Raw genomic sequence first — 66,015 nt, 5'->3', positions numbered from 1 at the left:
TGTATATAAAGTTATTCTTTATATTATTACCAATTTTACCAGTCTGTGGAATACACTTATTTCTGACCAAAGAACATCACATTTAAGTTGACAGACATCCTTTTATCCGTATTGGTGGATGAAGCTCCTGTAGCAGTTTTTATGCTCATATGATTTGGGAAGTTTGGATGAATTGTGCAGACATCATTGTCCGTTGTTTCTGTTTTTATTTTGTTTTATTTCTGCAACATTAGTGCATGTATACTGTATGCCCTTCTGCTTGTGTGTCTTAAGAAATGGTTTGTCTACGTGAAGCACTAAAATAAAACTTGAACTAAAGCAGAACTCACCCTGTGTTTTCCCTCTTCTCCAGGTTAAGAGAGTGGGTCTGGAGGAGCGAGCTCACACCATCGGTCACACAGGAAGGAGCAGCCCCGTCACACCAGCGTATCCTCCCCACCGCCTGTCTGAAACCATGCCTCACCCTCAGGTCGGACTGCTGTTCTCTCTCTCTAAACTTCCAGATTACTTTCCCACTGAAAACCAGGAGATACTCAGAGCATAATAATATAAAACAGAAAACCAACAAAACATCTCATTTGAAACTCAAGCTTGATTTATTTTTAGTTTAAAGTTTTGAACAACTAATCGATTTACATATACATTTCCCTTCTTCTGTCCCGCAGAGGGCGTCCACACTGCAGGTGAAGGCGCTGTACAACTTCACCGCAGAGGAAGACGACGAACTCGGTTTCAGTGCCGGAGACATCATCGAGGTGTTGGATCGCTCGGATCCGTCGTGGTGGAGAGGGAGGCTGCGGGGGAAAAGTGGGCTGTTTCCTGCCAACTACACGATCCAGCTGTGAGAAAACACCTGAGGCGATGCACTTACTACGTCTGCACACTCACAGACTCGCCATGCAGGAGCTTTGATACGTGTTTTTGAACATAAACACTGACTCAGCTAATTTCAGCACCACGTGTTGATCAAGATGTCGGTGCCCAACGGATTGTGAGTCAGTTAATGTTTTACAATAATGATCAAATTAAAACTGAACAGAGGAGCAGAGACAGCCCCACAGGAACTTCCAGAAAACCTGCTGCAGTGTGGAACAATTTATCATTTGTATCGTGACACTTCTGACAGCAGGTATTTATTCACAAACTGCTCATTGGGCGTTCTGCTGAAGAATCCAACCGTCTCTGCTTGTGTCGTCATATTTTATACCAGAAGGTTTTGAATGAAATGTTCAGAAGTCTGCAAGCTTTACAAACATGTATAACTTCCTCGCAATAAAATCTTTTTCTAATCGCTGATTTGATGTTGAAATTTATACTCTGAATGATGACTGCCTTATGGGAAAATGTATTCAAAAATGACATATGCAGGCGCAATAAATGCAGGTTTACAAAAATGTTGACATAAATATAACATTTTTTTTAATCAATATTTATTTATGCATTTATCTTGTAAATAAATGTATGGATAAATTCAGGAAAAAAATGAATGTAACAATAAATAAATAAATGCAGGTCTAAAAAAATATAGACATAAATGTAAGATGTTTCTGTATGTCTTGTTTTATCGTCACTGTTAATTTATGTATTTTATAAATATGTAAGAATATAAAGAAATACACAATTGCATAAATAAATAAATAAAATAATGTTGAAATAATATAGAAAAAGTACATACATAAACAAATATTGATAATTGTATATTTCAGCATTTATTAATTAATTTAGGTCATTAAAGCCAGTGGAGCAAAAAAGACAGAATTATGGAATGTTGCCCTTCAAAATAAAAGCTGCATTACAGCCTATGTCCTAATTTACTGACTAGATCCTAAAGAGTGCAATATCTGCTCCTCCCTCCCATTACAACCGCCCAGAAGAAGAAAAAAAATCTTCATTAACTAAATAATTAAGTCCGGCATTTTCAAATGTATTACCCTCACAGCGGTGTAGGACAAAATGAAAGGGAAGAAAGGCTCTTTTCTCAATGTACTGTAATTGTGTGAAGCAAATCACTGAGGTTTGACTATAATTCAACAATGATATTTAGCAGATGCTTTTATCCAAAGCAATGTACATTCGAGAGTTAGTACAACGCAAGCAAAGATGTAGTCAAGAAACAACACGAGTAAGTTCCATAGAATATTGTAGGCCAGTACAGGGTGGATTTTCATCATGGGTGAAAAAGGTGACACTGATATGATCTAAACTTTCTAAGGCCCTCTCTAAGGAAGACATTTTTAAACTGTCAGCTTTAAATTGTGGATTTACAGTTGACTTATAAATGCAGACATATGGAAAAAAACTCACCCTAGAATAAATGTAATCTTACTGCTACAAAAGTAATGTAATTCAAATTTATCCCCTCTTGTAGGCTCCACAGAACACTGTTTGTGAAAACCATGACACAAAAAAAATAATATCGTCACACCGTTAAAATAATCACATAATCATTTTTTGTCAAAATTGTTTTTTTGCCTAAATCACTTCCCCATGACGCCGGCCACCTATGGTAAAATCGCCTACATCCTCAGTTGGTCAGATCATGTGATTTTACCCCTTTAAGATAATGGCCTATGTCAAGTGTGTGACTTAAGCTGATTTATTATGACTAAGTCAAAATAAAATGTGATTTAGGCAATATTTTGAAAATGCCGTTGTGACTTAAGCAATATGATATGGTCTACATAAGAGTAACATGAGCGTGTCATAAACATGACATGGGATGTGTCATGAACATTAATGAGACTTTGAAGTAACATTAATGCTCATGATACTTGTCATGTCATGTTTCTGACAGGCTTGTGTGACTCTTATGAAGACACCTTCAAAATAAAGTGTTACCATATCTTGCTTAAGTCACAAAGGCATGTTCAAAAATTGCCTAAGTCATTTATTTCTCTTAAGTTACATAATTTACACACAGTGTTATTACTATGCCAATAGCCATCCTTTGTTACATCCTTTTTGAGTGAAATGATCAATAAATGTCATATGTTACACTTTTGGTGAAGTTTTTAGTGTTTCCTGCAAAACTTGAAAAAATGAGTTAGGCGATTATTTTAACAGGGTGAAGATATTGACATTAAAGCCTTATTTTGCAAGTGTCCTCTGGGATTTAAATAAAAAATAATGTTATCATTGGTTTTTAATAATTATGAAATATATTATTTAAAATGTGTATTTTTAATTAGATATACATTGTCATTGTTTTTGTATTGAATGTCTAAAATGAAACTAAAGAAATAGCGGCAGCTAATACGGAAGTCCTGCTAGAGGTATGTTGAAGCAATTTACAGTTAAAACAAAATAACTTCTCCGGTTTTACTCCTTATGAAGTGGATTATTTAAATGGTACATGCACGTTTTTTCTTGCTTTTGTACAGAATGTCATAAATATGATAAAAATAATATATATATATATATATATATATATATATATATATATATATATTATAATAAAAATTGAAGATTACACATCTAAAAATAAAATTGGAGGTAATTTTTTTTTTTAACCCTAAAAGTAAAAAAAAAAATGTCCTTATACACCCAATTACTGGAGTATTAATGTACATGTGAAAAATGTCATTATTAAAAACCACAGTGGTCATAGGAAGTAGAACAAATCAGGTTTCCAGTACACACTGGATAGTGACTGGGCTTGTGTTTCATTTGCACTGGCTTTAGTGAGCCAATCCTTATGTTATACGTCTTGCTATTAATGTGGAGCTAAAAGTTGCCAGGTGGAACCAGCAAATCATGTTGTTACAGTGCCTACCTACCATACAATACGGGCCTCAAAGACCCAGATCCCCCATTTCAAAAACTCATCACCATACATGAATCACGCAAATAATCTATTTTGGATTAAAAACTGGGAATTTCACCAAAATTGACAGGTTTGCATCTCTGATAATATTTCTGTCAATGTCATTTAGGTCTTATGAATTATTATTATTATGGACATTGCTTCAAAGTTTCTTGAGTCCTCCCGTTTATTGTACAGTATATATATCCATATAACTTCTATTTATCTGTTAAAACCTGTCATTAATGACAAACTCAGCGTGAGATACAGATGATTGATAGTAAATGGACTGCAATTATATGTAGTGCTTTTATAGCGAGTGAGAGTGCGTTCCAAAGTGCCTTTCATTTACCCACGCACTCAACAGACTGCAGCAGAGAAAATAGCCTTCAGTAGTAATGACAGTTCAGTGTTTAGCTCAAGGACATTTCAATATGTAGACAGAAGGAGCCAGGGATCAAACCTTCAGCACTTAAAATCGCCAGAGCAACAGCCACTTCATACATATAATTTTCATCTTCAACTGGCCCTCCTAATTCTGGGTAAAATTGATGTCATTCTTAGAAATTATATCTGTAAAGGCTTTAAATGTGAGTTAATGTTAATAATACATTTAAAAGTCCTGCATTCAATGTCCCTTGTGACCAATATTTAATTTCATTTTACTGCAGACCAAGTATTCTATTTTATTTGATGAAATGTTAAAAATGTACACTCATCTCTAACATTTGCAGTGTTGTAAAATATTGAATAATTAGATTTCTTTGGACCTTTACAAATTATTTAAATTAATTACCATATGAGGAGTTTAGAAAGGAAATGGCTATTTTGCAGAACCTGACATGAAGAAAAATCTCCTACTTTTTTTGACGGCCTGTTGGCTAGCCAGGCCAGCTTTCTGACTTTCAGAGGTTATTTTGAGGACACATGTTTATACGTCTGTCCGTGGAAAGATTTTTACTATCATAGGATCATAACCATTGTCACCTTAGTTGTTAGCTGGCAGCTAATAAATCTTTGGACTCATTATATTATTGGCTGAAATTGGTTGGTGTGAGCTTATGTTAACACACATCTTATTTTGTTTCACAGGAATAAAGTGTATTATTGTAGGCCTATATATTTTTAAATAGGTGACCAATATTAGAATGGATATGATATAAAGAGGCATTTTTAATTTAATCTTGACCTTAAGTGCATTTTGCTGATAATTTTATTTAAGGTTTAGGATGCAGGTCTTTGACTTGCAGTGGAGTATTTTCTCAGTGTGGCACCAGTACTTTAACTTATTTTAAGGATCTGAATACTTCTTGCAGCAAACTACTCGAACAGGTGACCTTCCCATAATATTGCTGGACAAAAACTTCCACCAAAGTTTTTTATTCTGAAAGTTTTCCAACAGGAAGTTCTCCACTAACGTGGTGGCTTCCAAACAATACTTGGTCCCGCCTCCTGCTCCTTTACCTGAGAGACTCACCTGTCAGCACAGGTATCTCAGAGTTGCAGAGCAGCGGATCAGGAGCGACTCTGTGGGGGAATTGGTAGTTGCGATGGCGGAGTCTCAGCTGGTGTGCATGGACGATGAGCACGTCAACGAGAAGATCCCGGAGACTAAACCCCAGTTTTACTACAGCGAGGAGCAGCGGGCGGCCCTGGAGCAGCTCCTTAGGAACGGGGACGGCGCCTTCAAGATGCGCCTCAAAGAGGACAACATCAAAGACTTCCTCTCCGCCAGGGAGATCAGATTCATCCGGAAAACCTTCCAAGAATATGAAACGGACAGTGACTCTGAGTCCGGGGAGCAGGAGAAGTCCAAAGGGTCCTCCAGCGCGGACTCCGGGGTCCACTCCACCTACTGGCCCCAGATGTCTGACACCGTGGTCCCCCCTCTGGACATCGGCTGGTCCGGCAGCAGCGGCGTCTACAAGGGGGTGACCCGGGTGTCTGTGTACTCCCACCCTCCCAGAGAGCCCGGGCCGCACATCAAGGAGGTGGTGAGGAGGCTCATACAGGAGGCACACAAGGTACATTTAATATCATTATAACTTAATTTATATAGCACCTTCTAAATAAAGTGTTTTACAATAAATAATTTTACTTATAAAGTATTTATAACAATAATAATAATAATAACAATAATAATAATAATAATAATTATTATTATTATTTTTATTATATTATTATTATTATTATTATTATTATAAATACTTTATAAGTAAAACTCACAATTAAGGGTACAAATGATAACAGATATATTCTAATGAATCTGTTATTGCCTTGGTTAATCAATTAATATATGTATAAAATATCAGAAAATGCTGATAGATTTTCATCCCAGCTATCCAAAGTCATGATTAATGTCTTCAGATATCTTGTTTTGTTTGGCCTGCAGTTCCAAACTCAAAGACAATCAGTTTACACATTTATAATGCAGATAAAACCAACAAATATTAAAATTTGAGAAACTATAACTCTGGATTTTTTGGCGTACACAATTAATTAATTTTCAAAATAGTTGCTGAACAAAGTCCGCTTTGCTTTCATGCATCATAATTTATTTCAACCCTTATTACAATACATGCAATACAATTCAGTTAGAATAAGAATAGGATTAAGGCATGTAGACTAAATCATATCACAGATAAAGAACGGTTAAAAAGCAAGTTGTTTCAACTGAGTCTGCATGCTACAAATCCCACCATGGTGAACCTGAAGTCTTCATATTGCCCTTAAAAAAGTTAAACCAGTAACCGTGCAGTAAAATGTATCAGTTTTTCTTGTACTTAATGACCTGACCTACTTGGCCCACAGCAGAACAATGCTTCAGTGATATTCAAATTCATTGGCTACACATGATCATGTGACCTCCTCCTGCAGGTGAAGGAGAGAAAGACCCCCAGGCTGAGAGTAATTACTGTCACTCCACATGTGTCCCATCTTCCTAAAGACAGGAGACGTAAATGATATTGTGAAGCTTGAAGCCTTTCTTTTAATCCAAAGAAGACATGCTTTTATTTTTGAATCCCTTACGTGTAGCCTAAACATGCCTGTTACGGATTTATTTGATTCAAAAACAATATTTGATCCGCAAAATCATAAACAAAAAGCTGTTGAAAGTAAAAATTCAGCATTTATAGGACAATTTAGGGTTTTTTGGAAAGGCATCTCCATTCATAGTTAATGTACAATACATACAACAATGTCAATATGTTTTTAAATGTTATTTTTTTTATCATAAAAAAGAAAGAAATTAGCTATTAGCGGAAATATCAGAGAGCCATCTTAACGCCCAAATCTGACCAGTTCTGCCTGTTGTCTTATATTTAACAGACAGACAGATTTTCATATGTTTAATACTGATTTAAATCCAGATAATTGCCGGGACTTATGACTCATCTATAAAGTGCATCTGACAAGTTTCTGTCAGGTTATAACATGTTCAGGTAAACGCATTGGGGCTATTTGTACTTTACGAGAAAACGAAAATAAAAATGACACCTTGAGAGTTATGACCTTTTTAAATTTAAAAGATCACAAGCTACTGCACTACGCAGCTAACCTGTGTTTCAGCTTGCAGTGGTGACCTGCCAGCCATGTCCTCACGCATTAAATGTCAGTGAGTCTTGACATGAGGCCTACTAGAGTTTCACTTTTACAATAAAAACAGATTTGAAGATCAATAATAACAAATACTTAAGCAAAATGTAACACTATCCGTCACAAGCTTGGCTTGTTACAAAGAGAGTTACGAACGTTACTCTGATATATTTGCATCTTGGCTGTCGTGCAGTCCTGTCTTAAACAGGTATTTAACTAACATAACCTGACTGAACTGAAACTTCTTAAACACCATTAGAGCATTTAGGAAAGCCTGCTATGATTGTTAAATTTACAATCGATTACTGTGCTCAGTTTTGATGTCGAAACTACTTGTCAATCTTAAACTCTAAATATGTTTCTGCTCACATGAAAGTCAACAAGTATTAACAAGTATGTTGAGGGTTATATATGTATATATATATATATATAGTAGTTACTTTACACATAGTTACTGTACACATTTGTCATCGTTGCACCTTGGTCCAAAGCCAAATTGTGACTGTGATGTGTCTTTGAGGTTGTGGCTAATTATATGCGCTGTATAGTAAAATGCAGTACAGTCAGATAGGGTACAGATAAAGAAAGACGGAGTAGGTACAGAAATATCCCCAGGCATGCTTAACGTTCCCTCAGCAACTGCCACAAGTATGCAACAATACTAATTTAAGAAGCAGTAGTTGAATAACAAATCATATTTCTTTCATAACCATAAATACAGAACAACTGTAAAACCTATTACTTATATGAGCATATTGTGCACATGCAGAACTTTCCAGTGAAATTCAAAAATAGGCAGGGTTAAATTTGCCCATGGCATCAATAAAAATTTACATCAATAGGAGAGTCAAAAGCAAGTTTAAACAAGCTGAGTCATTCGTGGTGCAGACAGACAGAATGCTGAGCACCTTTAAATGTCAACTTCACATCAGGACTTGCAGGAGAGAGAAGAGTTGTTCAGCTTGCCCCACCATCCTACAGCCCAGGTTAGGGTTGGTACTCAACAAGCCACTCGCCCACTCAGAGATTCCCACGGCTCTCTCTGATTGGTTGACCTCCTAGGTATGCAAGTTTAAGCTAAAAGAAGGGAACGTTCAGTGGTGATTGGTGTTACATGTAGCACTAGAGGCTATAGTTGCAGGGTAAGGTGATAGGGTTTGTTCTAACTGGCACAAGGAACACTGTTTTTCTATTGGAGGTGTGGAGTAAATGTATCCGGACCAGACAGTTGGACGCTGCAGAGCTGTTAAAAGCTAATCCACATTGTTGTACGTTTACAGTAGCCAACTCAGGGCCATGACAGCTTAATTAGCTGAGCACATGCTGAGATTGCTCCCCTTGAGGTGGAGTAAATCATGTACTCCTGAAAGCCTGCCAAATACTTGGGAGAGTACTTCTGCATTTCAATATCCTGGAGTTCAAACTGTCTTTATACTTACAGAAAGGCATGCATGCACACATCTCTCGGAAGCAGAAAAAGGCTATAGGAGATCTTTATCTCAGATCAAGAGATTAAGCACAGCTTTATGTTAGATTTATGTTAGAGTGAGCTTGGCGTTGCAAGCAGAAAGGATTTTTTTAGGCCAGGTGAATCTATGCATGACAGGTCGAGAGTAATGAAGTTTCTGGTTGAACTACATTAAAGAGTGAGTGCAGCATTGCAGAAAATATCTACATTGACAATTCATCTAAGACTGACACCATCTGCATTCTTTTCTGGGTTTTTCCCAATGGTAACACCCACTCATCAGTTAGCGAAAAGCAGTGACATAGGTTACCACAGTTATGAAATAACTATAAGGGTTGGTCGAGATATTTTTGAAGTGGAGTTGCAAATACTTATCCATAGTAATTTAGATTTAGATGCAACTACTTAGTCAAAGTAAGTTAGATGGCATTTGGCATGCTCTCACATTAAAGAAGCAGACAGGAGGATTGGCCCAGAAGCTAAGCTGATGTGGTGGACCAGCATCTCTCATGTTTCACAAGGTAAAAAATTACTATTTTTGTCAATGGAGTCTGGTGGCTTTGAAGAGAGCAATATAAGGGCTTCAGTTCCTCTTAGACATTCCTTTCCAAGCAAGTGCAAAGCAAGTAAGCATGTTTCCCAAACTGATGCAGTATTCCTTAATGGGGTTCACCAAAAATAATTAAAATTCATCCTCTAAAGGACCAAAAATATTTGTACAAAACTTCATAGCCATAAGTCATTCAATAATAGTGCGGTGATTTTACCCAAAACCCCAATTGTCAATCTCATGGTGGTACTAGAGGAAAGGTCAGGGGCTCCCCAAATCAGCATGATTAATTTTCTGGGGACCATGAAATACTGTACAATATTCATAAACTAGCCCAGCCCCAAATGTAGACCAAAGTGTAAAATCTTCTTCCCTGGACATTTTTTTGTCTCAATACACCATCTAATAACTAGTTAAGATGAGTATTTGATGACATGTACTCATTTATACTCACGCATGGTTTACACTCAATGATTGATGTCAATTTAAATTCGACTGAGCTGTTGTCACACATTAAATTGTCTACTAAGAAAACTTGTTTGTAGGCTGTTGGATCAAGCCCAAACCTGAACATGCCACAACAAGGAAATGGAAAATAGGCCTCACATGATCAGCCTCAATTGCACTCAAGGATATAAAAACCCAGTGTGTCTGTAAAATGCTTAACTGCAAGTAGTCATACGGTAAATGAATATAAGAATGTACCAAAATGGAAAGTGCATCCATTTTGTGTGCTGTGTGTACTGTTAAATCATGGGATTAAGCACAGACGCTGCTGTTTAAATAATTAGCAGTGCATGTTAATTGTAGCCGTTGCTGGACTACATTCAAACAGTCTTGAGTAACCATTTAATCACCTGGAAAAACAAGTTCCACTGCCGCATCAACTGTTACTTCCTCTGTAATTCATAGTTAAATTTTGTATCACAACACTAATAATAAGTCAGTGCCACTGTGTTTACCGACAGTGGGAGTGATAAGAAATGTTACGAGCCTTAATGTTGCAGTAGGCAGATTACATATTAGCTGCTCTGAAGGCAGCAAGTCATAAATTATCAAACATCCAGAAATCATCAGATGTGACATCAGTAACATGCGCAAACTTTTCAGTTCTTAACTGAAAAGCAGCTCAAATACAAAAGCCAGCAGAAGTCCTGCAATTAAAATGTTAAGCCAACGTAAGTTTTATTAGCAAAATCAAAGTACTTAAAATTAAGAAAACAATTCCCCATGTGACTGTAGCTCAAAGTTATGGATGAAAAGCATTGTTAGCTAAAGTAGTGGATAGTTGAAACAGGAAAGCAAGCTAATGGAAACAGTTGAAAGGTTAGCTAAAAGGGATGGGCAACATTGGAAAAAGTTGGCTAAGTAATGGATAAACAAAAAAGTTAGCAAAGAGTATTGAGAAGTGAAAATAGCAGTTGAAAGTAGATGATTAACAGTTGAACTAACTAAAATAAATGTATTACCAGTTGAATTTATGATCTTAAAGTAAGGGGTAAACAGTGGAAATATGATGGCTAGACAGCTGAAATCGTTAGCTATGGATAAACTGTGGAAACAGTTAGCTACATTTTTTGCAGTAATAAATGAACAGTTTTAATAGTTTGCTAAAATTAACGGATTAACAGTTGTTTGCGAGTCAAAAGTCATGAAAAACCTTGTCTTAGTTTAGACTAACAGTTGCAAACAGAGTGAAAGTTCAACAGTGAAAATTGTTGAAATATAGTTGGGTAAAAGTATTTGTATTAAAAAGTCAAAATAGCTTAAATAGTTAGCTAAAAGTAACGCATAAACAGCATTTTAGTTGTGGCTTAGAAGGTAAAATCGTTGGATTAACAGTTGAAACAGTTAGCTTAGCTTAACAGTAATTAATAAACTGTTGAAATAGTACAAGTAATGGATAAATAGTTTTGATAGTTAGCTAAAAAATTATTGGATTAAAAAGTTTAAATGCCAAAAGTTAGCTGAAATTGTTAGCTACTTAATGGACAAACCGTCCAAAAATTCTTGCATGTGCAGTGGTAGCTAAGTATTTAAATAATCACCCAAAAGTAGCTAAAGTCATCTTAAAGGAAAGGATAAATGGTGACTAGTTAAGTAATGGATAAATGGTTAGAATAGCAGTTGAAAAAGTTAGCTAGATGCTGGTAAATAGTTGACAATTATAGCTAATAGTAATAAACTAGAAAATTTCCTCTGGGGAAATTCGGAAAGGGCCACGGGGGCTACTGCAATACATACAATATATATATACAATATATACAAGGAGCACACCTACAACAAGCATTCCTTTTCAATTATTTATTAATACAGCAACTTATGCCCTTTAACCTCAAAATGTGTGTGTGTGTGTGTGTGTGTGTGTGTGTGTGTGAGAAACATGTGTATCTGGAGGAGTGTGCGCGCTTACGCGCACATTTGTGTGTGTGTGTGTGTGTGTGTGTGTGTTATTAAAATCACATAAAATTACGTGTGTGTGTGTGTGTGCGTGCGTGTGTGTGTTTGAAGCATGTGTATCTGGAGGAGTGTGCACGCTTACGCGCATGTGTGTGTGCGTGTATCTGTAACTGTAATCACATCAAAGGATCAAAGGCAATCAGAGCAATCAACAGAATTAACTGCCACCTGAATGTCCGGAACAGTGACAGCAGCCAGAGGTGTACAGAGTGTAATTTCTGGCCTCAATCAGAACCAACTTAAAATTTGAATATCTTCATCCAATTTGTGTTTTCTAATTAGTGATCTCCAAACCTTGAGAGAGGGTTTTACCCACGGATTCTCTATTCTATCTATGCATTGTTGTAATTTTTTGTCCGGTAATGCAGCTTGTATATGAAAATCAGATATCACACTGCATTCAATATCTTTCCATTGTGCTTTGTAAGTGGGATTGCACCAGCAGAGTAACGCTCTCATTTGTGCTGAGATGTAATAATTCCTCAGAGACGGTAAACCCCAACCGCCTTTCTGTTTTGACAGTTCTAATGTTTTATATCGAATTCTGGGTTTTTTCCCTTGCCATATGAATGGCAAGGGAATCTCTTGGTATTATTTTGTCCCGTTCAGCAAATTGGTTTTGAGTAATAATGACTGGGAGCGTTTGAAATAGATATAGGAATCTTGGCAACATGTTGATTTTAATTGTTTCAATTCTCGAGCTAAGACTTAGGAAGGGTATGAGATTCCACCTTATAAGATCCTCTTTGATTTTATGGCTCAGAGGATCATAATTTTTCTCCTGCAATTTTGACAAAGAGTTTCAGTTTTATTGACATTCAATTTATACCCTGATATAGAACCAAAGTTCTTTAAGAACATCATGACTTCCGGCAGAGAGACTTCAGGTTTTTTAAGGTACAGGAGGACTGCAATACATACAATATATATACAATATATACAAGGAGCACACCTACAACAAGCATTCCTTTTCAATTATTTATTTATACAGCATGCCCTTTAACCTCAAAATGTGTGTGTGTGTGTGTGAGAGAGAAACATGTGTATCTGGAGGAGTGTGCGTAGCACGCTATTTTATGTTCTACTTTGTTAATTTGTATTCCCTCAATTTTGTCATTTTGTCTAATATGCTGGGCTAATGGTTCTAAAAACAACGCAAAGAGAAGTGGAGACCAGGCGAAGCTTTGTCTCACTCCCCTTTCTAACTTAAGTGATTCAGACAGGTGACCGTTTATTTTGATTCTTGCCGTGGGGTTATCATAGATAGCTTTAATGTTATTTATCATTATTTCACTGAAACCAAATTTGAATAATACTTAAACCCCATCTGGTCATTATGGTTTAAATTGGGGAGCAACTTTTCCATTCTTTTGGACATTATAGGAGCGCAGTTTTCAAATGTATTTTTTGACAATTTTTTCTCTATCTCTGCACTGGCGCTGATGGCACACACTGTGACACCGGGCAATTCCGTGTAATTTCTCCAAAAATGATCATGGTCATTGAACTAGGATTGATAAATACTATATGACCTATCGAAACATGGATTAATACACCGACACACAAGACTTGTGTCTACTGTTTAAAGTTTAAATGGAGTCTCTAGGTGAAATTATGCCGGAGAAGTAGACGTTTGAAAATCTCCAATTATTGTTCTTTTTCGCTCATTTTTTTTCCGGCCGTCCCATTCACTTCAATGCAAAATTTTGGGCAGTTTTTTGCGAATTACGTCGTGAAAAATTCGTATTCCGTAGAGAAAAGTAATAGCACACCGATCCCGATCAAACCGCACGTTTTGATATATAATTTGTACTAGTAGCGGGACGAAATTGCGTCCGGAAGAGGAAGAAGAAAAAATCCACAGTATAACAACAGTGGTCGGTGCGATTGCCCCGTGGCCCTAATAAATGGCTGCCTCATGGCACTGCCAGTGAAGCGGTACTTATATTCATCTGACATTGCTGTAGTGGGAACTGTCTTACAAAAGCAGTTGGTTTAGATCATCATATATTTTGATGTAAAACCTTAATTTGTAAAGCACAGCTGTCAAATAAGAAGTGCAATATTTCCTTCTATATTTGTATTGAGTAGAAGTGTGAAGCAAGCAATCAAAACACTCAACTTAAGTATACGTATTTCAATTTTGTACCCGAATAAATATACTGAGTGACATTCCACCACTGCTGCTTTCCTTCTGCTGCATTTAAATCAGCCCCCACTTCTCTGTTCCCCAGGTGTTGGCCATAGTCATGGACCTCCTGACAGACCTGCAGATCCTCCAGGACCTGCTGGATGCCTCGTCACGGCGCGGGGTAGCGGTCTACGTTTTGCTGGATGCCAGGGGAGTGCCCCACTTCCTGGATATGTGCACTCGGCTGCAGATTAATGCAGTGCATCTGCGGGTGAGGAGTGAGCTCAGCAAACACCGGAGAGCATGATAGAGTGCCACAGAGGGAGGAGGCTCGCTAAGACAATAGACAAAGAGCAAATGAAAGTGGAACGGTGTAATGGAAAAACTTTAGTGGCTCACTGAACTACCTCCTTTAGTACTTACTTGTAGACAATGGCAGTGGCTGCAATATATATAATGGAATAAAAAACATCATGTATCATAACAAACATCAAAGCTTTTGAGGAGTACCTGGAATATGAAATGCTGAAATTTTGATGCTTTTTGCCCAACCTATGTATTTAAGGTTTTAATATACTCCTCTTAGTTTTGCGAATTGACATTTATTACAGTTTGATGTAGCAATGCTAATAATTAACCATAACTGGGACCGTAACTACCTAGCTAATTAAGCTAATGTTAGTTTTATGAGTTGGTTGATAACATTGTCTTTCACTGACTATATTTTTTACAGCTGATTCATTTTATTTTCTAATTGACAGCTGTGGACTTTGTCAGTTTAAATTATAACTATTGCTTGTAGTTTTAATTAACTGTAGCTGATTAGCTACCTTATAGAAGTAACATACATTTCATGAGTCATAACAACAGTTTAATTGAAAACACTGTGACTCATTTTAATGTCTAACCAAATGCTGTAGATTTTTTCTGCCTTGGATGTGTAGCAGAAGCTGAGAAATAACAGTAAGTGCTGGTCTAGATTTGGAGCGAACAGCAGCTCACTGAGCCAGAGTGTCATCCTATCTCCACAGGGACACAATACCCAGCCTTATCTGCTGTACGAAGAGTTTTGTAGCTCCAGTCGAGTTTAACTGGAGCACTGGAACACCTGGTCATAGTGGTGTCAGTTGATAAGACAGTGAAAGGCCTTTTCAGAGCACTGGGCTCTGTTACTCTTACTTCTTACAAATGAACATTCATAGATCCTGAGAACAGATCCAAAGACTGTAACTCGATGCTTTGGCAGAGGAAAGCCTCCTCCCAGTATGTCTACTCAGTATTTACGTCTCCTTTTCTTTATGTTTCCCTTCTCTTCCCCTTAAGTAAACATATGTGGCTAAAGGGTTTGAGTTGGGCCTTTATTTCTTGAGAAAGTTGACTTTATGTTGCAAGGTGTGACAGCGCAGTTTGACTTGGCATGTCGTCAGGTCAGTCATGCATTATAACAGTGGAAGTTCGATAGCTGTGGCTGAGTGAGTTTACTCAGGCTCACCTGTGTGATGCTAAGCCACCTGAAGTGTGTAATCAAGCGGGTGTTTCTTTACAGAATCTCCGTGTGCGGATGGTGAGAGGTTCAGGGCTGGCCCTGTCTTTTGGAAAGCTGCCCGGGTCCCTGTGCTCTAAATACATGCTGGTGGATGGAGAGAAAGTCATGTTTGGGTCTTACAGGTAAGCATTAATATGGCTAAATATGCCTCAAAACCCACACATTCAGTGGATTTACAGTGGAGACAGGACTATAGAGATTTAACTAGGTCTGGGTATTGTTAAGATTACAATACCAATACATACCAATAAGTACCAATACCCTCAAAGTGATACTGACACTCCGCCCCATCCAAATGATTTGGCAGACCGTATGGGTTGATCTGCTGCTGCGATAGATCTGGGTACAAAAAAGATCAAATGCAGTAATCCTTTGACTGGAGAAGTCTCAATACTACTTGGCTTTTTTCAGTCGACCTTAACAGTATCGAGTACCAGTGCCAAGCACTTGATTAAACACCAAAACTAAACACATCCTGTTTCTACCCAGATGTTGTACTTAAGGTTTGTTTTGTTTTTTGTTTATTTGTGAGGAGATGAAAAGGATTTAATATGAAGGCTAATGTGGAGACAAACACACTTTTCTATGTAATAAATACATCATCGTATATAGTACTAATAAAACATCACAGGATCTTCCTTGACGGATGGCGAAAGTAGATCATTTGACCATCTTTCATCTCTAGGTGTTTTATATTTCTATGTTTTATTTCTTACTTGGTTTTATTTGGATTTCCCGAACATATGCAATATACGTAATTTACACTTCCTGCATCAACAAAGAACTTGCGATCTTCAAGACAAAACAAAACCTTTTATGACAACGAGGTAATATACCGATTTCACTGTAATCATGTTATCATACTGTGTGCTTCTCTGCGGTATCGAAAAATGTTTCCTTTATTTTCAAAAGGGAGAATTTTTTTGGTAAGCCCTCATGAACAGTGTCAGGCCAAACAACAACTTCCGGGTCCGTTATGTGATGCAATGGGGCCCAAAGGACTTTTTCCCAAAGACTTACATTTGGAAAGAGACATCTGTAAATCAGCGGATACATTGTTTGTGGATGTCCCAATCCTCCAAAAACCCCGACTCATTTTACCGTCAAATTTGATTGATTGGGTCCAATAACATCTCGAAAGTCTGTACCGTGCCAAGTATTTCAATGCACGGAAGTCAGACTTTTTTGGCTTTATGTGCAACAGAGCAACTTTAATAGGAATTAACAGGGCCCTGCCTCCAAACCCCGTGTTCGGTTGTTTTTATACATCCATGCTTTATTCCACATATTTGTAAGCATGAACTCATGCATGAACTATTGCTGGGTGATAAATCAAATTTATGAATCAGTTTAAATCTATGTCTTTGACAGTGTTTTTATAAAAAAAAAATAAAAATAAAAAAAAGATACCCACTTTAACTTAGCTTATTACCATTTCCCTTAGCTTCGGTAGGTCATAGTATTCTTCAGACAGGTAAAATACTTATGTGTCAACATGAACTGATAAAGGAGATTATTTCCAAAAAGGGCACGGCCTCCTTGCTTGAACTTTTGTACAGGACTTGAACAAGTTGTTTCTTAAGTGATAACATATAAATGATTTAAGAGACCATTTCTGAAGTTCTAAATTAGATCTGGAAATGATCCAGACCTGTCGTACGAGTCATGTCATCATATCATCATTATAGCTAATGAACTTACTGAGAGGTTGTACTTTGTCTTGCTTTTAAGACGTTAGGATTTTATCTGCCTGTTTTAGACGGCAAGTTAAAAAGTTAGTCTTTAAATATAAAAACAACTTTCTCTAAAAGGTGCAGGTTCCAACACAATATCAAGCCAGCACACTAATGATTTCTTAAAGACTTTCTGAAGCAAAATAAACTCACGGAATGAGTGGAATGCTTTTTGCAGCACTCTCTCTTTATCTACCGTTGTGGTTAATCTATTGTTGCCGATCAACTTGTTGTCTGTTATGATTACTGACTGAGGCGGACGTTTAAAACCTGCGTGAGATTATTACGAGGAGGCAAAAAGCTTTATGTGCGTCACCTAAGTGCTTATTTTAAAATGATTAACCAGGCGGAGTGAAATAATTACACCGCCTCCTTTTGTCAAGCCTTAAAAGTCCCTTGACTATAAAAACATTAAGTTCTGCAGCTGTTCTTAAACCTGAAATTGTTTTTGTTTCAATCTAGTAAATTCCCCTAATTCACTTGTATAAGCCACAATCTGTCTGCACAAATGGTTCTTGCATGAGGCGCAATGTCTTTTTCAGAATAAAGGTGAAACACAGAATATTTTCTTGATGTAAAAGTCAATGGTGTTCATTGTGAGTGTTATTATTGTAGGGAAAGACCAGTTTTGCAAGCATTCTGTGGGGTTTTACATATATTTACATGTTTTTATATTTAAAAGAAAGTGAGAAAATAATTAAAGATATATATTCAATGAGAGGTAATAACAGAATATAAAGTTTGTTTGATTGGATAGAATTTATAGACCAATACAAGGCAGAAAGTGACAAATACCTGACCCAGACTCCCGACAAAAAAGCTGATTTAAATGTTTTGGATACAACATTAAGAGTTAAGCTGCTGTATACAGTGTCCTGTATTTAAGATGACACATCTTTTCATACGTCACATGTGTTATATCACCCAGTTCTGGTGAACCACATCAGTGACCACATCAGTGATGAAGCAGTCTTCCGTTCACTTTACAAACACAAATCAAAACTGGAGCGACTGATTCATGAAGAGTAAAATGAGGACAGTCATGTTTTGACTCATTTGATAACTCATTATGACTGGAAGTTTACAGAAAGAAATTTTGGACTTGTGTGTCCCACACACAGACTGTGTGCTGCCAAAGTTTATCTGAAGACCTATTGTTGTTTTTATCTGTCTGGGAGAATGACGGCATCAGAGATCGGTTATCTCCTTAACCCTCTAATATCAACACAGATTTACTGCTACAGCAGAGTTGTGGTTTTAATCCATATTTTGTCCTGCAGCTTCAGCTGGAGTTCCTCTCGGATGGACAGGAACACGATCACCGTGATGTCAGGACAGATTGTAGACTCCTTCGACCACGACTTTAGGGAATTGTATGCCCTGTCTGAACTGGTAGATCTCTACAAGGAGTTCAACATCACCAAGCCGCCTATTGCTACACCAATCAGGAAGCCGAAGGTGGAGAACATCCAGCCTCTGCCCGTCTCTACGTCTCGCTTTCAAGTATCTGTCGAAGACTCAAGACAGGCGGGCCTTAAGGTGCCTGCACATAAATACCATAACCCTAAGTACTCTTTAGTTTTTGGGAACAGTAAGGGTCTCACAGGTTCCCTTCAGGACCTGTCGACTCAGAGCAGCTCGCTGGTCAGTGGGCTGAACCACAGGAACGGACTGCAGAACAACGGCCTTCATGGGAGTAGGAACAGCAAGGACAAGGTGGACCACGTCCCCCCTAAGAGTCCTGGCTCACCTGCAGAGGAGGAGGAGGAGGATGGAAAAGGAGGCGTGAAGAAGAACCAAATATTTGGAGCGAAGAAACAACGCAGCTCGTTCAGGCACTTCCTGAAAGGCAGAGGAGCCAATCAGAGCACAGAGACTATCGAGGAGGGCGTGGTCACTCCTCAGAGCCCCGCCCCTGTCTACAAGGTGGCGGAGACCAATGGCATTACAGGAAGCGAGGTGGAGGACTCATTTGAGATAACTGATAAATCAGTTCTACCAAAATCTAAAACCAAGAAGCCATCAAAGCTCATTCAAAGAAGTATGTCCCTTCAAACCATCAACACCGGAGACGAAGACGGTACGTCCTCACACGCTCCATTACTAAATTGTGTGTTTAGTTATGGTCCAAATGAGGACTGATGATTACTTTATAAGCTATTAATCTTCATTTTTTGCAAGAACTACATTTGTTAGCAAATGGATGGACAGCACTTCTGTTCTTCAAACTGCTGAGAAACCCCCTTATTGTCAAAATACGTAGGATTTTGTGGTTGTAAAGTATCATGAGGTTGTGATTCTCCACAGCAGCTCATTTTATACAGTGACATCAAGTTTCAAACAGTGCTCTCACTGCAATGAGATGCTATGTGGACTAACATCACACATGAATACAATGGGGCTCATTGAATTCACAAGAGTCTCAGCTTTCCAGTCATACTTGATTTATACAATTCAAAGACTGTTCAGTGACCCCAGTATGCAGAAACAGTCACATACAACAGGCAAAAATTACACATCTGTACTGCATTCTAAAACAGCATGGTTCTTGCTCAAAACTGCATGATAAAAGTATAAAGCCAGCATGTCTGTAAAGAGGAGACTTGTGGGTACCAATAGAGCCCCCTTTCATTCAGATGTCTTGAGGTCAAAAGGTCAAGGGACCTGAAAACTAAAATGTATCCTAACTTTGGAGAGTTTTTAACCCTAAGCTTGACATTGATGGATTCCTTCGGTCTTCAAGTTTCATAGGAGTTAAAGGGATTAACATATATATTTAAACTACAGTTTACATCCTCCTTCCATATGCCTGGTTATACTGCTGTATCCTCTGGAATAAAAGACAGAAAACATTTTAATCTGTATCTGCAGCCGAAAAAAATCAGTTACAGCAGGTTTTAAAAAGTATGGAGATGTCAAACTGGCTTTAATTGTGATATTTATCTCCTCGCTTTACTATTTATGGTTGTTTTTTTTATAATGATGTGTCTTTCTTGTTCTCAACAGGATCTAAAAGCCGGCGGAAGCATCAAAAGAAGAACTGTATCCAGTCATGAGATGAAAAACAAGAGGACCGTCTGTCGTTAGAGTTATAAAGAGCAGCGGAGGATCTCCTGATTAAACATGCTGAGTCACAGTATCACCTTACTGAAACCAGGTGACATAACTTCAGTCAGTGTCTCCGGCCTGTTACACTGCTGCAGGTGAAAGTCCTCCCGGGAGTCACCCCCGATGAGAAGTTTTAGTTTAACTAATCCTATGAGGGTAAAACTCTGAAGCCAAAGTGCTGATGGAGGGAAATTTCATCGCCATTAATTGACTTTGTCTATGTTTTGTATTAAATTATTCTACAGTTTTTACACTCTATGCCTGAACCTGAACACAACAGAGCAGCCCGGGCTGTGACACAGGTAGAGTAGGTGGATTACATCACACCTGGTTACGATGGAGACAGAAGTTGTCCCTGAGTGTCGCCTTACAGAGAGAGAGAGAAAGGACCCTTGGTAACAGAATAAGTGTTGTACAGGCTGTGAATAATGTACGCTGTGCTGAGTGGTGCGATGTTGACACAGTCCTGTTCTGTGTGCTGACTTTGTGTGTTTATTCAGGTGAAGCTGGCAGAGATCAAAATGTGAATCCTTGAGAACCACTTGAGATAATACAAATTTTGTAGCAGAAATTTAAATAAAAGAGATGAAAACATCAGATTTAAAGCTGTACTTTTTTTCTTGTGTAGAGAGCAAACGAAATGACACGTTTGCAGGCCATCCGGAAGTTCAGCATCCCCATTGGGTCAATTGAGAATTCACCGGGGATTGTTACATTGGATTTTGGATCCTTACAGAGAATAAGCTCTGTGGCAAACACGTTTCTGATGCTGACAAGTTTTATTCAGCAGGAGAATCTTTACAAATGAACACCATTTTTATGATGTTTGAATTGTTAATGCAGCCGACAGAAGTAAAAAGCTAACGTTATGCTATAACAAACCTACTCCACGGTAGCATGTTTTGAACGTCACTACCGTAAGCGTCAGCCGATCTCCAACTGTAATTATGAATGGCAGAGGAGTTAGTTGGCGTCCTTTAGATAATGACAAGCGCAGGACGTTCACCCAGGAGATCTAAACCAAAAGTCAACGTTGACTAAATTTAACCGTAACTTGTGTAACAAACATGTTATTACTTTCACTTACTTATTTTACCCCAAACCATGGTCTTTTCCTAAACATTACCAGGTAGTTTTATTGCCTGAACCTAACCAAACATCACAATGTTAAATACCAACAGTCATATATTTTGTTTTGAAAGTCATTGGCAAGTCAATTCAAATCAAATTTATTTATAAAATGCATCTTAAAAGGAATGATGTTGACCAGAGTGCAGTACAGTGAAGTACAAATACCACACTGTGAAATTACTCCACTACAAGTAAAAGTCCTGCATTCAAAACTTACTTGAGCACAAAGTATCAGCATCAAAATGTACTTAAAGTATCAAAAGTAAAAGTATCAAAGTATATAGAATGGCCCCACTCAGCAGTGTGTTATTTACAGCAGTATATTTATCTGTGAATGCATTTCAACAAACAAAAGGAATATTTCTTTGTTTATGCAACATAAAATATTAACTTTTTTTAGGTGTAATACCAACAATGTATTATCTTTAATTATATTTAGTGATCTTTATAATTACTCTGTACATATTGGGCTTAAATTTGATGAAAAAAGAGCATATTTAAAAGGATTTGTTTTAGTTTATTTTGCAGTGGGATCTATGAAGCCCATCAACAAAACACTAGATTTAAGTGTCCTCTAAGCTGAAGTTTGTTTTTGACAAGCGGGTCAATACAATCAAACCCTCCCTATGAGGAAATGCATTTTGCAAAAATGAAAAAAATGTTTTTTGTTGTGTGAACCTGCTCCCAGGAAACCACAGCTCTTTATCACAGCGTCTCACACACTTCAACAGGAACTGCACAGGAGGAGCCGTCACGCATCAGATGATCCGATAACACAGTTTCTCAGTAGCTTAACTTCTCACTACACACCATCATCACAGTAATAACATCGTAAAGATGGCCAGTAAAGTCACAGTAAAAGTTAATATTTAAACATGAACTCTCGGATGAAAGAAGAAGTGATGACGTAGCTCCATCTGCTGGACAAACACCCACACAAACAGATTCACTATCAGCCAGTTTATTTTCACAAGTAGTTTGATTCTGCAATCAGAAGTGAAGTTGTTAAATTATACATACAGTCATAAAAACACTAATTCAAATATGTTTAAGCTTATTAAAATATACTGTACAATTTCAATGTATTCATAAGTTATATTAAAAACTTTTTTTTTTTTTTTTTTAGCTTTACCTACTTTTAGACTTTATTTACAACAATATATTAGTCATGAAGGTCTGTACTGTAAAAGCTGATATTTGTGAAGAGGAAAAAGAGCTGAATTGACATGATTTGATGAGTAATTAAAAAGTCTCCAGTGAAAACATCCAGAGCAGGATTTACAAAGTGCTACATACTTTTCTCCAACTGATCCAATCAGCAACCATTTTAATTTTGACTTTTACACCATTCGCTTCATTTTGCATCCATTTTTGGGGTTTGCATGTTACTGTGTGGTGTTTTATGTCCCTTTTTAGTTGTTCTGCATCTCTCTGTTGTCGTTTTCTTGTCTTGTTTAGTCATTTCGCATCCCATTTTGCTGTCACTTGTTTTGCATGTCTTTTAGTCATCTGTGTCCCATTTTAGTCATTTTGTGTCTGAGGTCATTTTGTGTCCCATTAATGTCATTTCACATCTCTTTGTCGCGGTATCGTGTCCCTTTCAGTCATTTTGTCTAATTTTGAAAGTTTTGCCTCACTTTACCGTTGTTTTCCTTTCTTTTTTTTAATAATTTCTGTCTTTAGTCATTTCACATCCATTTATATTAGTAATTCTGCTTCTCTTCGTAGTCATTTTTATTAATTTTCCATCATATTATGGTCATTTTTTGTCTTTTGGGGTCATTTTGTGTCCCTTTTAGTAGTTTCACCTTGGTTTGTGGTTATTTTCCTGTCCATCTGTCATGTTTTGGGGTTTCTTTTGCATTTTCTGTCCCCACAACAAATGTTAAAAATCACTTGATGCAGAGGGTTGGTCGAAGAGGCGTTGGACCTGCACACAGCAGGCCCGTTCAGTAATCCATCTTTGGTATGAAGAAGTCGACTTCTTCTTCTTCTGACTCTAGTAGGGGACTGCTGAAGTGGCCAATCAGACTCCAGTTGGGGCATGGACCAGTCGGTGCAATAGTGCGTGCAGTTTGCAGAAGCCAGGCCAAAACTCTTTCTCATTTTCACTTTAACAAGTGTTCGTTCCTAATTTGTACACTTCTGAGAAATGCTGTACGATCCGGGATCAAAACAGTTTCCTCTGATGTCCGGTGTTTCTGTCCTATGAGGAAGTGTTGCTGATGAGCTTCCTCTTTCGTAGAGTCACCAGGTCATGAAAAGGGTCTTTGGTGATGCTCGCCCTGAAAGACAAGACTCGGTGTGAAACTGAGATCATCAAAAGTCGCAATTTTTCCTGTTTACCTGTTAATTAACAAATCAATTCCCCTGTTCTTTCATCATTGTCACTGTGGTTACAATCTCTTGGGCTGCAACTACATAATGACTCTTTTCATTATTTATTAATCTGTTGATTAGATTTTCATTGAAAGTGTTTTCTCCATTTTGGTTGCTTAAAACTGTTTTATTCAGCATTCATTTAAAGACATTTTCTGTTAAGTGAAGTCAGTTTTAAGCCTGTTCTTCACTTGCCAATAAATTAGCATCCCAATCACAGTCAACGTGAAATATAGATGCACCTTGCTAACCAAGTGAGTTAAATAAACAAACTGGCGACAGCCAAAATGTCAACCTCAAAGGCTTCAAAACAGACGCCACTATGGATACTTTTGTGGTCTATGGTCCAAACCTAACTAAATCTGCCTATCAACATCTTTAAATCTCATCCGTTAATATGTTAAACTGTGTTCAAAACCTGATGTGTTAAAAATACTTTTTTCCTGTTACTATTGAGACTCCAAGACATACTATTTCAGTACATAAAACATAAAACTATGCTGCAGTTTTAGATTAGTTATGATGTTATCCTGATCTTCTTTGTTACTGGTGTTAATTGTTTGCGTTCACGTGTTGTATCTTGACAAACACGACTCTCTGAGGACATGTGGCCTCCCACGTGTCTCTGCAGCATCGACAGCTCTCACCTGATCGCCTCTATCCAGGCGTCCCGTTCTTCGGCGCTGGCTGCACTGAGCTTATAGGACTGATGTTTACCCTGCACCACTCTGCCTTTGTTTTCCGTCTTGCAGGCCTTGATCTTTTGTCCTTTGGGGTTATATAACTCCAGACAATACTGTTCAAACACACAAATGGACACACATGCGGCACTGTTACTGTGTGCATATGCTGTCTGTTTATTTCATCAGTCTTCTGATAGCCTCGTGACTCACTGTTGGAGCACTTGTGTTAGAAAATTAATTTAGCAGCTGCCGTGTGATTCATTAAATTGTGTGGCAGAAGATAATATGTGAGAGGAGGCTCAACACTTCTTCAGACACTGTGGTCCCAAAAGGAAAAGATTCTCTTACCGACTTGCTCGTGTCTTGAAGCTTCCTGACACACAAATTCTCCAGAGGAATAATCCCAATTGGATCTTTGTCCTGCAGGAAGAAACGGATATTAAAGATAGATTTAACCTTTCAAGCACCAGAAGGATGTTTGACATTTACAGATTTAGTTGACATAAAGGGGTTTTTTTTAGCAGCAGAAAGAGAGATACTCACTGTGGTGTACTCAAAGTAGTACAAGCAGCTGTCTGTCAAAATGAACCACCTTCTCTTCCAGGTTTTAACTCGACCACCTTCAACAACAGACAACAAAACAGATGTAATCTCTGACAGCCTCCAGTCAATTTATTATGTTTATTTTCTGTGTGGTGCAAATATCATCATCATCTCACCCATTTTCAGCAGCCAGCCCTCTCTGTCCGGATTAAAAAACGTCAGCGTGAGGTCGTTCCCGTCATCCTCTGGGATTTTGAATGGCTCGCTACGGATGCTCGCATACAGTTTCTGTAAGAAAACGTCAGTTTAGGGGAAGATCTGGTCACTCAGCCTGTAATAAAAATGTGTTAATTAATCAATTAACACAAGAGTAGAAAGGCTTAGAACATTATAATGGGAGTATATGATGACCATGCGCAATTATGTCTCATAAGTTGAGAGGTTGATATCATTTGTTACAAAACAAAATTAAACTTTTTAAATGGAACTTTATATAGTTAAGATAGTATAACAAAGGTTAAACTCATTTTGGTCAGAAAAAAAACACAATGGGGAAAGCCCTGCATTGAACATTTTGCCTCTAAATTGATGGATGGTTAACAAAAGAACCCAATGTGACGAACTTCAGAAGATTGGAGATAATGACAGAATAAAAAATCCCCAAAACTGATGAAGCTGATAAATTGTGACATTTTCAAGATTTCAGTTAAACAATAACTTCTAATTTCTCACTTTGAATAATACTTAAAAAGAAGCTAAATTTTTTTTTTTTTTTTCGGGTGATTTTTAAGATGATCAGTGATGTAATTCTGAGAGGATTTCCTGTTGAGTGTTAGGTGTCGGTGTTCCCTGGTGTGTTTGTCAGCTTGTGTTTTACACTGTTCTGATTTCAGGGAGAGTGAGTTTCTTATTCTATTAATAGGACATTACCGTGAGCAGCTCGGTGGGCAGGTCCTCCCCGTTGTTGATTCCTCTGTTCATGGAGACAAATCGCTGCAGACTGGGTTTGTCTTTCACGTTGGGGTTGTGGAGACTCGTGTTGAGCATGATGATGGCAAAAGACAGGATGTAGCATGTGTCTGTTAGACAAACACACAACACAAACACACAGAATGCAGTAAAAAGCACAGTCAGTTTCTTCAGCTGTGCATCGTTATCACGGCTTCAGCCTTATAAATTGCACCCATTAAAAATAATAGGTTTCTGTGAACGCTGCCTAAGGAAAAACACTTAGACTGAACAATCTCTTTACTCTGATCAGAGAGGGAGATGTTACTGTGGAAAGAAAAATTTATTCGTCTTAACAGTGGAGAACCTGTCTTGTGGAGGTTTTAATGAAATTAATGAAACCGTAATGAAACTTTTTAATTGGGCTGTCTGACAAAGTGACTCATGAGAGACACAGCGTGTTTGTTGTTCGTACCTGTGGATTGGAAGACCCCTGGGTTACAGTCGCAGTAGCGAGTTGCAAACGCCTCCATCATCCTGTCAATCTTCTGAGCCTCTCCCGGGAGACGAAAGCTCCACAGAAACTGCCTGCAAGAAGGCAGAGGTGTCAAACACATGCTGGCAAGGAGGAGGAGGATTCCTACATCATAAGAAAAACAAGACTAAGGGTAGAAACTGCTGCTACAGTTCATGCTGACTTCTGTGACACGAACCTCAGCGCCTGCACCAGATTCAGGTCTGAGAACTCATGCAGGCCCACAAAGGCTTTCAGTACCTTCAGATGCATTTCCTCCCTGTGAGGAAGTCAAGAGAATACAACAATCACCAATCTGAAACTAAAGGTCAAAACATATAGACGCTCTCACAACAGAAATGTCAGTTGCACAGTTTGAAAACAATGAAAGTGGAGGTAATAAAGCTAGAGACGGATCCTGTCCAGGTTGACCAGAGTCTCTCTCAATAGATAATCAGATAATGCACAATGTGTCACCAAGCCAGATCTTTCTTTTTTCACACTTCATTAAAGTTGACATTTAGGAGATTTAAAAGATTTCCTCCCAACAATGACATTTTACTAATTGTTGTTGGGAAACAGGTTCTAAAAAAGTACAATATTTTCCACCGGACAAAGTTAGAAAGTCTCCCAAAATTAAATTTTTGAGTAAAATACCAGAACCAGAAAAGTCCCATCAGACTTTTTGAACATGAAATCTGATGTGACATCCCCTTTCTACAGTAAGTGCAGCCCAGTCGCCATGTTAAATGTTGGCGATTTAAGCAAGTATTTTTAACCTAACCCTGTTATTTTTATTTATGTGATTTTGATGCCCAACTTTTACCAAAAAGTGTTTTTAAAGTGTTCAAAACAGTTTGTCACATGTAAAAAAAAACAGCGATCCCTCGGTGTTAACTTCTATGTGTTTGCAGCATGTTTATTTCATAATTATTACGGCTGGCAGAGGACGCCAATAAACACATGTCAATGCAGCAGCTCATAATATAATAGGCTGATAACAACCTTCTCAACCTGCCAGCGGGTGAACCATTCTTATGGGCTAATAACCACTGATAATCCATTTCATCCTTTGATAGCATTCAAAACAGGTGATTATGCCATTTAAAAAAAAAAGTGTATATTTAAAAAATCAAAAAACAAACCCTACTTCTGTGATTTAGATCACATGTGTGCTGTACCTTTCACCCAAGAAGTTGCCAATAGCGGTTTTGTTCAGTCCTTCCTCTTTGTAAAGAAACTCAGCCACCGGCTCTGCTCGCCATTCGAGCAGTTCGTTTTCAACCAGGTAATGGACACCCTGAAGGAAAGAGGGATGGGTTAGATTAATATGAAAAGTATTTATAAACCAGGACCATGCAGACCACTGTTGTGTTTACACACAGAAATGTGTGTTTTATGTCATGTAGAATTATTTCAGGGTGCATATTGCAAAAGTTCAGGTTTAAATGTGAATAGGGTCAAACTTTTAACACATAGGTATCACCATGGAACTTTCCCAGTTGATCCCTTGCATTAAGACAATATTTTTTTGTATTAAAGGTTAAAATATGAAAATGTGGCATTATCTAATGGTGAATTTAGGATAAATCTACAGACAAAGTTCCATAAAATAAACACCTTTATGTATGTTTGGTCTGAAAGGATCTTATGAAAGCAAAATAGCCCAAAAGTGACCAGTGCATGAATAAAATATGTTTTTTAACTGTAGTGTCTTTCCTTAATTGAAGGTTTTATACAAGTGTTTCAACCAAGAGGACAGGAAAAAGTACCACACAGAGCTTCTCAACGCTCACTGTGGCTAAGCTTGTTTGAATCCTTATCAGCACTTCTAAGTCTGTAGGTTGATAAAAGTCATATCAGACATCAAGTTATCTTCTCCTGTCACTGTTGTCGTTCATTAATCATCAGAGAAATAAGATGAGAGGTTAAATGAATATTTCTCGCTTTAATATCTAAATCTCACAGGGTGTTCAAAAACGAATCTTCAAAATACCCTTTCCTGCTGAGTACTTCTCCAAATCAATCACAATTAAAGACCCCTTTAACCCCCAAAAGCGTCTTTGAGCTTCTCATCCTCCCACTCACACACGTCCTCGGGCCTGAGCTCACAGCGGTCACAGGCCGAGGGACTTAGAGGAAGCAACGAAAAAAAAAGACGGAGGTCGATGTGGCTTCTGTGCCACTTCAGGGAACAGGATGTGGCTTTTCTCGCTATGCTGTCGTCCTCTGCATCTGTGCACAGTTTGCACTTCTGCAGCTCGCACACACACACAGTGCTCAGATCTAAATCCGCTCTGTGTGGAGTTATATTCGCTGTCATCCGTCTGATGACCTTCAAATCCAGAGCGGCTGAAGTGAGTTCAAGTATGCTTTCACTTATTGTACCTTCACAGAGACTCAATTATGTTTCCCCTAAACTACAAAATACATTCAGAGCAAGAAATCAACTGGATCTTGAACCATCAAATTTTCTTTTTCCTGTTTATAAACACAAAAACATAATATCCACTCACCTTTTTGGGGTCCATGTTGAATTTCTTTTTCCCACGTAGGAATCTCCTGTTTCTCACAACGTTTTTACTGCAACAACAACAACAAAAACACAAGCATAAATAAACTGTGTATTTCACTTTGTCTTTTAATTGTTATTCATTATGTTTGGACCTTTGGTAATATATGTGAAACTGCATCCTGGATATGGATAATACAGCATCAACTTATATTTATATCCATGATATATCCAAGACTCAACATTATGTCATTAGAGTAATTAATTTACTTGGCCAACAGTTTAAAATGCTATGAAATGAAATAAAGAAAACAGCAAATTCTCACATTTGACAGGTATGGACTACAAGTTTTGTGTTCTTGCTTAATAAAGATGGCTTAAAGACTAATCCACTGTTAAACATATAAAAATGGCCATAAATTAATTTTCTAAACTTAACTCCTGGGAGCATTTCAATGATTCGTGAGGGTGTATTTTATCAAGTGGCAAGTGTTGAGGGTTTGGGCAGCACTGCTGAGAAACTCTGGTTATCATGCCGGTAAAACAGATGCAGTGTCATGCAACTGACATATTATTATCACCTTCTCAAAACAGCGACATTAGCAACAGGAAGTCAGAATATGTAGTTATACAGCCACATGCACACTCTCAAAATGTCACAAGACACTTTCTTCAAGTTTTGTCAAAGTACTGAACACACTTTCTCCCCATAAGTGGTGATGACCACCGAGTGGTGGCCTGATTTTACCCCGGGGGGTAGCCTACTTCTGCAGTTGCTTGTTAGGACTAAAAAGATGCAAAAATCTACATATTGAGTCAGCTTTCACTGCTGACAAATAGAAACTGATCAAGCAGAGAAAAGAAAAAACAGTTATGTTACAGTCATGTCTAATGGTTGAAAAAAGATGCAAAAATCTACATATTGAGTCAGCTTTAACTGCTGACAAATAGAAACTGATCAAGCAGAGAAAAGGAAAAACAGTTATGTTACAGTCATGTCTAATGGTTGAAAATGACAAAAGAAATGACAGCGTTAAAATAGTAAGACTAAAGAATAGTACATAGCAAAGTAGCTAAAAGCAAAACAGATGAAATTGTAATGTTAGCTAAAAGAAATGTATAATCAGTTGTAATTGTTAGCAGCTAAGTGATGGCTGAACAGCTGAAATGAGACAGTTAAAATAGTTAACTGAAAGTACTGGTTTACAGTTGAAAACAGGTGAAATCGTTAATTTAATAGATTAATTTCTTTGGAAAAAGAATACAATTCAATACATTGAAATAGTTAGCTAATGAATTTTTGTTGAAATAGTTAGCTAACATATATATATATATATATATATATATATATATATATATATATATATATATATATAATTAGCTAAATAAACAGTTGAAATAGTTAGCTAGTTTGCTAAAACTAATGGATAAACAGATGATATACTAATTATCAAAAGGTTTTTGATAAACAGTACAAACAGCTAACATATACATGAAATAGGTAACATATAACAGTTAGATAACTATTTCAACTATCCATCTGTTAGCTAACAGATAAATAGTTGAAATAATTAGCTGGATAAACAGCTGAATTAGTTAGATAAAACTAATGGGTAAACAGTTAAAATGCTGTAGTTAGCCCAAAGTACGGGATGAACAGGACAAATGGCTAACAAATACTTTAAGTTTAATAGTTGAAATAGTTAGCTAAAGGATAAACAGTAGAAATAGTTAGCTTAAAAATAATGGATACATTATTGTACTAGTGGCATAGACTTGATTTAATGTGGCATACAAAGAAGGTTGGGAACCACTACTGTGTTTGAGGCATTTTCATGAAGAAAAAAAAATAGGTTTAAAAATGTTAAGGTGAAAGGTTTGAGTAGCAGCAATACTAGATGGATTTCACAGCAAAGGTAGCATGTTTTGAAAACTATTTTGACTTCTGACTCAAATAAAAGTCACAGAAAAATCTGTTTGTATGACTTTATCAAACTGAGCATTACGTGTGGAGTGGGAGTCTGGTCTGGAGTCAACCGCAGTAAGAGGAAAAGGCCAAGCTGACTCATAAAGGAGCTGCTGTAAGAAAGAAAGAAAAAAAAGAAAATGGCTCATACTTACTTCTGCTCCTTCAGTTCAGGGCTGTGGATATCGGGAATGATGTGACTGATCTCCAACCTTAGCTTCTGAGGAGTTGAGAAAGAGAAGTGACGTTAGCTTGGTACCAAGGTTTGTCATTTCATCACCCACCTCTAGACTCAATGCCACCCCACAGTTATAAAAAAAATCCTTAGTATCTCAATTAAAAGTTTGTGAATGGATTAAATGTTTGTGTGCTGTGAAAAACTCTGCTGAGGCAGCCAGGAATGGATGCCTGGAGAATAATAATAGGCGACTGTAATGTAAGACCTTGGAGGGACATATTCATCACCTGAATGTCATCCAGCAGCTCAAACTTGTGAGTCTTGACGGTGTCACTCTGCCTCCTCTCACCTGGGGGGAGTTTCGGTGGAGCTGTAGGGGCAACAACAGGAATCAGCACTGAGACAAGCAGATTTCAGGATGGTGGCATACAAACTTGTTGAAGCATTCAGAAGACATGCTGCACTGGGGACTGTCTTGACAACCTCCCTCACGCCTACGCTCGTTTTCACAGACCAGCATTCATCACACCTCCACTAGTTGGAGAAGTGGTCAATGAATGAGAGAAGGAAAAGGGCTGAAAATAGCTGCTTTCCTTCCTCTTTTCAGTGAGGTTGATTCTGAGTGCATTGTGGCCATCTCAGTTTGTCCGTGGGTTTGTACAGGAAAATTATTTGCAGCATGATAACAGTAAGTTAAGTTGAAAGTATTATGTATCACAGGTTTAAAATGACACAAAAGTTGAATCACAGATCGCTTAAATAGTAAAACATACAAGATGCTTTAGTTAACATCACTAAAAAGTTTGTATTAGCAGTAACACAATACTTTAACCTTTTCAACTCCATGAGGAAGTCAGTGTCTGTGTCCTATTTTATGTCCTTCAAAGCCTACTTTTTAAAGCCACAGTGAAGACATTGATATCATGTAAAACTAGAAGATCTGAGGAATGTCTCACTATATTATCGGAAAGTGGGCAAAAAAAACCTCTCCATTGTTACGCTAAATGTAAGTGTGGGGAAAAACTGGCAAGCCCATTATGAAAAGGCTCACTTGACCTTTGACCTCAAGATATCTGAATGAAGTGTGCTCTATGGGTACCCACAAGTCTCCTCTTTATAGACATGCCCAATTTATGCTGATACCACATAGTTTTGGGCAAGAACCATGCAGGTTTTTGCATAAATGTGTTATTTTTCGCCTATTGTATTTGAATATTTCTGCATACTGGGGTCCCGAAACAGGCTCTGAATTGCATAAATTGGGTATAACTGGAAAGCTGAGACTCTTGTGAATTCAATGAGCCCAATTGTATTCATGTGTGATGATGTTAGTCCCCATATAGGCATTTCATTGCAGTGAGAGCATTTTTTTTTTTTAACTTGACCTCACTGTTTAAAATGAGCTGCTGTGACCACAGCCTCATGAAACTTTACAACCACAAACTAGAGAACAATAAAAGAGTTTCTCAGTTTACCAGAAGTGCTCACCATTTAAATACAGAAAATACAGATATCTTCGATATGTTAAAAGTTTTTGAAACCAGATCACAGTATTGTTATTTCTATGGCATTTCTTGAGGTCTTGGCGTATTCATGTAATATTCTGGAGAGATTTTTGACAATTTTTATCAAATTTGTGTAGCAAATGGTATCAACTCAAACATTCCAGCAGTAAGTTATGAGACATAATTAAGCATGGAAATGGGCTTCATTCTTTCCAGTTAGAATATTAAAAACTCTTAATCACTTTAAGAATAAATTAAAAACTGCTATCTCCCACTAAAGATCTACGTCCCCCAACTAAGAGGAGATAAAATAATAAGAATAAATCATCTGTTTGTTAAGCGGCAGCTTTCTGTAATAATATAAAGTACCAATTAAAAGGAATAATAATAATAATAATAACGTACCTCTCCCCCAGAGGAAGCTGTCTTTTCTGCGTATAGCCATGTTGTTGATGGTGCAGAGCGAATGACGACTGTACAGGAAACAAGCTGAGTGTGAGACGAAAAAAAAAAAAAAAGGGCCGGCCAAGAGATTCCAAGTTCACTCAACAGTCTGTTGCTACATTTCTGGTGACGTGCACGACAAAACACTGACATGCAATTTGTTTGTGTGTGCGGATATTTCTTAAGAAACAGAGATGACATTCATACAGTACGTAACACGACTATTACTACACATCTGTTACTACAAATACTAGCTCTACAAATCAGCTGTAAGACTGTCACTACAAACTTCATTGAGTGCCTTACAAAAGAATAGAATAGAAATATGAGAGCCACACACAATGTGAACCAGTTTTTATTTTAAATTAGCTAGGATGTGTAATGGTATTTACAATTTTCCCAATATATGCTACAATTGCATTGTACTGTTTTAGTACATTTGTCTGTAATTTGTGACCACATTGACGACACAGTACACCTGTAGTGGTACAATGTGCTTTGTACTGTATGGTAGGGCCCAAATAAGTGTCATTTGCTTTTTAACCCTTGTGCCCTCCTAAAATTTACTACCCTCTCATCACCATACATCGATATTTTTTTTAAGTTTTTTTAATAAATCTCTTTAACAACTTCAGCCGTGTTCAACCTACCAAACATTAAATCATTTTCAGAATTTTAACCCTTTATATGCCAGTTAAAATGCCAGGTTTTGCCAGGTCTGAAAATTATTAATAATTAAGTCTGAAGTTGTTTAAGAGATTTATTAAAGACCATGTAATGGTTAATGACAATGGATTTCAAAAATTTTACTAAAAATAATTGTTCTTGCAAAAATTCATACCTCAAGCTGTAACACAGCCAAAATGATCAACAAATGAGAAAAAAAGAGAGAAAAATGTACAAAAATGTCCCAGGAGGGCAGAAGGGTTAATACGTGATGTGAAACCTGTCTTCTCCAGCAGGAAGGAAACAACTTGAACTGAGCGGGGCTTTTTTCATTTCTAAATATGAGGCCCCATCTTGTGGGGCGTCACATTTCTTCACCTCAGAGAATATTGGTACAAATCATGATATATTATTAGACTATAGTTTTATACACATTTATTGTATGTGTAGTAGTATAAAACAACAACTGAAAGCCTCAAGGATCTTTCTCTAGGCATCCATTCAGCATGTGGCACCTTTAGATAAAAGTAAGTGGGCTGCATAACTGTAGCATCTCTCCACCTAACGGGACAAAGCACCTTAAAATTTGCCTCTGATTCAGCTTTTCGAGCTTTTCGAGCATTCATACACTGATGGTTACAGAGCTGCCTGCACAGCACTGGCATGCACAGCTGGAGAAAAATCCTGTGTTTTGTTGTTGCTTGCAAGCTTCCTGTAAGAAAAGTAAAAATTGTTGCAGTATTATTATATTATTATTATTATTGTTATTGCTCTGCTGTTTACTGTTGTTTTGCATGGTTTGTACTGAGCATGCTTATTTTGTCTCTTAAGTCTCTACTGTCTTGTTCATAAATTTAAATTTTAACCATCACCTCATTAGTTTAAACATCTCGCCCAAATTACAGCTGTATGTGTTCCCTGTGCTGTTGTTCCTTTTCCCTCACCAGCAGCTCTGCACAGGTGTACTGCATTACCAAACGAGATGCACCTGACCTGGGAAGGAGTGTTGAAAAGCTCCTGTTCCAGCAGCATTAAAGAAGACAAAACAAAACAAAACAAAACAGTTAAAAGACCCAAAAGCATAACCTTTAGTGAGTTTTGTGCAATAAGTCAGTCAATTTAACAGGATGTGAGTATGCTGTGTCTCAAATAATCAACTGCATCATGCTTACTGTACAGTTAAAACAAAGGTCACTTACTGTAAGTAAAATAATGCACAAATGATTTATTGAACAATAAACTGTGTAGTTTAAAGGGAAAGTTTCATTTTCAAATTAATAACTTCATGCATGGTGAAATATGCCACTTATTTTATGAATGTTTCACATTCAGTGTTGAACTCCATATATGTATCACACCCTAAATGATTAATTAACACCTCATTTAATACATTTGGTTATATAAATATTCATTCAGGTCTTTAATTCAGCAGTTGAGGATAATACCGTTAAAGTGTTAAATCATGCATTATGTCATCTCTAACTTGCTTTTGTGTTGCTGCAGCACAGACTGCGACCAGAAAATGTTTCAGAAAAACTATTTCAGTACGGATATGAATATGCCCACTGGAATCAATGGGCCTGACAATGTGTTCGCAGATGGATTGTTATGAGTTGACCCATTTTAATTAGGCCCATTTCCTGTTCTGACAATCATCAGGAGCATTTCTTATAAGACAAGGTAATCTACCAGCTGTCTGCTGTTCTGTCTGTGGTGCTTTAATCCCCCTGTAATTGCCTAAATCATTGTATCCTTTTGTCTATAATGAGGAATGCATTGTTACCAGAATTTCATTTTTAGGAGGATAATTTGTGATAAAAATAAATAGAACTTCCATCACAAATGGATTATTGGCCAACTGAGGACCCCCCGGTCCATCAGACATTTGGAAACTTTGACGCAACTGTTTCTGCTGGAATGACAGACAACTCAACTATAAAGAGACAACAAACAGCCTCCACGAGATGCAAATCAACCAGAGACATGCAACCAAACGGCAAAGAGACACAAATTTACTGCAGAAAGACAAAGCACAACCACACAGATGAAAAACAACCACTGTGAAATGCAAAACAAGTGCATACAGATCAACCAATGAGATGCAACTCGACTGCAAAGAGACACAAAACAGATCACAAAGGTACACAAATCAACTGGAGGAGGCATAAGCAAAAAGACAAAATGTAACAACAAAGATGTGCAAAATTACCACTCATAGACTGCAAAGAGACACAGATCAAACAAAGACATTAAACTTGACTTTGAAGAGGCACAAATTGACTGCAAAAAGACACAAATCTGCTGCAAATAGACACAAAGCAACCAAAGACATGCAACTCCACTGCAAAGAGACACACATTGATTGCAAAGAGACATAAATCTGCTCCAAAGAGACAGAACTTGTAGCCTGGCTAACACCAGACTAATCTCAAATGAGATCTAGTCTGGACACCAGCCGTTAATTTCTCCGTAGAGGAGGTGTGGTTAACGATCCTCCGGAGCCGTTTATTGGCCGCTAAGAATGTCTATCAAAAGCGTCTGTAGGTAGCTCTTAGCCAATCAGATCAGTTATACCAGATGACGTATGTAGAGCGACAGAAATTGATGTTTGTTGTGTGTGTGTCTGTGAGAGAGTGTTGCTTGCTGCTTTGCTTCTCCAGCTCTCGCTTTCTGCAAGATTATTTATTTTCACGTTTTATTCCCCCTCATGTCATTCAGCCACACACATCCACTGATTTTATGGGAAATAAACAAGCTGCTGCGGGTCTCTCGGCAGCTCCGCTGTCCCCCGGCTCGTATCGAGATCACCGGCGTTACGGTAGCTAATACTAGCGCCGCTAATACTAGCGCCGCTACCGTAACGCCGGTGATCTCGCTACGAGCCCGTCAACACCATCTACAGCTAAAGAGAGTTTCGCATCTGCTGCAGCCATGTTGGATCCGTAAGAAAACTACAAAACTACAAGCTTCCGCCCGCCAAGTAGTACGCGTCATCGTCTTGCCGTCCCTCCCCGTTCTGTGATTGGATCCCTAAAACAGGGCTAAATTCGAGCGCGCAAGGCAGTATGGGTATACCCAGGCTACAGAACTTGTGGTCTACAAGATAGACGACAAGATACTGTACTTAAAATAACCACAAAGAGACGCAAGTCAACCAAAGAGACATAAATCTACTGCAAACGTGACAATTAGACACAAAGAGACACAGAACAAACAAACAAACAAATCAAAAAAAGACCACAAATGTAGGAAGGGCTGGAGACTTTAATGTCGTACCCAGGGCCAAATTATCTTATCATCTGTCCACGACTTCAACGACCAAATCAAGCAAATGTAGTTTTTCTAAGTCTGACTGAAGTGTTCGGACCATTTGAAGGAGAAGCTTAAGACTTTACTTTGGTTAGTTTGCTCCTTTACTCTCGATAAGCCTGATATCTGTCTGAGCAAACGTAATTGCCTCCAAAGTGGGTTTTCAGCAGCTGTTGTGTTTGACAGTCACACACATCAGCACAAGGAATAAGCATTAACTCCGGACCCACTGCATAAATCGCAGGTGCACAGAGCGAGATGGAGGAGAGGAGAGAAATTGTCCTTGATATTGGTGATTGTTGAGGTGCCATCCACCCCAATTTGTGGCATTTAGAATCTCTCCGCTCGCACAAACAAGTGTACTAAGTGTTTTGATTCATCATCACGCTCCAACAATAGAAACACGTCTTAACCCCTTCTTTGCTCCTCATGCCAACACCTGGCACGCTTGTGTAACTTTTTCTTGTAACACTTTAGTCTCTCAATTCAAGGCTGTGGTGTTTCATTCAGTTGTCATGGTAACAGGATATCCATAATGCAAATTATGAGATTAAAGACCTTCAGTTGCAGATCTATTTAGAGCCAGGGACTCTAAGCAGTGTGCAGCCATCTCTCAGGTGAAAGGATTTCATGTTTCCATTATGTCTTGACTTGCATTCATTATCTGATTCCCTGTCCAGTGTTGGAAAGTTCGACTACTCACACAAAACATGCTTCGAAAAAACCTTTGCCAGGACCTTGTACCTACTTTATGGTGCTGCAAACTTTAAAAATGAGACAAAATGAAAATGAATTTTTTAGCTCTAGAAACATCTCCTGGATGGCTGGATCGCCATGAAATGTTTTACATTTTATTCTTTTTCAGACAGTCATGGTCTCCAGAAGATACAGTAAATCCGGTGTTTCTCTGGTGGTGATTCAATCATTCAATCTGCTTAACATCAGCATACTTCATACTATGGCTTGGCAGAGTGGTCAAATGGTGGAATCACAATTTCCGGGTCTGTCACGTGATGCCATGAGGCCCAGAAAGACTTTCAAATAGAAAAGCAAAATCAGTAAATCAGCTGATAATTTTTTTTCCAAATGTCACAACCCCTGAAAAAATGACTTGTCTCTGTCAGCATTTGATCCATTTGGTCCGATGACATTTAAGTCTAGAAGAACTTTGAGATTAAATGGTTTCATTCACATTCAAGTTAGCGGAGCACTAAACTGGAAGTAGCCGGCTCGGCCAGCGGAAGTCTTTAGTGCGCTTTCACAGAAGTTGAACACTTTTGTGCCACTGAGCAACTTTCATAGGAAGGAACAGAGCATCCTTCAACACTGTGTCCTGTTCTCTTTATGCATTCATGATTATTTCACAATTCTTAGGTTTTTGTTTTGAATTCATTCTTTTGTTGAATTTTTCTTGATCTAATATGACTTTGATGTTTTGTTTTGATACTATGTACGAAGGGGGCAGCTCTCACGACAAACAAAATGAGATGGTCTGCAGTTCGCATTTTGTAACAGCTGAAGTACCTGAAGAAAAACAAAAACTCAATATTCTTGCTGTCAACAACACTGGAGATGGTAGAGTCAGTTGCGTCTCCAACCAGACAAGGAGGCTCTGAGGTAGTGACTTGATAATTACAATTCAGTGCATTCAAAAAGAAAAATAATGCTGTTTATTTACATGAAAGTATGTATATTGTAATGCATAGTTTGATTTTCTTGTTGTTTCAGAAGTACTGAGTGGACGACCGAGACTTGGATTATACTGCATGAGTCATGTGAGAGTTTGTGACCCCTGTTTACTTTAATTTATCAAGGATTTTGATCAGTTTGCTGAGCAGGATTTCACACAGGAAATTCATGTCACATATAATCAAAGGTGTGAGGACTTCACGGAGAAAACTTCAGACACTGGCTGCCATCGCCTCTGAGCAGAGATTGTCAGAGCTAAGCAGTCTATAGAGAGAGAGGTCATAACAGGCGAACAGAGACAGGTGAACAGGTGGAGGTGATGCCTGCCTGGTTACCTGCTGCTAGGAATACCAGCAACGACCTAAATTTGCTGAACTGCATGCATTTAGTAAAATATGAAGTTGAAGCAGATCAAATGGGAACTGTTTGCATCAGCAGTAGTTTCTAAAGAGATATTTTGAACATTTGGGATTAGCAGTTGCTGCAGCCTGCAGCACCACCTAGTGGGCTCACAAAATCAAGAAATTGGTTCATGAAGCTTCATTTGGCCATCACTACCTACAAACCAACCCATCCCAACTTTATCACAACCCTCAGCATGTGATACTTATTCACACAGAACAGCTTTGCTTCGGTTTTGAACATCTCAGGTCCAGTTTTGAAAAAAAAAAAACTTCTGTGTTTACAGGAAATGTTTAAATTTAAGCTATAAAACCCCTTGAATAAGGTAAGTGTAAAATAAAGCAGGGTTTGACTCGAAACACTGACTTCTGGTTTCACACAGGACATGAACGCTGGTCTCCTGGGTCCAGGGCTTCTTTGACCTATTCACCGTTCACCCATCACGTTACTTAGATTCCACCATTTACCCATTACAGTCAATGGAAAGCTCGGTGTGTCTCACACACACTGAAGGGTTCCTCGTATGTTGGTATCATACACAGAGGGCTGTGACAAAATGTTGATATCTGGCAAGTTGAGAGTGATACCAGGCTGTAGGATCAGTGGATGAGTCAGCCTGATCATTTCTTACCTACAGAAAATTTCTTCCTTCTCCTCTTACACAAGTTTTTTAGTGGAGCATTTTTAAAGCATGTGCTGTATAATCATGACACTCTGGCTTCAATTCAGGCCGTCTGACCTTCGTTGTATATCATACTCCTCTCTCTCCTAATATCTTAATGCTTTCAGCAGCATAAAAATTGCATTCAATGCTCAAGGTTGGTCGATAACGTATTAAAAGCATTCCACGTACCTTTGTGTCACAAACACATCAGCCCTAAACGCTGACGTAAATGTTGTTCAGCAGACAAAGAATGATTAACTGAAGGTTTCGCAGCACTTTGCAATATACTCAATGTTTGTTTCTCATGGTCTCTTCATAATCACTATTCACCGCCTGCTCCGTTAGAGACTATAAAACACTAATTTCCAGGGGGGACTGTTGAATGCCCCCAAAACTGCTCTTCAATTATATCCGTTTGCTGAATGTTTTTCATGCGTCAGACTTAGTAAACAATGTCAGGATCACCAGGAAAGTTTCTAAACCACATGATTAATCTTTTTAAGCTGGTTGGAAACTTCTGGAGCGTTGTTGTCAGTGGCAGGAATCCTGCGCTGCTATTGTTGAATCTAAAATGTAATTACCATTTGTCAAACCACAAGACATTTTCTGACAGTCCTCGTTTAATTTTTTAACCTTATGAGGAGGACTTAATCCTTTCATTTGAGCCTGTCGTTTCACAGGAGCCAATTAAATCCCACTGTGCAATATGAATACTTATTGCTACTAAACTAACTTACTTACTTACTTACTACTAAAAATAAATACTCTGTCTAATGGTGCAATTTCAACTGTTGGGTTCGTCTTTATTGTTAATATTGTTTATATATAATATTGTAATATTTTCAAATATGTTCAAATACTTTCATATTTCTTGTTATGTTATTGATGCTTCTTTCTATTTTTGCTTTTCACTTTTGCAGCTGTAACCTTGAAAATTTGCCTGTCGTGGGACTAATACAGGAATATCTTATCGTGTCTTAAGAACTCAAAGTGGAGGTCAAATAAATGTTTCTCAAATATGGTTTCTGTCATTTTAAGTAGTTCTTATCACGCTGATGTTTGTATGTTCAAGTGTTGGTTTAATTAGTTAATTGATTCTATAAAACAAGGCTGTAACGTCATAATTGACAGCTGCAGAAAGAATTAAAGAGGACTATCTTTCAAAATCATGAGGAGTTTTTATCCTCCCTTCTTGGATGATACAAAGATTTTCTGCAATTTTTTGTCAGGTTTTTTCTATGTGTCTTATTTTCATCAATGTATGAGGCACATTTACCTCAGCATATTCATTTCATCTTTGAGAGTGAATGTGACACTTTGCTGTGTTTCAGTAATGAAACAGTAAACAACTCTGGCTGAATGAAAGATTGAAGTTCATGCACTTAAACACACACTGTTCTCATCTCATTCATACACTCTTCAAAGGCCGCAACACTGTTAGACATCATTAGATTCATGTATTCTTTTTCTGTTTTGCCACTGTGGTGCTTCTACACCGAGTATGAGAGAAAGAACAAGGACCCTTGAGCTTGTCGAATGGATCCACCATCAAAGTGCTGCAGCTCATTCTGGGAGCAGCAATCCTTTTTTGGGGGGTCTGACAATGCATATAGAGTGCATGCTCAGGAGCTCGATACATAAACATACATATAAGCTGGAGAAAAAGCTCTCAAAAGAAACCAACTTTGGAGGACGAGAAAGATGTGACACAAGGAGAACAAAGTGACGCAAAGCAGGGCTCAGTTCAACAAATGTTCTGAAGTTTAATGAAACACACAAGGAAAGATATTGTCAGTCACATAAATTTCCAGTCTGATAGAAAGGGTCGCTGCAGGAAAAAAAAGGATGGTTTAAGGTTTGGTTCTCACAGATGCTACAAATTATAAGAGAAGGTCAGATAACAAAGGCTTAGCTTCAGAGATTTAAGAAGAGAGAAGGAGCATTTAGAAGTGTGACTCAAGGTTTAAGACCTTAAAAAATACTCAAAGGAGAAAAAGTTCTGGCCTTTTTTGAAGAATCCCTTAGAGTGGAGAAAAACACCCGCTCCAGGAACTTAAAAATAGTGAACCAAAAGAAAGCTCCGCAGGGGAAGTGTACGCTGATGAAGGCAAAGAATGAGAACATACACTACCGGTCAAAAGTTTGGACACGACTTCTCATTCAATGGTTTTTCTTTATTTTTATTATACTTCCTATAATGTAGATTAATATTTAAAAAAATCTGAACTATCATGGAACAAAAATGGAATTATATAGTAAAAAATGTATTAAACAAACCAGAATATGTTTTAAATTTTAGATTCTTCAGAGTAGCCTTTAACATTTTTGCTTTGATGCTCTCAAACACATTAAGAAGGCAAGAAATTCCACAAATTACCATTTGACAAGGAACACCTGTTAACTGAAACAATCCAAGTGAGCAGCTCATGAATCTGACTGAGAGAATAACAGAAGTGTGTAAACAATCTAAAAATATAAAACATATTCTGGCTTTTCTTACATAATTTCATATGTGTCCTTTCATAGTTTTGATGTCTTCAGTATTAATCTACCATGTTGAAAATATTAAAAATAAATAAAAACCATTGAATGAGAAGGTGATCCAAACCTTTGACTGGTAATGGAAGTAGAAGACATCATGTAATTTTTTTCTTTTTTCAATGCAAAACAAAAACAAATCGAATTCCAAATACAGAAACAGAGATTATTTTGTTGGTTGAACAGAAACAAATACAGATAGTGATGTCCCTGTAGCCCACAGCCTCATGTGGCTCTGAACCACACAGCAACAAAATCTGACCTCACTGGAAGGTTTAATGCCGGGCCTGACCCTTCTCTGATTTTCTTACTGTGATGTTAAGGGTTTTCTCCGGGGTTTTCCTCCCACACAAAAACAAAAAGCTTTTTCAATATGGCTAGTCCTTAATGAAAAGTTAATTCATAATAGTTGTTACTGTGATGATGTGAGTTGCTTTCTGTGTTTTCTGTCATTCACTCTTCCCTGGTGTTTGTGTTTTGTGCCCTGTTTGTCCTCTCTCTCTGTTCGTTTGTTTGACTGGGCGGAGCATTCCTTCTCTGCACTGCTGCTGCTAATCAACCTGCACACCTGAGACCCGTCCACAAATCAACCTCCTGCACTTATACTCCAGCTCTTCACTCCAGTCTTCCCCAGTTCAAACCACTAGTCGTTTGTTCTTACCCTCTGATACAGGGGAGCCCTCTTATGATTCAGGGCTGCACCGCTGGTTAAAACATGCAGAGCAAAAGGGTCTGTTCGGTCGGCTTACTTGAAAGTCAGAAAAAGCCAATTATTCCACCTTTGTAAATGGAGTCATGGCAACCAGTGACACAACAGCAGGAATATAAAAGGAAGAAAATGTCCCTCAAAACTTTTCTCAACGAGAAGGTTGAGGAGATGGTGACGTAATCCCCACACGGTGGTGTATGAATGAGACAAATAATCCTCTATGCATCAAAGGAAAAGCTCATCTTGGCCACAACTGGACATAATTACTGTGCAGACCTGGTTGTAAACACACAGATTGAACAGAAAGGGTCAAGGCCAGGGTCCCCTGAGAGTTCTACACCGCTTTACTACTGGCAGCAAATGAGAAAGCGTGTGTTTCCATATCTGAGCAAACACATGCAGGGAAATTTTGTGTTGTGCTGTGAAAGGAGAAACATGCCTGCCTCAAATCATGTTCCAAGAGTTTTTTAAATTATTTATCACACACAACTATGATCATCTTTTAATCTCTTTACACATGTGGAAATATTGATCAATGGCAGTCTAAGAAGATATGATCACACTGCAATGTAAACTGTAAACATAAAAAAAAATGCAGAACTCAAATATCTGCTTGCATGTACTAAAAGACTAGTAACCAGTGAAATGGAACTTAATCAATTACTGATGTTCAACGTCACCATTATACCTCTACTCCAGTACATCTCAGAGGGAGATTTAAACAAGTCCTTCAAGCCGTACGACCACATATGTCCTTTATTCCCTCAAGTATGACCCACAGGAGCCTTTCCAGAAGCAACGCCCTTACCAGTGCCACATCAACACGTCCTCACACCCAAATGTAAAGGTTGCTATTTTAAACATGTCTTTAATGTTGTGAAATAGTTGCAGTGTTGTAAGTTATATGCAACAAAACTACTTCCATAAGATTAGGGCAAACAAGTGCATTATCAGGCGTTAAAACAGTAAAATAACATATGCATGTAACCACCAGAGAAAGTAGTTCCTGAGCTGACATAACTACTGTAAGCGACGTACTTATGCTGGTGATGTAAACATGATGAATGGAAGTTAAGTTACATTACTTGTGGACTTTTGACCGTGTCGTTCATCATAGTCACTACCCGATCCGTGCACCCTGCCCAATCCGTTCTGCACATGTGCAACTCTCAACAGAGATACTTTAACAGCTACTTCCACATTCCATCAGCTCCGGAAAAATGATGTGTCCTAAAAACTGATAGGGAACATTTTACTGTTTCAATTGTACTTTGAGTACATTTTGCTGTAATTTTTTTTACTAAAATAAGGTTTAGGATGCAGGATTTTTACTTATATTTTCAGTGTGATATTAATACTTTTACTTAAGTAAAGGTTCTGAATACTTATTCCACCACTGCAACAGACAAATACAGAGATATGAAAATACATACCAAGATTTAATTAACAGATACTGAATTGATGCAATCTTCTTGATCTTGCTTGATCTCCATTTGTGTTTTTGACATTTTGAACCCCTGCGCGCTGCCAAAGGAGTAAGAAAAGGTCCGTCTGGAATTAGATGAAACTTAAAAGTGGTGCTGTGAAGGTGACAGCCTGAAAAGAGAGCACTTATCTAATCAGAGTAGCAGCTGGTTCCCGTCAAAGCGGATAAAAGCAGTATGGGAAACTGCTTTACTTTTTAATTTAGAGAAGCGAGTGATAAGCACTCAACCTAAGCCGCCACCACACCTGAATACACAAACACACAAGCTTTGATTTTATTTTCCTGTGTGAGAGAACAAGAGGAGCTGTGATTTGTTATTACACTGACAGACTAGTGGAGACAAAGTATGTAAAATAATAATAATAATTTTAATGTTATATATAACTGCATCCAACCAGAATAGTATGATTGGTGAAGAGAGTTAATACATGGAAACACAGCTGGCTTATTGCTAGAAAAAGTGAGTGTTTCTGATAATTATCTCTGTAATTCCAGCATTGGAAAGATGATGCAGGATGGGGTTTCTGATTAACTATACTGGCATCGACTTAAGAATCTACAGCCATACAAATATGCTCACAATGACTGCTAACATGCTGATGTTATAGACTTATTGGCATCTATTGGCTCAACAATAAAATACAAATGTAAATGGAATGAATTAGTTTACAGTAAAACAAGACAAACAGTCTAAAGCCATGCTAGCTACTCTGTGACGCTGTACATCTGTTTTCATAACAAGGTTTATTTTATTTATTTATATCATACCTGCACTAAGTAAGATGGTTGTATAACCGATCTAAACCACGTCTGTCTCAAAGCATCATAGCTTATAGAAGTCTACAGGTTGGCACCTTAAACTCTAAATTTTGCCAACTTCTAGTCTAGTTTTGAGTTTCCCTTGCTAGGCTAGCTTTAGATTCAGAATCTCCTGAGATATTTCTTCAGTGTCCAGTCTTTAATTTGTACTTGTGTCCTCGCTGCATTCTGACAAAATCTTATTAGGCTTAGGCTGTTTTATCTTCATTGAAAGGCTCGAATAAAGGTTTGCAGCTGTTCCAAGATTTTTTCTCTTTCTTTGGCCAACAATGGCTCTTTTGTTAGTAAGGGCTGCTGACCCCTTGTCTGGAGGGAATTTTTCACACTCAGCACCAATGATGATTGTCTTATTGTAGGTCAAAGGTCAAGAAAAAAAAAGATATGTATGGTTTTGGTTATAATTCAAGAATTTATTTGCTAATCATGACATTACATTAAATGGGTTAAAATGATAAAGTGATGCCATTTTATATCCAAAAGGTTATCACATAATGTTTAGAAAATCTTTTCTGGTCACATTTTGGTCAGATTTTTGACACAAATCTTTGGATTTCTACTTTGAAATTGCTGAGTGTTTTGATCTTCTGTGCTGCCAAGTTAAAGATGTGTGTGAAGCATCCAATTGTTTTTCGTTCTAAGCTTCTTTGACATCTGGACAGACGTGGATGAAACCTGCATTTTGGCTAATTGGCTGCAGCACACAACAGAATCGAAATCTTGAATTTTGATCGGTATTGTCTCTTCCCTAAGCATATTTCATATATATACAGTGCTTAACAAATTTATTAGACCATCTGTCACAAAAACGAGAAAACAAATATTTTTCAAAATCTTTCAAAAGCTTATTCAAAACTAAAATGTTATTGTTATTTATTTGGCAATTAACAAACTGAATTCACCTTTTTATAGACAGATTTGAGCCGGCTCACTGGGCTTCTCTGAGAAGTCACAAATCAATCATTCACCCACTAAAACTCATTTTTCTGTTTACTGTAAACAGTACATTTGAAAAATCATGGATAACAATAATAATTATATTTTAGCATTAAAATGTAATTTGGGTTAATGAGCTTCTACATATTGCTGTATTAACCATTACAGAAACATAAATACACCCAATACATTTGCTAACCACTGTATATGTACAGCATATTTAATATCTTTTAATGTAAAATCTGAAAAGTATATAGATGTCAGATGAATTTAGTGCAGTAAAAAAAAAAGTAAAATATTTCTACTTTCCAGCCTTGTGAAGCAATAAACTGGTAAACCTTTAACATTTCTGTTTAAAAGGAGAAAGAAAAGTAGCCAATGGATCACTGAGGCCTTGAAGCCTTTCAGAGAGCTAACAGGGAAAGATCTCATTAAGAAGGTCCTCTTTTTGTTCGGGCTCGGCGTTCGCCCACACCTCATCATTCACGTCTGACTCATCAAAGTTTGTGCAGAACAAATGGCTAAATATCTGAAAGTCAGAGAGCCTCTCCCACTCTGAGACATGATGCTTTATATGATGTTGGTGATGATTCTTCAACTTGCTACATTTAATTATCTCATGTATAGCACACAGCGTCCCAATCTCTCTCTCTCTCTTTTTACATGAAGTGAAACACAAGACATTCCCATGAGCAGGCTGATTCAGAGGATTTTTTTTTTAATTTGGCACTTCAATTTCTCTCCCTATAGGGAACCGGTTTGCCACTTACAGTGATGCTATTTGAAACGATGACGGCAGGCAGGAAGGACGTGGGCACTGCTCGTGACCTTTCCGGCGCTGTAGGAGTGGATTCCCTGAGGCGCTGTATCGCTCCCACTCCACACATGGGTTTCTACATTACATGATAAAGAGAGTGTAATTCAAAACCTATAGTCATGTTATCTCCAGCCGGCTCCAGACTGAATAATAGGATGGATAGCCCTGGATTCTACCAGCTGACCTCTGGGGTCTCGCTCGCTGTGAGTTCTTGCATGCTGCACCTTGTGAAAAATATGAATATAAAAAACCTTTGGGAACCTTAATATAGATATAGACCTTGCAAAAACATGTGGTTAAACAGCCATACAAGTGAACATATCTATCCTTTGTATTGATTAACATCTGCACATATTTTGGGTGTATTTTTCCTCTTGGTCCTGCCACTTGCAGTCCTTTAAATTCCACACATTAATATTAGTCACATTATTGTTGGAAGACTATTTCATTAAGTTTGTGACCAGACTGCAAACAAAAAAAAAATATTTTTGTGTCTCTTTGTGGTCATTTTGTTCATTTTAAGTTGATTTTTCTCTTAATGGGTCTCATTTTGCATCTATTTGTGATGATGGCTGTGTGGTATTAAAGTTTTATGTTCAGACAGATTTGAAAATGTGTTGTTTCTGTAGGGAGTAATTTATGGCTGAGCAAGTACACCATTACCTGTGTCTTTTTTATTTTACTATCTGTATCTGTGTCTTTATACATACTTGGAATGGGTAGTTTAAACAAAATGTATTCATTCATCAGAAATCTATTAAGCCTCAGAATTGAGCTTCATATTAACATTTTTTTACACAAGAGAGAGAAGACTATTGACAGAACAAAGCGGAATCCACCCAGGATTCTCCTTTAACAACCCTGTTAAAGAAAATTCATTATCCTTTATTGATTTTTCTCCATTTAATCTCTGCTCTCACAGACAAAGAAATAAACGCAAAATAAACGATGTGTCGCTGCCCTGAGAGTGTTTTCAAGATGTCCCCCCTTGACTTCAAATAATATTTACTTTTCATATTTGTTTATCATTTTCAATGTATTCTATGAATGTTTTTATGTATTTTTCAAACCACTTGTTCCCATCAATTTTTATTTTATACTGGTTTTTTATACTGAATCAAAGGCAGCGAATCAATCATAGTCCTTTTTTTTTCTCTTGGAAGTTCTCTGTCCTTGGCCTGAGAGGTACCTGATGCAGCTTCCTTCTGCTGGAAGATGTGCAAAGAACCTTGGGGTCATTTCTATTGTGTTCATAATAATGTACTCTGACGATCGAAACCATTAAGAAGGGATTGCTGCTGCTCCTCAACATGCTCACAAGGTTTGCTTCCCCTGTTCCTCGCCCATGGTTACCATCACCTGGATTCAACTAAATACAGATGGATACCTAAATGAATCTCATGGGTTAGATATTGATACAATAACAACAATTTTAAGTCACTATTTTACTTTATTGTTTTTGCTACATTGAATATGCTAATCACACAAAAAAATCACAGACATTTTGGGATTTTTAAGATAAAGCTGCTCAAAGGAACTTTCAATCCGTGTTGAGTTTGTGGACAAAAGCCTGTTTTCATGAGCCCCAGACTCCATTGAGAAAACCTGTCATTGCAGCAGGGTCTTCAATTCTGGTCCATTCAGTCCTGGTTCTGGTTCACCTGTGTTTTTGTCCCTCCAATGGGGCCCAGCATTAGGCCCAGCAAAACGGCCAGACTGGCAGCAAAACACAACTTATATTTACGTTTTAGATTGTCCTCTGCCGCCATCCTGCTGACGTAGTATTAATGATTGAAGCCGTCAAGTTTAAATGGCAAATGCCCACTGTGATGGGTCGAACAAATGGCGGACTTTCACCCAGGAGAATGTGGGTTCATGTCCTGTGTGAAAACAAAAATTATGGTTTCACTGTCATTGTGATGTTTGGAAGAGATTGATAAGGTTTTGAGAAGATATATACTTTATCTCTCCATAATACATCTCATTGTCACAATCATTTCATGAAAAGAGGCAAAAAAAATTTTTTTTATTAAGACCGCTGAATGTTTTTTTTTCATAACTTCCATTTTTTTCTGTAACTACCGTGGCTCACGCCCCCCTGAAGTACTTCACTTCGGGCATTTACGTACATTTATTTACTGTTTAATGTCTTTTATAACGCCTAACCAGGAACGTTTTGCCCAAAACCTAGGTCAGTGGTTTTGTAACCTTATATTCACAGAAACTGCAGCTTTTTTACAACCACAAGCCGTATTTGTATGTATAATGACGTGTGTGGTATTTTTGACAAATGGCTATTCTATTCTTAGCTTGGAGATCTTGAAAACGGTGTGTGCCTCCAGCAGCGTGGTGGCAGAGTGTTGGCTCCCAGTAAGCTGGCGAAGCAGTGGGGCCAAAGCTCTGCTGTTGGCCCGTGGAGAGACCGTTACCAAAGGGCACTAAAACCCAACACCTGCAGGCCAGAGGCACGATGCTGGATTTAAGGCTGTCCGCGGCGGCTGGTCTCCGCTGGAGTAATTTCACAGTATGAGTACTATAGTACGAGCACCTGAATCCTTCTTCCTTCTAAATAGCCACTTGTCTTAATGATGGTCTAGTTTGCTTATGTAGGTCATGAAGAATCATCAGTGCACTACTTGAAGTACATTTAATTAATTACAATACTTACAGGCAGTTTGTTAACTTTTATAAATAAACAAGAAGGAAAAGTATTTATCTTTATGTGCTCAGAGGGGTACACCCACCTCCTCATACACTTTCTATAGCTGCCGCTGCAGAGGACACTCTTATGTAATGTGAGCTTTATGTGCAATGTGGGATGAATCTGACAGACCACACTCACGCACACACACACACACACACACACACACACACACACACACACGCAGCAACAGATGGGCTGATCCTCCCTGTTGTCAGGGTAATTTTAACAACTTTTCTTCCTTTGTAGCCTTGAAGAGAAGAGAAATTCTTTATGGCAGAGAACAGTTTGTGAAAACATTGGAGAAGTGATAATGGCGTGACAGACTGAGGGCTCCTTCGACTCGTGTATTGATCTGTTGCTCAATCTATACATCTGAAAGGAAGATCTGCCTTACGAGACCCGCGGCACCAATCAGCAGATCAACAAAGCAGCAGCAATCACAGTCTCCAGGCTGTGAAATACTCTCACACACAGAGACAAAAAAAAACTATAATAAAAATGTCTGCTCTTATTTATCACCCGTGCTAAAAACAATTTCAGCCAGATTGTCGACATGAACAATTGATGTGCATCTGATGACTTTATTGCTTTTTTTTATTGCTTTTTCAAGAACCGAGTGATATAGAATCAGCTGTGGAAACTGACAGGAAAATTTGACATTTATACAATTCAATGCAAAGAAAACTAATTTGTTCCTCTTAAAAACTGAATTATCATGAAAGTAAAACATAAACACAAACACCAACTACATTTAAAGTATAAATAAAATAGCATGATCATTTTGTGGTTGTTTTATTTGTGATCATTTTGTGTCACTGTGTAGTCATTTTAAGTCTTTTAGTGGTTGATTTGAATCTACAATTACTGCAGACTATAAATAGTTTCTAAAAACAAGGGTTTATTCTATTTTATCAGGTAATCTACTTGACAATTTTTTGAATATTAATAGTTTATTTTACTTTCCACACGTTCTTAGTGGAACCCCTCAACTGTTCTAGGTTGTTACAGGAGAACACGTCCTGACGCACAGAACCTATTTACACTTAGTTTTTAGTCTTGTACGTTTTTATGTGCTTTATTTAGCTAACAGCTGCAGTTACTTTTCAGGTTTCAGGTTTCTGTGGTCACTCTGTGTCTCTTTGGAGTTGTTTTGTGTCTTTTAGTGGTTGTTCTGTGAGATTGTGTTGTGGCTTTGCGGTTGTTTTATGTATGTATATATATGGTTTTTTTTATGCCTCTTTGTAGTTGTTTTTGCGCATTTTGTTGTTGTTTTCTGTTTCTCTCTGGTTGTTCTCTGTCTCTTAGACGTTGTTTTTTTACCTTGGAGGTTTTTTGTGCCTCTTTGTGGTTGTTTTGTGTCGCTCTGCATTATTATTGTGTTGGGGTTTTTTGTTTGTTTTTTAAGACAGCTGTAGTTGCTTTTCAATTTAAGGTATTTGTGTCTCTTTGTGGTTTCTGTGTGTCTTTTTGTGGTTGTTCTGTGAAATTGGTTTGTGCCTTTGAGGATGTTTTGTGCTTTTTAGTTGTTTTATGGCTTGTGTAGTCGTTTTGTGGTGTTATTAGTCTATTTGTGATCGTTTAGAATTTTACCTATAGAAAAAAAACATGATTAGCTTATAAAAATACAACACATTTCTTACTTTCTTTACAATAAATGTTCTAGGTGGAACCCCTTACTCCTTCTTCAGGAGTAACGGGTTACAGGAGAACACCTGCTAACACACACACACACGCACACACGCACGCACGCACACACACACACGCGCGCGCACACAACACACACACAACACACACACACACACACACACACACACACACACACTCCTCCCTGACTCCAGCAGCAGGCTGGGCTGTTACCTAGTTACGAGCAAGAGACGGAGCTGTGTGATAGTGTTGCGGCGGTGACTCTCGGTGCATCAGTCGCAAAAAGCTCCCCGTCACACACACCGGAGAACCGGAGGAGCGTGTCACGGCTGAGGATGAAGCTTCAACACGTCCTGACAGGGAATACACCAGCTGCAGCTGCTCGTCTCGCGTGGTTTCATCAATAAATCCTTAATCAGCGGAGACACCGGGCTCATGAACACCGCGGTCTGAAAACTCTGACATTAGAGGTAAGTTAAACCAGTCAATTTAATTTAATTATGGACGTTTTTACCGCAGTACAGTGAGTGTCTGGTGTTCATGTAGAGCTCCGTGTCGCTGTGCTCTGCCAACATCGTTTATCTCAACACTGAAACCAAAAACAGAGACACAAAAATCCCTGAAATATTTGTAATTTAAACCCAGGGCCGGGTTTACAAACTTTTCAGTGTGTGGGCACGGTTTAAAGAAGGGGGACACGTGGAAAAAATGATGGCTTTCTGCATCAGTAAACTGTACATTAATATATTATTTATGTAGTGTACATTGATGCTGAATAAAAACTTCATAGGGATGCTTAAAGAAGTTTATAACCAGTAGTTTATGAACATGGGTGATTTAATATAGCTGTTACCTATCCTAATTTGTCTTATATTTATTAACATTCTTAAGTTCTGATTCTTCATATGTTCATTTTTTTTCTCTTGATGTAAACAAAACAAAACAAATTCAAATTAACTGCTTTGACATAATCTGCCAAGTTAGATATATTATTGGAGGCCTATTAAATACTGAAAAAACAAACAAATAAAAGGCTTATTAGAAGCCTGCTGCTTCATCTGTAGATAAAACAAAGTAACAAAAGGCAGTCGCTTGCATTGACATACTATGAATTAGGCTTTGCCACTATTACAGTATAATGTTATGCAGGTGTATTTCTAAATCCAGACTGTATTTACTGTCAAAAATATAGCTACTGCTCTTGCAGTTCATTTAAACTGTCAGTCTTGCTGTTTTTTATTTGTAGTACACAGCAGCGACCACCAGGGGTCAGTCTGTAAGAAGCTGAGTTGAGAAACGTGGTGACTTACAGGACTTTTAAGACTAAAATGATGTTCCTGTTTGGGTTAAATCCTGATGATAGGGGTGGGCCAGATGACACGGACCAAGCTGTTTCTGGGTGATTTTTGTTATTTTATTTTCCAAGTTTAATGGACTTCCTCCAAAGAATTACAGAGTTGCTGGTTGCTTTGAAAAGTGGAAAGACTAAACTAAGAGGGACTTTGGTTTCATATTTGTCCAAACTGAATGAAGTGTGTTTTAGATGTAAATAAAGCTAGCGTTAGTTCAGCGGAACAGAAAAATGAAATTAGAAGTTGTTAGAAGTTGTTTGGTCTGGCTGCATACTCCGATGAAATGTCGGACATGTCGGCCCCCAAAGCTCCTGCACACGAGCAAAACCCAGACTTACTTTAGAGAATTACTATAAGTGACACAGCTACTTTTTCTTTTGTTTCCTTTTGATTGTTTCGAGTCTCTTACATCTCTTGAAGTTACTTTGCGTCACTTTATAATCATTATGAACATTTTTCTAGTCGTTTTAAGTTGTTTAGTGTCTCTTTCTGGTTGTGCTACATTTCTTTAAGGTTGTTTTTGTGTCTTTGTTGATGTTTTGTGTCACTCTACAGTCCTTTTGTATGTCTTTGTGGACATTTTGAATGTCTTTGTTGTCATTTTGTGTCTGTTTTCAGTTGTATAGAGTCCCTTTATGGTTGTGTTACATTTCATTGTTCAGTCATATTTGTCTCCTTGTGCTTGTTTGCATCCCTTTGCAGCAATGCTGAGCTAATTAATCTTTTGTCCAGTCTTTTTTTAACTAAGGTGACTTTAATAGAGAGTTTCTGGGGTCCTGATCTCCTTTTTTAAATATATATTTTTTAATTTAACTCTCAGTCAAAAACTGTGTGTGAAAAAAAAATGGACACGGACATATTTGGAACAAAATTAAAGAAATAAGATTCACCTCAGTGTCAAACATAATTTAGAAATTGGCACAGTTACCTAATCTGTGTGTGTGTGTGTGTGTGTGTGTGTGTGTGTCTGTGTGTCTGTGTGTCTGTGTGTACTAAGTCTTCCTGTTGAGCATTTTAATTTAAAGGCTGAACTGAAATTTTGGGAAAACAGAAATGTCTCTCAGTAGAGGTAGATAATATGGACAGAGTCATCATTATTATTGTAGGCCTGCCACACAGCTCTATCTACTGAGTATTAACATTAAAATTAATTTGTCACACCTCATTAGCACATGAGGACTGTGGCCTTCTGTATCCTGTTCTGAGAACTGTATCATGAGTTTTCTGCAGTCGTCAGTTCAGCTTGTGGGAGAAAACACTTTTTTTTTCTTGGGGGAAAAAAATGTTCCAAACTGTGTTTATGACAGCGTGAGTGTGATTTCCATCCGACATGATTTGTTCTGTTCAGTTCAGAGGAGCAAAACAACATGATCCTCCATTTGAAACCACTTATGATGTAAAGTGCTGTATCTTTATGCTGCAGTTATTCATTTTGCAGAATAGAAAAGTAAAATACATTATAATATGGAAGCAGAAGATTCAGATATTTATCTATTCATCGTGTGATCCTGGAAATTACAATGCATTCACAAACTAATAGCTGAATTCCATCATGTGTTCACCCACACAAATTCAAACACACACAGTCAGTATAAGTGGGACGTTAATCAGTGCAATCCACAGCATAATTTCAGGCAAAATTGCCTTTTAAGAGGTCAAAAAGGCAGAAAGCAGGAGCAATCTGCTGCCGTCCAACAAAGAAACTACATCCATCAATAGTAAAACAGGTGGTTGTTCCTCTGTAGCCCTTGTCAGACATAAAGCATGAAATCATTTGCTTCATCAAGCTGTTAAAGTGACGTTTTATGTAAATGTTCCTCATTTAGTCATAACAGGAAATTAACAGTATGCAGCAGAGAGGTCAAAGGTTTAATGACATGGCAGATGAAGTGTTTTCTGATGCATCACTGATGGATCTTAACACTTATTTTACTGTTGAAGCTTTAATGTATGATGTTTAAAGCTGCAGCGAACAGTCAACTAATCACTTTCGGATTTTATCCTACATTTGAATGGGTGCCCCATAAATATGGGCGAGTAGGGGGATGGCATGCCTGCTGGTAGGTCCAGTCAGGCGGCAATCTCCGTGCCTGAGCATGGAGGCCACCAGGAAGTGCATAAAGCCTGCAATTCACCGAAAATTCCAGTAGGGGGTGCTAAGTTTGGCTGCAAAAGAAATCTGCCCATTCATTTCAGTGCTAAATTTGAAAACTTCTCACTTGATTTATTACCTCAGAAACATTTTTCAGGGACAACATTATGGTCTCAATCGCTAGTAAAAAAATCTTCTTCAAGACAATTTGATGTCAATAGTTCTAATAATGGCCCCATTTAGAAGAAAAAAGAAGATAAAGAATCGTATGATTTGGGGCGTTTCTAGCTTTGATTGACAAGTCACTGACAAGGCGAGCCGTCACCAGGAGAGAAGCAGAGCAATGCGTATCCATGGCAACGTGTCAATAAAGTTATATATAACGTTTTATAGATAGAAAAGAGGACGTTTACCGATTTGGTCTCATAACTTTGACCCTTTCACACTGTATTTTCACTTAATGACAGTTTATTTGAACGTTTTGTTCAGTAAAAATGTCTTGTTCAGTGTTTGGTTGAACTAACAGACACTCCAAGGAGTCGCTGCTCAGTTTTCTGAGGTAAGAAAGATACATTTTGTTTTTGTTTTTTTGCTAGCCAAAACTAACATCCCAGTTAATGCTCCAATTAATGCTAACATGAATTAGCAGCGGCTTCTCTCAGTCGGGTTGCCGGTGTAGAGAGGCTGTAGTCAGTGTCATCAGGTCCCTCGCGCTACGCCACAGTCCAATTATGGTCTGCTCCGCGTATCGGAAACAAGATGGCGACGCAAGACGGCGACGAGTATAACGATGAACTCGAGGCTTCCAACGGGCAGTCGACAAACCAATGGGTGACGTCACGGTGACTACGTCCCTTATTTAAATACAGTCTATGGGTCCAGTAGGACGTTATCAGCCCATTAAATAAGCAGCTGCATTAACATGGGTTTTTTAGCAGCGCCCTCTAATGGCCATAGGAGTTATGAACGACACCAAGGCAGAAGTGACATTGGGAAGCGAGGACACAAACTATAAAGCACGAAAACTCAAACAAACCCAAGACTTTCAAGTGTGAAAAATCAACAATGTTGTTTGAAAACGCCCCTTCAATCATGTGATAATGTTCAATAAAGGGGCCCCATGTCTCATTTGCACAGCAGCTTTATTAAAACCCTTGTTTACGATTTCAGTCAGTGACACTTCTACTACTAATACTAGTGATACTGCTAAGAAAAAAAAGGTGGTGGCAGGATATTTCTCTGGTGCTTGTCTTCTTTCGATTGCGATCAACCTCATATACAGAATCTGTACAAGACAGAAAGGATCAGCCGAGCTTAAAGCTAAAACAAGGAGCGGATAGTGAATTCACTGGGTTTATTAAGTCCGTGTGACTCATCGAGCCCGGAGGAGAAGCCTTGTTCTCTCCTCTTAAGCCTCGGAAAGGATGAGTTACATTTTTATCATTGTGTCATATATACACTGTATTCTTGTACTTGTTCTCAGTGCCAGGACCTGAGTGCTGCATGTCCAAACAACAGAGAAAGTCCAAAAATAGAGAAGCATTGTCTTTTATCCGTTCCAGGCTACAAAATTAAACAGCATGAATATTTCATGGTTTACAAGCCTTAATTAGTTTCCTTTATCTATAGAGAAGCAGGATGTTCTCATGAAGTGGTCCTGATATTCCTACAAAAAGTAATGCACTCAGTTTTGTCTGTTTGTGTAGCATACTGACTGTGGACGTGTAAAGGATGGGCGGGAGCTAAAGTGGATAGTACAAACTGAGGGGTTTTAAGCCTAACCCTGTAATTTTTTCCTTCCCTTAAACACCTGGTATCGTTGCCTCACCTTAAGTTAATGATACTCAGTCTGACCTGCAATTGAGTGTGTAAGTTGCCTGACATTTTTTTCTAATTAAGAATGATAATAAATATATTCTTAATGAGATTTTTTTTGTACTTGCAGTGTTAATAAGGTGCCGGACTTTTTGTTTTTTATTCTACCTGATAAATTTTACTCATAGAGCTGCACAATGAATCAAAATTTTGATTCCTGAAATTGCAATTTGGACTGATGTCATGTTCAAATCACAGGGCCTAAATGTTTGTTATGGCGCTGCAGTGAAGTCCCAGCATGCTAATCGTATTCTACAGACTGAAGAAATAATCTTTGATCCTCAGAAAAATGACACGATGATCATTTTAATATGTTTCTTTATAAAATGCAGAAAATTGATGCAAAAATTATAATTTCCTCCAAAATTACGAATCATATCGCAAAAGCAGTATTAGTCAAAATTATTTCAATTTTTAAACAATAAATCTAAATCATGCAGCCCTAATTATTAATGCTTTATTTCATTAACTGGCCCCTGGCCTCAGGGCAGAGAAAGTTCAACATCTGTGCCTTATATCATACAAACTGTGTTGCAAAAGTTTTAATAAAAATATCATACAAACGTGTTCTTAAGAATATGTTGAGCTGAGTCATTCACAGTAACTTGTATCTCACCATCAGGATTTTAGCATTTAAGTCTGAACATTGTCCTCCCACCACAGTGCACATGACAGGAGATCAAGCTGTTGATAAACTCATCTTCATGCACTCAAACGAATGAGTCCTCTCCTCTGAAACCAAACCGACACCTTCTCTAGGTGACTGTAATGTTGCTTATCCTCAGATGGAGTTTTTGAGGGTCAGGTGTTGTTTTTATGAATCTACCATTGTTAAAGTTTTAAATAAATCAGCAAACAAACAAAGTGTTAAAGTGCCGAGCTTATGTTCATTTTGATGTGTGAGAAACGACACGCGGTGTGAAACCCGTGGGCGGAGCAGCTTTCCTGTCAACAAGGAAGAATGAAACCTGGCAAACTGATCCTCACAGCAGTGAAAGACGAGCAAATACAGACACAGATTTGTGTTTTATGATAAAGAGATGAATATAATAAGCTTTAGTAGCAAGACATTTAAGCAACCAAATGAAATGCACAAAAATAATGAGACTTTATTGCAGCATATTGAGACAACAGAATGGTTCAATGTTTTGGATATATTCCAGAGGCTTGGATAAAATATCAACACAGAACACATCTGTTCTCACTGCTGAGTATCTGAAAGGATTTTGAAAAAGGTTCCATGTTACAAAATAACATGGTCAAATATATTTCTGACGTTACTTTATTTTGAAATGATGCTCACGATGCTTCTGTGAGATTGAATATTGAAGAGCCCAGCTGTGCAAGTAATGAGGAGTGAAATTAAATGGCGAGTGTGCATCACCGCACACTTAAAATTTAGTGTTATTATGTTTCATGGATATTTCTCTGAATTAGTTTTTCTTGTTCAGCCCCAGAAATGTTAAACTCCAAGTAAATCTAGTCAGAAGTATGGTCATATTTTTACTGACTCACATACAAACGGATTTCTTTTTGCAACCATCGGTGTCGCCCCCTGCTGCCCGTTAGAGAGAATGCAGGTTTAAGGTTCTTCTGCATTGGCCTCAGTTACTTTTTAATAGTTTGATATAAAAAACAGATATTTTCCAAAATGATAAAGACAAAATAAACTTTGCTTTTATAGATCTAGAATCTAAAACGTAGAATCTGTAGAATCTAAAAACCTTAATGTTCTGAATAAAGACCGCTTAAATCAGATCTATCTAAATGTTACACTTATTAAGATTGCTAATTAAGCTGTTGGCTTAAATTATATTCAATTTAACTTGTATATGATATTGAAGGACAACATTTTCAACACAGTAAGCCCAAAGGAAACATACTAATCTTTAGATCTTTTAGATACACAGATCAGATTACATGAAGGCCTTGTGTTTCATTCATCTATTTTCTTTTAACCTTCAATCATAAACCATAATCATTTTATTTCATTCTCCTCCACTGTCGTCTGACCAGGACCAAATGTTCAGTTAGTTTTCTCTCAGCGTTCAAGAGGAGGAAACACAAAAGAAAGCTAAACAAATATGCTCTTCAAACAGCTCCTGTGGTGTGTTTATCCATGACCCTGACCTGCCTTCTCACTGCCGAGTGCCGTAACTACTGAGAACTCAATCAGCTCAGCGTGAATGGCTCTGTGACGCAGACGAGTACATCTCAAACAGAGGATTAAATGTGGTTTTCAACTTTGACCTTTTGTATAACAGACAGCACATACAGGAAATTATTTCATTTCAACATCTTCCCCTCGTTTTTTAAAGTCCAATTTTTCTACAATTTCAGTCACATTAACAGTTTTTGTTCTTTCTCACTGTAAAGGTCACGAGTAGTTTGTACACAGAACGGTAAAAGTTTTTTCAGTTGATTTTTCTGAGCTCTCGCACTGCAAATGAAGTCAATAAATCAATCACGATGTCTTGTTTACTTATGAGGATTGTAAAACAACAACACGAAGGCGCCATAGTGTGAACAAGACGGTAAACTTCTGTTCCGTTTTGCCCTGAGAACAATGATACCAGATCCAGTGTATCCATGCTTATCTTTCACAATAAAAGCCCTAGATTTACACACTGCAAGCATGTGTTTGGGAAGGGGGAACTCAAACTCAATCAGAGCATTTCACTTCACTAAGGAAACTTCACATTTCATTTCACTTCACAAAGGAAACTCGGTAGTTTAGGCTGTTCGCAAATTCGCATCGCTGAATATTTGCTTTTTCCTGTCCTGTATTTGTCATGACCCAGGTGTGTTAAGGCCTTAAAACCACCATAAAGCAGATACAATAAAAGAGTAGTCTAAGACTACTTAGACTACTTACTTAGACTACCCCCCCCCCCCCCCCCCCCCCCCCCCAAAAAAAAAAAAACCTGTATCGTTTGTACAGCAGATTATTATGACCTTTATTTATATTGGGAAGGGGTGTTGGATGGGTCAAACTAACACATGAAAGTCATCCTGGAGGCCGGCGTTCTTGTAACGTAACTGCCATGTGTCAAGCCTTATCTCACTATCATACCTCACTTTCATGCCTTTTTTTACTCCATTGAACTATGTTGTCTAACGCCAAACCGTGTAATTTTTTGCATAGTATTGTTGCCTAAACCTAACAAAGCTGCAATAGTTTCACAATGTTCACTAGGTTTTTAGAGGAACAATGTTTGAAGTCGTGTTCATTTTTAAATGCTCCTGTGGCTCATATTTTTAGCGACAAGTCTCTAAAACCACACGACCACATCTACTGTCTGATTCTACCCTCAAATACAAATCATAGGATCGTTTCCAAAATTGCTTTTAATGAAAAACTTTTCCCAAACAGTGAAGTCGTATTGAGCTGTAAAGCCACGAGGAGCTGCAGGTTCAAGTGGCAGTTCTGTCGGTTCATCACTTAAAGTGTGAATAAAAGAAAAGAAAACACTGGAGTAAAGTACAAGTACCTCCAATTTGTACTTTGGCCCCTCTGTGTAAACTCCGCGTACCTGAAAGCGTCTGTTGATCTGTGCTGCTGTCAGGATGACGAAGCTGCTCTCTGAAAGGTTCTGAACCTTTCAAAGTGCTCCGGCTGTCAGAGATCTGACCTTTGTGATGGATGCTCGGCTCTGCGCCGCAGCAGCTCGACAGCTGAGATGTTGGCATTTCCGCTCCTGCAGAGAGCTGCAGTTCAAACCTGTGTGAGATACAAACGCTCCCTCACCTGTGTTTACCTGCAGCCAATCATCACTGTGTTGTTTATTGGTGTTATGTGAATATATTTAGTCTTTTGTCATCTTAATTGTGTTCTTACATCAGCAGACAGTGATAATAAACCATTAAAAGCACTATATAAACATTTAATGAATTGTTTATAACTTTCTATTATGTAGTTATAAGCAGCTGTAAAATCCCAATGCTTCCTGTTTTATATTATTACAACTGAGTTCAAGTAGGAGTATCTAATTTAACTTTTTTACTCAGTAATAAGATTTCATTAAAATGTGTCTGAAAGAAATCTTTAAAATTAACCAAGACAGATATTATATTATGTTATTTTAAACTACATTGTATTATATTATATTATAATATGTTATTTTTAATTATTATATTATATTATATTATATTATATTATATTATATTATATTATGGAGATATCATTTTGGAAGAAATGTATTTTGAGGACTTCCTCAACACAAACATATGTGAGTGCGTGTTGATGATGTTGATTTTTTTTATGGTGTATCAGATAATAAATTGTCCTAATTTTGTATTCTTCACATTGTTTACATTTAAAGATCATTTTAAAATTACTTTATAAATACGATATGTGGATATTGTGAGAAATGATTTTCACAGGCCATAAAAAAACTCATTTAAAGTAGCACCTTTCTGTAAGTCGTAAAAGGTTTTGTTTAAACAATGAATCATTCTGCTGTTTGCATAATAATTCCACTCAGATCAGAAGTCACTGTGAAGTGTGCTTCCCATTTGTAGCTCTTGTATTTTGTGTCTCGGTCACTTCCAAGAAACATGTTTGAGATAAGCAGCGTTCACCTTCAGCAGCTCCGATAGCTGCAGGTTTGTTCTGCATGGCGGCACTTCTGGTAAAAAAAATATCCTCTTGTTTGTTTAGTTCAAGATTGTTTAAATGAACTGTGAGTGAACTGTGAAATAAATATTTCCACTGTGATTTAAAGATGTAATACTTGAGATTTCCGTCCTGATTGTAACAAGTGCACTTTGATATATGACAGTTAACGTCAGCTGAGCATCAGCTTTGTGAGAAATACCACCATCTGTTTACAGCTCAGTCAAGCAAATTCACTTCATCTTAATAAATATAAATACACATTCAAAACTAATCTGCTGTGAAAACAAGTGTCTTGTTTTGCAGACGTGTTTTTGACGAACGAGCTGAGCTCTTATTTTATGTCGATTCTCTCTGACTCGAGGGATTACTTCAAATCTGGCCCAAACTCCACTTGGACTCACGAATAAAATGATTCAATTTAGGGGCTCAAAGGTTACTGTGAGCTTATAAAATGTCTTTCTGTCCAAAACTCAAGAAAAAATGTCTATTAAGATGAAGTAATGACATTTTATATCCAAAATGTCAAAGGTGAACTTCAGTGTGACATCATTATATTCTGCAAAAAACTTTTTTTTTCCAACACCATAACTAACCAATAGTATAATATCAGCCACATCCCCACTTCCCTACACCTGTTCTTTTCTGGCATTTCTCTTTCCTTCGTCCAGTTTCCCTCTAAATTTTCACCTGTCACAGTCACTTGACTTTCTAACTGACCTGCTCACCTGTTTCCACTTTTTCTCGTCAGCACTCCAGTATAAAACCGGACTTTTCACTCGCCTGATTGTCAAAGGTGCAATGTTACTGCTTGTCATATACCTTTAGCTTCTACTTGCTGCACCTGCCTTACTTCTCTGGATAAGTTCACCTCTTTTAGTTGCATGTTCAGTAAGTTTATTTACCACCGTTTGGTCAATAAATCACTGATTGTTTCTTTTCCTTGCTGCCTCACACTCAACTCTGTGAGAGCCAGTGTCTAAACGCAAGCATAAAAAAGTGTAATAATGTTGTATTCACTAAAAGTGGATATAATGTTGCAACATCTGATAATTTGGTGGAAAACAATCTAAACATTTTACTGATATGTTCAGTATTAACGTTTTTTTCTGTCTTATTACATTACGCTCATGAATCATTTAAGCTGTGAATCTGTCTGTCTTTGAGACAAATGATTCTGTCTGGAGTGAATCAGTGGATAAACAAAGAGGGGGAAAATGTGTCACCAGTAACAGCATGACCACAAGAGATGAGGCCTCGATACTGATCAGACCAGTCAAAAGCAGCATAGCAGACATCAGAAGAGTCAAACATGTAATTTTAGCTCGGACAGGCTCTTTTTTTCAGCTGTGTTGACAGCCTCTGACGTGCTGCAGCTCCTGGTGATGTGAGCAGAAAGCCATTGATCAGACAGATAGTTTGCATTCAGATGTGAGATTAAATTAACACGTCGATCCGATGCCCTGCTCGGACTGTTTCCTCCCTCGTGTCATTCAGAGAAAAGGGAGACGTGACACTGGCAGCAGTTCAGAATCTCAATTTATAAACCGAATGGATTTCATCTTTTATTTGACAAGCCTGAAAGTGTTTAGTTTGAAGATTAATGAGGCGGAGTGAAATATGACAAATACAAAGCATGTATCAGACGTCAGGGGGGTTGAGAGGAGGTGAATTAATTTTTCTGAGGCGTTAGATGATGTAACAGCTGAGTTCAGGTTGGCTGAAAGAGCTTTATATAAATTTGTTGGAAGGGTGTAGATTTGGCTAGAATTGGGTCGATTTCCGGTCCATCATACGAAGCAAAGCCCCTGTTACTGTGTCTGCCTGGCACCATACTTAAAGCCTCCTGTCCTCGTTTGGAGCACAACTTTCCCTTTGCCGGATGTTAACCAGGCAATTCAGACAGCGGTTAACCAAACTTCCATCCCAACCTCTTTGCCAAAAACAAGAGATTTCTTTTTTCAGCATAAACCTTTACTACCAGCAGCATGGAGAGAAAACCACAGCATGGTTGTTCTCTGCTGAACATACCGTTTGTCTTGACTTTTATACCATGAGGTGCTCATATGAACAACAGAAGTAAAAACAGTCAGAAAACCACCATAAAGTAACAAAATAAACTAAAATAAGAGTATACCCAAAGGCCAAATATCCTCAAGACTCAACTGCTCCAGTCATTTAAATAACATGCCAATTAGCTGACCCTCACTGTTACATCCAACTTAACAAAAGCAATATTATTCATCAAAATCTAACCCAAAAATTCCCCACAACTATCTGCCTGTTCAGCCTCCTCTGACTGCTAACGTGCAAGTCACAAGTTAAGTCATTTGTAATTCTGATGATCTTCCCCCAAAGCACTGGTCATTAAAAGCTCAGTTTTATTTACATTAACGACAAATGTTGCAATCTACTTACATTTGACATTTTGTAGCAATCAATAACCGGCCTGCTAATTAAACCGTGAGGAGAGTGGGGCTTTAAGTTTACCTGTAGCTCCAAAGGGCTCTAAAGTGAAAACTGGAGTACGTCACTGAAAAATGATTGCTTTAGTTATGAGGCTAAAATGACTCGACTCTGCTGAGATGTCTGATCGTACGCTCGCCCTCCACTTTGACATCCATCCACCTTGAATTCCTCTCAGATGCAGTTACACTTTACACTTTGTAGCTATTGTGATATCTGCTGTCCAAACTGCACAAATGCATGAAGTGTCTGAATGTAAATGGGTTCACTCACTCCCAGTGGCAGAAGTATTCAGATCCCTTCTTTAAATAAAAGTACTAATACAACACAGTGAAATTACTCCACTACAAGTATCATAAAGTACTCGTTATGCAGAATGGACCCACTCAGATTGTTTAATATATTCCAAATATGTTTTTGTATTGTTTTTGATGCATTTATGTAAGCAGCGTTTAGCTGTCGTCAAGGTGTGGTAATTTTTACTACTTAATGTACTGTTATGCGACTTAATTTTACATTGGTCGTGTTTTTTTTTTGTTTTTTTAATCTCGACCTGAAAATTAACTAAAGCTGGCAGCTAAATATAAAGCAGTAACAAGTACAATATTTGCATCTAAAATTTAGTGGAGTAGAAGCATGAAGTTACATAAAATGGAAATACTCAAGTAAAGTACAAGTACCTCAAAATTGCACAGTACTTGGAGTTAAATCAATGTATGTACTCCACCACTGCTCACTCCCTTCTTTTGTGGGACACAATTGGCACAAAATGAAATCTCTCTGTTTTTTATAGACTATTTAACTCTTTGTTATTCAATAACCATTTTTTTATGAGTCTGTATGGATTTAAATGATGAAAACTGAGATTTTCTGTTATAAACATGCAGGCAAAACAAAAACAAGTTCAGCCATATTAAAAAGGTTTATCTTCATTCATGAACGATGGCTACAATCTCTCTGGATATAATATGTGCATTCACACTGTCAGCGCTGCTGACGCAGAACGAGACAAGAAGGATGAATTTTGTGAAACTCTGCAGGCTGATGCAGGCTGACGCTCAGCAACTATTCAATGCAGAAGAGCATCAACAGCTCATTGTGTTGTTGTTTTTTACAGATTGTAGCCTAATAAAAGAGAAGCTTCGGTCTTTTATAGATTACATATCTGGTCAATAACCTCTATTTAATGAAAGTATAATATTAGCTCAGTGTAGAGGGAAGCAAGTAAATTAATCTATTCCCGGTTATAATTAAATAATCATTCATGGCTGCTTGAAGACTCGATCTGAGCTCTTATTATTATCATCACATTTTATTTTATTGTATCCCTCATGCGTCACCAAGGACACAACAGTGTTCGTGTGCTTTTATTCTTTTATTATTATTCTCTTTTTCATTGAGAGATTTTCACAAGACGAGAAAAATCTCTCCTTGTTTTGCGGCCATGTGCTGCCGTTTATTTGGTTTATTTGGTCTCTGGGTTTTCTCCATCTTCGCCGGTTTCTATCTGCCAAATGTAATGTGAATTGTCCATAATCTCAACAAATTGGGAGATATTGAAAAATGATTAATGTGACAGTGTGGTGGAATCACAGAAACTACTCTGGCCTCCCGAAAGGACCCACACAAAGTACATTTGTTGATTTCCTTCCTATTTTTTTCTGTTTTCTCATGTCTTTTAAATTGAACTCAGAGAGACTGAAAGCCTTTTTTATAGACTGCAGCTGAGGTGACAATAACCTTTCAGTCGGTTTGTTTGATGAACTCGATCAATGAGCTCAGGGCACATCTGTGTTTTTCTCACTGTTGATTTCCTGAAAGCAACATCAAACATTAAAGAAACAATATTTCTTCTGAAATTGTTCCAATGATGCTTTTATTGTGACATGATATTGACTTGTATGTGCTGCAGCTGCGGAGTTAATGAAGAGTAAAATGAAATGGCAAGCTTTTATACGCCTTATTGTTGCATCACTGTACACTTCAAGTATAGTGTTTCTCTCTCTCTCTCTCTCTCTCTCTCTCTCTCTCCTCATA

General features: G+C 37.8%; 4 protein-coding genes across 6 annotated transcripts in view; 3 read left to right on the top strand and 1 right to left on the bottom strand.

Annotated features, from left to right (window-relative positions):
- Positions 1–1,294, top strand: part of grap2a (GRB2 related adaptor protein 2a) — a 13,137-nt gene extending 11,843 nt beyond the window's left edge. The window contains exons 7-8 of the mRNA XM_059349058.1: positions 353–469; positions 666–1,294. Of these exons, the coding sequence (XP_059205041.1) occupies positions 353–469; positions 666–845 (297 nt within the window). The 3' untranslated portion in view covers positions 846–1,294. The remainder of the gene's footprint in view (positions 1–352; positions 470–665) is intronic.
- Positions 1,295–5,352: 4,058 nt separating this feature from the next.
- Positions 5,353–20,956, top strand: fam83fa (family with sequence similarity 83 member Fa). The gene is made up of 5 exons (XM_059348101.1): positions 5,353–5,826; positions 14,112–14,279; positions 15,555–15,676; positions 18,568–19,367; positions 20,294–20,956. Exons 1-5 carry the CDS (start codon positions 5,353–5,355, stop codon positions 20,341–20,343), a joined length of 1,614 nt encoding a protein of 537 aa, XP_059204084.1. The 3' UTR covers positions 20,344–20,956.
- A 1,515-nt stretch (positions 20,957–22,471) lies between these two features.
- LOC131983321 (cytohesin-2-like) lies at positions 22,472–33,257 on the bottom strand. 2 transcript variants are annotated; one of them, XM_059348032.1, is made up of 13 exons: positions 33,160–33,257; positions 31,537–31,619; positions 31,227–31,288; positions 29,110–29,176; positions 27,775–27,893; positions 26,793–26,873; positions 26,555–26,667; positions 26,062–26,210; positions 25,308–25,419; positions 25,132–25,208; positions 24,937–25,008; positions 24,553–24,701; positions 22,472–23,811 (listed from the first exon to the last, which is right to left on the bottom strand). In XM_059348032.1, exons 1-13 carry the CDS (start codon positions 33,197–33,199, stop codon positions 23,733–23,735), a joined length of 1,203 nt encoding a protein of 400 aa, XP_059204015.1. In that variant the 5' UTR covers positions 33,200–33,257; the 3' UTR covers positions 22,472–23,732. The 2 variants fall into 2 exon arrangements, with proteins under 2 accessions (XP_059204015.1, XP_059204016.1); XM_059348033.1 differs by lacking the exon at positions 22,472–23,811 and having other exon boundaries at positions 24,549–24,701; positions 31,227–31,291.
- Positions 33,258–51,960: 18,703 nt separating this feature from the next.
- Positions 51,961–66,015, top strand: part of sstr3 (somatostatin receptor 3) — an 18,805-nt gene continuing 4,750 nt past the window's right edge. The window contains exon 1 of one of the 2 annotated variants that reach the window (XM_059348164.1): positions 51,961–52,048. The gene's annotated coding sequence lies outside the window, so the exon portion shown is untranslated. The remainder of the gene's footprint in view (positions 52,049–66,015) is intronic. The other variant, XM_059348163.1, reaches the window with a different exon arrangement.

The sequence above is a fragment of the Centropristis striata genome, chromosome 13 (genome assembly GCF_030273125.1).
Source record: "Centropristis striata isolate RG_2023a ecotype Rhode Island chromosome 13, C.striata_1.0, whole genome shotgun sequence".
NCBI lineage: Eukaryota > Metazoa > Chordata > Actinopteri > Perciformes > Serranidae > Centropristis > Centropristis striata.
Note: the sequence above shows the minus strand (reverse complement) of the source record. Positions and strands in the feature narration are given on the sequence as shown.

Bases quoted from the DNA above. Each gene is read 5' to 3' on its own strand.
- fam83fa (XM_059348101.1), top strand. From the start codon at position 5,353: ATGGCGGAGTCTCAGCTGGTGTGCATGGACGATGAGCACGTCAACGAG. The intron at 14,280-15,554 runs GTGAGGAGTGAG...GTTTCTTTACAG, and splicing joins TTAATGCAGTGCATCTGCGG to AATCTCCGTGTGCGGATGGT. The intron at 15,677-18,567 runs GTAAGCATTAAT...TTTGTCCTGCAG, and splicing joins GTCATGTTTGGGTCTTACAG to CTTCAGCTGGAGTTCCTCTC.
- LOC131983321 (XM_059348032.1), bottom strand. From the start codon at position 33,199: ATGGCTATACGCAGAAAAGACAGCTTCCTCTGGGGGAGAG. The intron at 26,874-27,774 runs GTACAGCACACA...ACTTCCTCACAG, and splicing joins GGCAACTTCTTGGGTGAAAG to GGAGGAAATGCATCTGAAGG. The intron at 24,702-24,936 runs GTAAGAGAATCT...GTGTTTGAACAG, and splicing joins TTCAAGACACGAGCAAGTCG to TATTGTCTGGAGTTATATAA.